Genomic DNA, 72,089 nt, shown 5'->3' with positions numbered 1-72,089 from the left:
ATGGAGGCTAGTGCCATTATTGATGGGTCATTTAAGCAGACAGGGGCACAGTCTTCGGGTTCCAAAACCCCAGGCAGAGGAAAGCTAGATCCCTCTTCTGTGAGTGCAGCAGCTTCAGGCAGCAAAAAGTGGGACAGAGGCTCTAAGAAGCCAAAGAAGAACAAGTTCTGAAACCGGTTGAAGTTCGGTCTGGGTCTAGGTGGTGGCTTGAGCTCAGGTGCAGATAGTACAGAGTGCATGAGGTGTGGGAAGCCGCACAAGGGAGTTTGTTGGTTTGGGACATCAGCATGCTACAAATGTGGTCAGGAGGGACACATAGCACGGGAGTGTCCTAGAGCAGCCGTTATGGTGCAGTCCCAGCAGACAGCTTCTGGCAGTGTGGCTCAGCCAGTAGCTCCAGCCATGACTCAGGGCAGTGGCAGAGGGAGAGAGGCAGAGGGAGAGGGCAGCCTCTTCTTCAGCAGATTCCCGGGGTGAAGGTCCATCAGCTCCAGCTCGGATCTTCACTATGACACAGCAGGAGGCAAACACGTCAAACATCGTGGTGTCAGGTAATCTCATCATTGGTTGTTCAGATGTATATGCATTAATGGACCCTGGTGCATCTCACTCTTTTGTTGCTCCGAGAGCTGTAGAGAGGTTGGGTTTGTTAGTCTCTGGGTTAGAGTGTCCCCTCTGGGTCAGTGGACCCAAGTGTGATCTATCAGTGGCAGAGTCAGTCTGCCGGTATAGTCCTGTGTTTGTTGAGGATAGATGCCTTCTAGCCGACCTTGTGGTTCTAGACTTGACAGATTTTGACGTCATTCTAGGAATGGATTGGCTATCTACCCATGGTGCTACCTTAGACTGCAGAGACAAGGTAGTCAGGTTCAGAGGTCAGGATGGGTCAGAGGTCGTCTTTAGAGGAGACAGGAGGGGTATGCCTAGAGGTCTGATCTCAGCCCTACTGGCTCATAGGTTGCTCAGGAGGGGTTGTCAGGGGTTTCTAGCTCATGTGAGAGAGTTAGATAGTTAGGTCAGGGAGCCCGCCTCAGTGCCCGTGGTTAGAGAGTTTCAGGATGTCTTCCCAGACGAGCTTCTAGGACTACCACCTGCTAGGGAGATAGAGTTTGAAATAGAATTGATGTCTGGAACCAGACCAATCTCTATCCCTCCTTACAGGATGGCACCGGCAGAGTTGAAGGAGCTAAAGGAGCAGTTGCAAGAGTTGGTAGACAAGGGTTTCATCCGACCGAGTACCTCACCCTGGGGTGCTCCAGTGCTGTTTGTAAGAAAGAAGGATGGATCCCTCAGACTTTGTATCGACTATAGGCAGTTGAACAAAGTCACTACCAAGAACAAGTACCCTCTACCTAGGATCGACGATCTATTTGACCAGCTAGCAGGAGCGGGTTGTTTCTCCAAGATAGATCTGAGGTCCGGGTATCATCAGTTAAGAATAAGAGAAGAAGATGTGCCGAAGACGGTGTTCAGGTCCATATATGGGCACTATGAGTTCCTAGTAATGCCGTTCGAGCTAACCAATGCCCCTACAGCATTCATGGACCTCATGAACAGAGTTTTCAGTCAATATCTGGATCACTTTGTTATTGTCTTCATCGATGATATCTTAGTGTATTCCAGAAACGCAGATGAGCATGCCCATCATCTGAGGACAGTTTTGCAGACCTTAAGGGAACATGGCTTGTGTGCCAAGTTCTCCAAATGTAAATTCTGGTTGAGGAGCATTTCATTCTTGGGGCATGTAGTGTCAGAACAGAGGATAGAAGTGGACCCCAAGAAAGTAGAGGCTGTAGCTAACTGGCCTAGACCCACTGACTCGCGGTTGTCGAAGCCGGTAAAAAATAACCTTTCCGGTTATCAATAATTTTACAACTGCAGATAGTGGTAAAGGATCGAATCCACAGAGAATTGAATACTTATCTATTTTTCCCAACAAGATCAAGAGAATCAATTGAAAGCACAACTGAAAGCAAGTAACTGAAAGCAGAATGAAAGTAAAGTGCAATAAAGTAAAAAGGGGGGTTTTGAGATTGCTTTGATTAAACTAATTATGGACAGCAATTAAATCAGCAAGTAATAATAAAATAAAAGAGGAAATCAATATGAGAAAAGTCTAGTTGAAGATATGGATCCACCTTGGTTGCTTGGATTGATCATTGAAACTTATGTTCTCTTGATTGATTCAATAGATTAGTTATGGAGGTGGAAAACGCTTCTCACCACCATGTCTCTCCTTATGATTAAATTAATTAGGGAACGTCCTCTAATCAATTACTAATTAACAAATTGCCAAGGAACGTCCTTGGGCCTTAGGCATCAAAACAATTGTCAATTGCATAAAGAATTAGAGAGATCCAATCCTAGCTACTCCAAACGCATGAAAATGATGCTAGATCATACAATTCCTTAGTTTTTACACCAAGTGTTCTTAGGTCAGAATATTTCTAGAAATTACGGACTAACAAATATCCCAACTAACAATCAATTAACTCTGCAATCAAGAATCAAGTAGCCAATTTGATCAAAACAACAAAGCAATCTTAGATTTAAGCACACAATTGCATGAATATTGAACTAATCAAAGACAAATATTTTATATTCAGATCTGACAATCCATAAAACAATCTTAGTTTCAACCAATCCTCAACTAGAATTAAGGGTTTCAGCCACTCATGGCTGAACCAAAACAGAAAATTAAAGAAAAGAAGGAGGAGGAACCGGCGGTGGAGGAGAAGGAGGAGAAGGGAGGCGCGGCTGCCCTTGCTTGGCCGAACCTTGGTGATGTCCAATCTGCCTCTTCTTGTCTTCATAAGGCCTTTAAATATGTCTTGAGAGGCTGCCTAGGGTTTCTTGGGTGTCCATGCATCTTTTAGAGGCTGCCCAAAGTGCCCTTGGTCCAATATGTGCCTTCTATGTGCATGTGTGAAGGCAAAAACGTGGAGAATGTATCAAATTGCAAGGGATGGGCTCTTTGGTCTTTTAATTGCTGCCCAAGGTCTTCAAGATACTGCCCAAGTGTGTTCAAGTTGCTGCCCAAGTTGCCTCTTCACTTCCCTTTGCCGCCCATTCATAATTAAGGAAGGTGGAGCCTCCTTTTGCAATCTTGAGTTTTGAATGTGCAAGGCATGAAGTGGGAAATATGTGATCTTTGGATTTGACTTCCTTAGTAAGCTGGATCTTGAAATCCAAAATCTGAATATGAATCTTGGAGATTTGAATTTCAAAATACTTTCCTTATTTGGCTCTTCATATAAGGCAGCTTGAGATATGGCTTCTTGAATAAGGAAAGGGCTACTTGGAGATTTGAAATTTGAATTTCAAATTGCCTTGGCTGAATGTTCTTTCCATATTTACCACTTTCCTTATTTAGAACTTTCCTTATTTAGCTTGACTTGATTCCAACTTGGCAGGCTTGCTCTCCTTTGCTCCATTTAAGGCAGTTTTAGGGGGATTTTCTCCAAAGTGTCCTTTTTCACCATTTCCTGCAAAACAATGCCAAGAGCACTAAATTAAGCAGAAATCATGTAAATTATTAATAATATCAAGATAAAATGGACTAAAATATGCTCTATCAAATACCCCTACACTTAGTTTTTTGCTTGTACTCAAGCAAATAAACATAGTCAAATAAGCTTTCTTTGCTCTAGATCCTTATTACCACTTAAACTCTTACTCTAGACACCTATTTTGAACCATTGCAGTGAAGAATATATGCATGAAGATTACTTACCTTCTTTCCTTGTTTCCCTTTGCTTACCATGGCTAGGATTTGTTTTACTCAAGAGAGATCATACATGCACATGTTATTTGTTCAGATGAGACTTTTTCTAGCTTTCAGAGTGACTTGCCCTTACCTTGAAGTACTTTATTCAGCTTTTTGCACTTTTAATTTTGCTTGAACAAGTCACCAACCTTTTGATGTGAAGGTACATATTTGTGATACTCACCCCCAGTTACTCAGTTGGTCACCTGTCCAAGTGGCTACTAGCTCTGTTCATAGTCTTTTGACCATTGGAACAGTTTTCAATTTGTGCTTTTGAAGTCTAAGCCTTTGTGAATTTCTTTCTCTCAATGATTTGGGCAAATCAACACCAATTGCTAAATCAAGTCATGTTAAGTTCATTCACACAACTTTCAATTCATTCTCGCTAATGAGGGTCATCAATATATTTTTCACCATGGCAAACTCAAAGATTCAATTCAAAAGGCAATTCTCAAACATGAATATAACTCACTGCAATTGATTCAACATAAGTTTAAAGAGTTATCACATCAATGGGGTCATGGAAAGAAAAACTCATCTAACATAGTTCATCAGTTTGAGTAGAGCAAATCAAAAAGAAGAAGAAGGTTGTGGTTGTGTGTGTTTTATTGAAAGCAAAAATAACAAAAATGAAAAAAATTTTGCCTAATGCAAGCAAACTAAAGATTAAAGCAAAAATAAACTTAAAAGTAAAAATTCAGAGATATGCACCCCTACACCTAAATCATGCATTGTCCTCAATGTATAAGAAATATAAAAGAACAAAGGAAACTGAGTACTCCCCTGGGTGTGGTGTGCATGGTGCGATCCATTTGATCAAGGCTCAAGTAATTGGGGAAGGGAAAAGAGTCCCAACTGCATTGAGCAAAAAGTGTAGCACTCCTTTTGATTTGGTCATAACCCATCCTATTTTTTCCATGTACTCATGAAGTAACATGATTAGCTTCTCTTCTTTCAGATGAGGTGTGCCTTTAGCCCTTATGTTTGCATTTTTTAGCACTTCCAACTTCGATTGATACTTCTCCATAGGTGGCTGCAATTTGGCATCAAGTTCAGGCAAAATAAATTCTACCTTATCTGGAGGTTTAGGAAGGCATTGGTTCTCATGGTCCTTTGGTTTGGGCTCTTGAACTTCCACTTGTTCCTTATGAGCAAGGGCTATTTGCGTTGGAACTATGGCTGAATTGGTTTCAGATTGCTCCTTTTGCGTAAGATCTGACTGAAAGGGGAGCTGAAGAGGACTGATCTGCGATTGAAGCTGAAAGGACGCATCTGAAAGGCTTTCAGGTACTCCTTCTTGCGCAAGATTGGTCTAAAGAGGTGCGATTGGCTCCCCCTTGTTCTGCGCATAGTTGTAGTCCACCTGTTGGAAGCAACAGTCAATTTCTTTTAGTTCTGGCTCTTTCTAGCTCTCTTCCCTGCAAGGATCATTGTTTAGTATATCATCTTGATTTATATAAAAAACATCTTTGCCCAAATAATCAATGACATCTAAACTATCAACAGGTTCTGTTTGACCAGTTTGTTTGGACAAACAGTTTTCTGGTTGTTTCTCTTCAGCAGCTTATTCTTGTACTTGCCAACCTTCATCATCTGTCTCATCATCTTGAAACTCTTCCTCCCTTCTCAATATGTTTGCATTTTCTGCGGTGGCAATCTGCTGTTCGAGGTTTTGTAAAGCACTTACCATGGACTCCATCATCTTTTCAAGGTGCTGGGTGGAATTTGGAGGTGTTGGTTGGGCTTGATATCCTTGATAGTCCTGGTAGTCGTTAGCCTCTGCATAACTGAAGTCTGGATAGTCTCCCCAATCTGGATTGTATGTGTGATGGTAGAAATCATATTCTGGCTGTTCGTAGTATCCTCCAAATGCATGCACTTATTGGTCATCCTCATAAAGTGTAGGACATTGAGCAGTTGGTTGTCCTACATATGCACAGATCCTACATGGCCGAGATTGCTGAAGTCGTCGAGCCTGTAGAGCTATGACATAGCTTTCCACAATAGACGTTAGGTCAGGAATTTGAGGGAGATTATATGTACTTACCTCATCCATGATTTAGATCTAGTGTTGGTGACTGTGCCATTTGGTGAGGTGTTCGGCTACTGGAGAAGGGAAGGTTCGGCAGCCGAAGGTTGATGGGGTTCGGCGGTCGAAGGTATGGCAGAATGCTCGGCAGCTTGCTTTCTTAATCTTCTAAGGGTGCGTTCAATTTATGGATCAAAGGGCAGATTGTCCCTGTGTTCAGATCTGGTCATGAAAGAAAAATAAACAAGTAAAATCAATTCCCCGGCAACGGCGCCAATTTTTGGCTCGCGGTTGTCGAAGCCGGTCAAAAATAACCTTTCCGGTTATCAACAATTTTACAACTGCAGATAGTGGTAAAGGATCGAATCCACAGAGAATTGAATACTTATCTATTTTTTCCAACAAGATCAAGAGAATCAACTGAAAGCACAACTGAAAGCAAGTAACTAAAAGCAGAATAAAAGTAAAGTGCAATAAAGTAAAAAGGGGGGTTTTGAGATTGCTTTGATTAAACTAATTATGGACAACAATTAAATCAGCAAGTAATAATAAAATAAAAGAGGAAATCAATATGAGAAAAGTCTAATTGAAGATATGGATCCACCTTGGTTGCTTGGATTGATCATTGAAACTTATGTTCTCTTGATTGATTCAATAGATTAGTTATGGAGGTGGAAAACGCTTCTCACCACCATGTCTCTCCTTATGATTAAATTAATTAGGGAATGTCCTCTAATCAATTACTAATTAACAAATTGCCAAGGAACGTCCTTGGGCCTTAGGCATCAAAACAATTGTCAATTGCATAAAGAATTAGAGAGATCCAATCCTAGCTACTCCAAACGCATGAAAATGATGCTAGATCATACAATTCCTTAGTTTTTACACCAAGTGTTCTTAGGTCAGAATATTTCCAGAAATTACGGACTAACAAATATCCAAACTAACAATCAGTTAACTTTGCAATCAAGAATCAAGTGGCCAATTTGATCAAAATAACAAAGCAATCTTATATTTAAGCACACAATTGCATGAATATTGAACTAATCAAAGACAAATATTTTATGTTCAGATCTGACAATCCATAAAACAACCTTAGTTTCAACCAATCCTCAACTAGAATTAAGGGTTTCAGCCACTCATGGCTGAACCAAAATAGAAAATTAAAGAAAAGAAGGAGGAGGAACCGGCGGTTTGAGAAGGAGGAGAAGGGAGGCGCGGCTGCCGTTGCTTGGCCGAACCTTGGTGATGTCCAATCTGCCTCTTTTTGTCTTCATAAGGCCTTTAAATATGTCTTGAGAGGCTGCCTAGGGTTTCTTTGGTGTCCATGCATCTTTTAGAGGCTGCCCAAAGTGCCCTTGGTCCAATATGTGCCTTCTATGTGCATGTGTGAAGGCAAAAACGTGGAGAATGTATCAAATTGCAAGGGATGGACTCTTTGGTCTTTTAATTGCTGCCCAAGGTTTTCAAGATATTGCCCAAGTGTGTTCAAGTTGCTGCCCAAGTTGCCTCTTCACTTCCCTTTGCCGCTCATTCATAATTAAGGAAGGTGGAGCCTCCTTTTGCAATCTTGAGTTTTGAATGTGCAAGGCATGAAGTGGGAAACATGTGATCTTTGGATTTGACTTCCTTTGTAAGCTGGATCTTGAAATCCAAAATCTGAATATGAATCTTGGAGATTTGAATTTCAAAATACTTTCCTTATTTGGCTCTTCATATAAGGCAGCTTGAGATATGGCTTCTTGAATAAGAAAAGGGCTACTTGGAGATTTGAAATTTGAATTTCAAATTGCCTTGGCTGAATGTTCTTTCCATATTTACCACTTTCTTTATTTAGAACTTTCCTTATTTAGCTTGACTTGATTCCAACTTGGCAGGCTTGCTCTCCTTTGCTCCATTTAAGGCAGTTTTAGGGGGATTTTCTCCAAAGTGTCCTTTTTCACCATTTCCTGCAAAACAATGCCAAGAGCACTAAATTAAGCAGAAATCATGTAAATAATCATCAATATTATCAAGATAATATGGACTAAAATATGCTCTATCACCCACCACAGTGACAGAGATTAAAAGCTTCTTGGGTTTGGCGGGTTACTACAGGAGGTTCGTTCAAGACTTCTAAAAAATCGCTGCTCCTATGACCAGATTAACTAAGAAGAATCAGAGGTTTGTGTGGTCTGATCAATGTGAAGAAAGTTTTGAAGAGCTAAAGAAAAGGTTGACGTCAACACCGGTGTTAGCTCTGCCTACCAGTAATGAAGACTTCACAGTGTTCTGTGATGCGTCCCGTGTGGGACTGGGTTGTGTGTTAATGCAAAATGAGGGGGTGATTGCTTATGCTTCTAGACAGCTGAAGAAGCATGAGTTGAATTATCCTACACATGACCTAGAAATGGTAGCGGTGATCTTTGCACTCAAGATGTGGAGGCATTACCTCTATGGGGTAAAATGTGAGATCTTTACTGATCATAAAAGTTTGCAGTACATCTTGAGTCAGAGAGAGTTGAACCTGAGGCAGAGAAGATGGGTAGAACTGCTTAGTGACTATGATTGTAAGATCCAGTACCATCCGGGTAAGGCAAATATTGTGGCAAATCCCTTAGCCAGAAATCACTTGGCAGTCTATCCCATATTACAGCAGAGAGAAGAACGGTGGTGAGAGAGTTTTATAAGCTCATCAATGAAGGGTTGCAGTTAGAGTTGTCTAGTACAGGATCTTTGATAGCTCAGATGAGAGTGACACCCGTGTTTCTGGACCAGGTGGCTTAGAAACAGCATGAGGACCCCGAGTTAGTAAAGATAGCTAGAGCAGTTCAAGCAAACAAGAATGAAGAGTTCAGATTCGACGACAAAGGGATCCTCCGTTATGGGAACAGGTTATGTGTACCAGATGACGTGAGTCTGAAGGGAGACATTATGAGGGAAGCTCATAATGCTAGATATAGCATTCACCCTAGAGCCACCAAAATGTACCAGGATCTGAAAAGAGTCTATTGGTGGCCAGCTATGAAAAGAGAGGTAGCACAGTTCGTGTCCGCCTGTGAAGTATGTCAGAGGGTGAAGCTGGAACATCAGAAGCCGGCTAGAATGCTTAACCCATTGCCTATTCCAGAGTGGAAATGGGAGAATATGGCTATGGATTTCGTGGTGGGGTTACCGGCAATGTCCAACAGACTAGACTCCATATGGGTGGTTATGGACAGACTGACCAAATCTGCTCACTTCATCCCTGTCAGGAGCAACTATTCTGTGGACAAATTGGCACAAGTATATGTGGAAGAGGTAGTAAGGTTGCATGGGGCTCCAGTATGAATAGTGTCAGATAGGGGACCCCAGTTCACCTCCAGGTTTTGGCAGAGTCTGCAGAATGCTATGGGTACCAGGCTAGACTTCAGCACTGCTTTCCATCCTCAGACGGACGGACAATCAGAGAGGACCATCCAGACAGTAGAGGATATGCTCAGAATGTGTGTGCTAGATTTTGGCGGTTCTTGGAGGCAGCATCTACCTTTGGTGGAGTTTGCCTACAATAACAGCTATCATGCTAGCATTGGAATGGCCCCATATGAAGCTTTATATGGAAGCAAGTGCAGGTCACCTGTTTGCTGGGAAGAAGTGGGAGAGCGGGCTTTAGCAGGCCCAGAGTTAGTTGAGATCACTAGCAGGGTGGTACCCATTATCAGAGAAAGAATCAGAATTGCTGTTAGTCGACAGAAGAGCTATGCAGATGTCCGCAGAAGAAAGGTAAAGTTTCAGGAGGGAGATATGTTGTTGCTCAAGGTGTCTCCTATGAAAGGGGTTGTTTGTTTTGGGAAAAAAGGTAAGCTAGCTCCACGGTACATCGGACCCTTTGAGATCTTGCAAAAGATCGGGAATGTATCACACAAGTTGGACTTAGCTACTTCCATGGAGAGAATCCATCCGGTTTTCCATGTTTCCATGTTACGGAAGTTCGTGTCAGATCCGAGTAAGGTTCTTAGTGAACCAGATGTAGAGATCCTAGGAGATCTCACCTATGTTGAACAGCCAGTGCGAATCCTAGACACGCAGATTAGAAGGTTGAGGAACATGGAAATCCCGATGGTGAAAGTCCTTTGGAATCACCATAACATAGAAGAGTGTACCTGGGAGACACGGGAGTCTATGCTCAAGCAATACCCCTATCTCTTTTAAGGTATGTGTTTTAGGTTTATGTGCTTCTTGACGCTATGTGTTATGTACATGCTTGTTTGTTGAACATTCGGGGATGAATGTTCTTAAGGGGGGAAGAATGTAATACCCGGCTAGACTCCGGCATCGGAATTCCTACCGTCCGGCGGAATCTCAGATGTCGGAACTCTCTAGAAGGGTAAGAATATGTTTTTCTAAAATGCTTTTACATGTTTTCAAGGTTTTAAGTATGAAAGAAATTGAGTTTTGAAATAAAAACACCATGGAGGAAAATCCAAGTTCGGCCGCCGAACTTGGTGGAATTTTGGAGTCACTTTGGCTTCCGAAAGTGGTCTGGCCAGCCACCTATAAAAGGCCCCATGTCTGAAAATGGGCGAGTTCTCTCCTCCATTTTTTGGCAAAGGTGAGTTCATGCCCTTCCATGGTTGGTTTTGAGGTTTTCCTTCAATCCTTTTAAGTTTTTAACAAGTTTTATCTTGGTTTTAAAGCTTTTAAGTTCAAAATCGAAGTTGAAAAGCTTGGAGACCCCAGAGCTCAAATCCTCTCAATCTCCAAGTTTGGGTCACGCGTTCTCTCGATCTTCAAGAGGTAAGCGTCGATCCTCATCATCTTTGATGTTTTAAACAAGTTTTATGAAGGTTTATGGGGTAGAAATGCATGTTTAAGCTAGTTGTAAAAAATGTTAGGGTTTATGTAGATTTGAGGATAAATGTATGTAATGTGATGTTATGTTGTTGTTTGTTGGGGTTTAGGCTAGTTTTATCCCCCTATATGCTTGAGAATGAGTTTATGCATGTTGTAGAATAGCTAAATGTATGTTTGGAAGGTTTAGGGAGGCATATGTGCATGTGAGGGCTGAGTTCTGCCATTTCTGGAAGAACTCAGGTTCGGCAGCCGAACCTGCCTGTGGTGGCATGTTTGGCCGCCTAAGCTTGCCCCCGAAAGTTTGGACTTTCGGCTCTGGAGGGCAGTTTCGGCCGCCGAAGGTGCATGGCTTTCGGCTCTTGAGGGACTTTCGGCCGCCGAACCTGCCGCCGAAAGTGCCCTGTTCAGCCTTCCTTTGCATGTCTTCTATGAATGTTTTGTGATATTTTAGGGGGTTTTGGGGGAGATGTTTAGAGTTATGTTAGTGTATGTTTGGTCCCTCATTTGAGTCCACCTGTGTAGGTTCGGACCTGAGGAATCGAGGACCCCAGCAGTGAGATAGCTGCATTTCAGTCAGTTTAGAGTCAGCCAGAGGTGAGTAGAACTAACTAATCTCTTATTTTAAGAAATTAAATGTTTTAAGCATGATTCATGCATCATGATGTATAATAGGTTGATTGCATTAGAACTCACGAATATGCCGCATTGCATTATTCATTGTGGGTGTGGATGGACAACAGAACGACTCACTAGCCCTCTAGATTTTTATTGTATGTAACAGAAGTCCTGAGGAGCCCCACCGAGGGCCGGGCACAGAGCTTATTGTATGTAACAGAAGTCCTGAGGAGCTCCTTCAAGAGCCGGGCACAGAGTGGAGGGAATTTTGGGTCAGTCCATCCGTGATGTGAATTAATCGTGATGTGAATTAATTGTGTTGTGACGCATTTCATGAAGCATGTTTTATATAATGTTTTATTGTTCTGCTCACTGGGCTTTTTAGCTCACCCCCTCCCTTAACCCCTAGGCTTGCAGGTCAGAGTTAGATCAGGAAGAGAGCAAGGGTAAAGAGGTAGTTAATGTAATAGTTTAGTGTGGACATGATTTGTAAATGTTATAAAGTGTAATGTAATGTAAAGATATGAGTATAGTATTGTGCTTGGCCCTATGGTCTATTGTAATCCCTTTTTATACATGACCTGTTTTTATTAAGGTTTTAATGATATTGATGTTGAACCAAGCTCGTCTTAAGAGATGTTGACACAACTAGAGCATTTGATGAGGGCTCTAGTATGGGGTTTATTTATAGCAGGTATTATGTATGCGAGACAGGCTTGGTATATGGAAAAGTTTAAATTTTTTATGTAAATGTTTGATCATGTATGGGATTTTATCAGGTATACAGGTTGCATGTTAGGCTTGCTATGGGTCCCGGCGACCTTAAGTCGATCTGGACCCTAGCGCCGGTAGCGGTCCGGTTTTTGGGTCGTTACACATCAGTTAAGAATCAGAGAAGAAGATGTGCCAAAGACAGTATTCAGGACCAGATATGGGTATTATGAGTTCCTAGTGATGCCGTTCGGGCTAACTAATGCCCCCGCAGCATTCATGGACCTCATGAATAGAGTTTTTAGTCAGTTTCTGGACCACTTTGTTATTGTCTTCATTGATGATATCTTAGTGTATTCCAGAAATGCAGAGGAGCATGCCCATCATCTGAGGATGGTTTTGCAGACCCTGAGAGAACACGGCTTGTATGCCCAGTTCTCCAAATGTGAGTTCCGGTTAAGGAGCATATCTTTCTTGGGTCATGATATGTCAGAAAAGGGAATTGAAGTGGACCCCAAGAAAGTAGAAGCTGTAGCTAACTGGCCCAGACCTACTACAGTGACAGAGATTAAAATTTTTTGGGTTTGGCAGATTACTACAAGAGGTTCATCCAAAACTTCTCCAGAGTTGCTGCTCCTATGACCGGATTGATAAAAAAGAATCAGAAGTTGGTTTGGTCAGAATAGTGTGAAGAAAGCTGTGAAAAAACCAAAGAGAAGGTTGACGTCAGCACCGATTTTAGCTTTGCCCACCAGTAATGAAGACTTCACAGTGTTCTGTGATGCGTCCCGAGTGGGACTAGATTGTGTGTTGATGCAAAATGAGAGGGTAATTGCTTATACTTCTAGGCAGCTAAAGAAGCATGAGTTGAATTACCCTACACATGATCTAGAAATGGCAGCTGTGATCCTTACACTCAAGATGTAGAGGCATTACCTGTATGGGGTAAAATGTGAGATCTTTACAGATTATAAAAGCTTGCAGTGCATCTTGAGTCAAAGAGAGTTGGACCTGAGGCAGAGAAAATGGGTAGAACTGCTTAGTGACTATGATTGCAAGATTCAATATTATCCGGGTGAGAAAAATGTTATGACAGATGCCCTCAGCCCAAAATCACTTGGCAGTTTATCCCATATTACAGCAGAGAGAAGGCCGGTGGTTAGAGAAAGAATCAGAACTGTTGTGAGCCAGTAGGAGTGTTAAGCAGATGTTCGTAGAAAGCTTGTAGTTTTCCGGAAGGGAGATATGGTGTTGCTCAAGGTGTCTCTTATGAAAGGGGTGATTCGTTTTGGGAAGAAAGGTAAGCTAGCTCCACGGTACATCGAACCCTTAGAAACCTTGCAGAAGATTAGGAATGTAATACCCGGCTAGACCCCGACATCGAAATTCCTACCTTCCGGCGGAATCTCCGTTGGAATCCGGAATTTCTCGGACGTTGGAGCCTTCTAGAAGGGTAAAATAAAGATTTTCTAAAATGTTTTTACATGTTTTTATGGTTTTAATGAAGAAAGAAATTGAGTTTTGAAAGAAAATGCCTTCGAGGAGAAACCCAGGTTTCAGCCGAACCTCATGTTCGACCGCCGAACATGGTGGAGTTATGGAGGCACTTTTGGCCCCCGAAGGTGGTCTGGCCAGCCACCTATAAAAGGCCCTGTCCAAAAATGGACGAGTTTTCTCTCTCCATTTCTGGGCAAGGTGAGTCTCCGCCACCCTCTTGATGATCTTGTGTTTTTTCCTCAAATCCTTCAAGTTTTTTATAAGTTTTTACCTTGTTTTGAAGATTTTTAAGCTAAGACCAAAGTTTTGAAGCTTGAAGACCTCCGGAGCTCGTTTCCTCCTCATCTCCAAGTTGGATCACGCCTACCTTCGATTTTCAAGAGGTAAGTGTAGATACATACCTTTTTACATGTTTTAAGTAAGTTTTAAAATTGAGTTAAGGGTATATGATGCATGTTTTATAGTAGATCTAAATGTTAGGCTTTATGTTAGTTTAATGATAAATGTATGTTAAATGTGATGTTTGTTGGGGTATAGGCTAGTTTTATGCCCCTATATGCTTGAAAATGTGTTTATGCATGTTTTAGAATAGGTGGATGTGTGTTGGGAAGTTTGGATGGCTGGATGTGGGATAGTAGAATCGGGTTCTGCCACCCAGGAGGATCCAGGTTCGGCCGCCGAAGCAAGGTTAGGCCACCGAACCTGCTAGAGGAGACAGTTTTGGCCGCCTAAACTCGCCCCCGAAAGTTGGACTTTTAGCTCTGGAGGGGAGTTTCGGCTGCCGAACCTGCCCCCGAAGGTTAGTGACTTTCAAATTTGAGAAGGCTTTCGGCCGCCGAACCCTGCCCCTGAAAGTGCCTGACTTTCAGATCTGTAAGGACCTTCGGCCGTCGAACCTGCCGCCAAAAGTCCCCTGACCAGCCTTCCTTTGCCTGTTTTCAATGCATGTTTTATGATGTTTTAGGGAGTTTTTGGGGAGATGTTTAGAGTCATGATTAGAGTATGTTTAGTCCCTCATTTGAGTCCACCTATGTAGGATCGGACCCGAGAGACCAAGGAGGCCAACAGTGAGTTAGTTGCTACAGAGTCAGTAAAGCATCAGCCAGAGGTGAGTAGAACACAACTCTATTTTATTTCAAAGTAAATAATTTTTTTTAAGCATGTTCATGCATCACGATTTTCATGTTTATAGGTTGTTGCATTAGAATTCACGAATATGACGCATTGCATTATTTATTGTTGATGTGGATGGATATTGGATAATCCATTAGCCCTCGATATGATATGATATGATATGAGATGGAAAGACCAGGTGTGGCCTGAACTACGCCCCTGGTAATATGTAAGAGAAGACCAGGTGGCCTGCACTACGCCCTTGGCACAGTTGGACATGTTATGATATGTTATATGTAAGAGAAGACCAGGTGGCCTGCACTATGCCCCTGGCACAGTTGGACATGTTATGATATGTTAAGCAAAAGTCCTGAGGAGCCCCGTTGTGGGCCGGACATTGGATATGTAGAGGGTTACTGGTGACAAGTCCATCCGTGATGTGAATTATTTGTGATGTGATGCATGTCATGGAAGCATATGTTTATTAACTGTTTTTACTGTTCTGGTCACTGGGCTTTAGTGGCTCACCCTTTTCCCCTAACCCCCAGGTTTGCAGGGTTAGAAATAGCAGGAAGTCAGCAAGGGTAATGGCTATGTCATGTAATAGAGCTTTAGTGGACATGTAATGTAAAGAAATGTATTGAGGATTAGTATTGTGCTTGGCCCTAATATTTATTGTAAATCCCTGTTGTACATGATCTTTATGTAAATATTTTTAATGATAAGATATGTTGAACCAGGCTTGACATATGAGATGTTGACCCTACTAGAGCATTTGATGAGGGCTCTAGTAAGGGGTTTTTATGTTTACAGTTAAGATATATTGTAATACCCGGCTAGACTCCGGCATCGGAATTCCTACCGTCCGGTGGAATCTCGGATGTCGGAAACTTCTAGAAGGGTAAAATCATGTTTTTATAAAATGTTTTAATGTATTTCATGGGTTTAAATAATAAAGAAAATAAGTTTTAAATGAAAATAGTCTTGAGAGGAAGACTCAGGTTCGGCCGCCGAACCTCAAGTTCCGCCGCCGAACATGCATGCACTTCGGGAGTGCTTTAGGCCCCCGAAGGCATAAGTGAGGGAAGTCCAGGTTCGGCCGCCGAACCTTATGTTTGGCCGTTGAACATGGCATGCATGCGGAGGCACGTTAGGCCCCCGAAAGTGGCCTGGCCAGCCACCTATAAAAGGGCCCCCTTGTTCAAATGGGCGAGCTTTTCTCCCCATTTTCGGCCAAGGTGAGTTCTCCGCCGACCCTCGCCGATTTTGAGTCCTTTTCTTCAAATCTTTCATGATTTTCATGAGTTTTTACTTTGTTTTGAAGATTTTTGAGCAAAGAGTAAGTTTTGAGGCTTGGAAGACTCAGGAGCTCTTTTCCTTGGTTCTCCAAGTTTAGGTCGTCTCTCTCTCGACCTTCAAGAGGTAAGAGCTGATCTTGAACTCATTTTATATTTTAAGTAAGTTTTAAGTTGATTCATGGGGTAGAAATGCATGTTAGGATAGTTGAGCTTGGTTAGGTTTTATGTGAACTTGTGGACAATGTATGATATTTGTGTATGTTTGATGTGTTGTAGTTGGGGTTTAGGATAGTTTGAGACCCCTAGGTGCTGATGTATGTGTGTATGCATGCTTTGAGAGAGTTGGAAGCTTGATTGGAAGGTTTGGGAGGAAAGTGTGCTTTGAAGAGCTGAGTTTCTGCCCTTTGGGAGAAACCAGGTTCGGCAGCCGAAAGGATTTTCGGCCACCGAACCTGTCTGTGAGGCAAGCCTTTTGGCTGCCGAAGCCTGCCCTCGAAAATGGACTTTCATCTCTGGAGGGCACTTTCGGCCGCCGAAGGTGCCGCCGAACCTGCATGACTTTCGACTCTGGAGGGACTTTCGGCCGCCGAACCTGCCGCCGAAAGTGCCCTGTTCAGCCCTCCTTTGCATGAATTCTTTGATTGTTTTGAGGTGTTTTAGGGGGTTTTTTGGGGGATATTTTTAGAGTCATGTTCTAGTATGTTTGGTCCCTTATTTGTGTCCACCTGTGTAGGTTCGGACCCAAGGAACCGAGGACCCCAGCAGTGAGTCAGCTGCTTCAGTTCATTGTCAGAGTTAGCCTGAAGTGAGTAGAATAAACCTTATGTTTTGAATTAATGCAAGTTTTAGCATGAATCATGCATCACGAATGCCATGTGATATAATAGGTTGTTGCATTAGAATCCACGAATATGTTGCACTGCATTCTTTGTTGTGGATGTGGGTGAATGCTGTATGATCCAATTAGTCCCTGAGGAAAGACCAGGACCCCATTCTACGGCCTGGCACGGTATGAAAGACCAGGACCCCATTCTACGGCCTGGCACGGTATGGAACGCGAAGACCAGGTGCCCAGATGAGGCCCTGGGATAATGGTAAGTAATGTTATGATATGACAGGAAGACCAGGACCCCATTCTACGGCCTGGCACAGATATGATGCTGGGACTATTTGGTGACAGATTTACCCTTGATGTGATTTGTCTGTGATATGATGCATTACATGATGGCATATATTTTAAATGTTTTAGTATTCTACTCACTGGGCTCTAGTAGCTCACCCCTTTCCCTGTATCCCCCAGGTTTGCAGGTACGGGTTAGGTCAGGGCATTCAGAAGAGTAAAGTCATGTGTTTTGGAATAGCTAGATATGGGCATGAATGTGATGTAATGTAGAGGTATAATATAGAAATGTAATGTAATGATGTCTATTGAGGTTTATAGTTGTGCTTGACCCTAGTGTGTTGTTAATCCCTTGAGTACATGATTTTATTGATGCTTATGTAACCAAACTCAATACATGTTATGTCACCCCATCGGGGCATTGATGAGACTCCAAAGAGGGGTTAATGTTTATGATTATGATTATGATTATGTATAGTGCATGCACAGGTTGAGTTTGGTAAATGAATGTGAGAAAAGTTTAAAATTTTTATGTATGTTGTTGATCATGTATGGGATTAAACAGGTTCACAAGATGAATGTTTGGCTTGAAACGGGTCCCGGCGGCCTTAAGCCGATCTGGATCCTAGCACCGGTAGCGGTCCGATTTTTGGGTCGTTACAGATTGGTATCAGAGTCCTAGGTTCATATGGTCGGACCTAGAGTGTCGGGCTCATAGAGGTTCTAGAAGGTCAAGCACAATAGGAAAATCATGTCCACTAGGATAGGATGAAGAGTCCTGTCTTGAATGATGATGTGAAATGCCATGATTTTATGCATGTGCATTAATGTTATGCTTTGATATGTGATGTATGTGATGCGGGTTCATGTGTTTGCACATGAACCATTTGATGCTAATGTTCTATGTGATGTATGTTGTTTTTCAGAAAATAGGATGAGAGGAACTCGTCGATCTGCACGATTGACTGGAGTACCACCCCAGGACCAGGGCACTGATGCCCGTCCTCCTGTATTGCCTAGGGCAATGTCAAGTAGGTCCAGCAGAGAAAGAGCAGTAAGAGACCCTAGAAGGTCTTTGGATCTGGGTAGAAGCAGATCAGTGAGGGGAACAGTGCAAGGAGATATGTCAAAGGATGTGGGGGATCAGATGGATGTGGATCAGAGGAGGGATGGCAGTGTCGGAGTAAGTATGTCGGAAGAGGGAATGGAAGAGTCCCAAGGAGGCACTCAGGCCTCGGGATTTGTTCAGCCACCTTACTACCCACCCTTTTCACATAATCCCGGGTATTCGATGGGAGGTACATCGGATTACCCCAGTTTTAACCCTTATCACTCTCAGATGTCATACCCACCGTACCCACAGTACCCTATGTACCCACCCCCACCCTACCATCCAAGCACTGCAAACCCTACCCCAGGAGATGCTGCACCTCCTCCACCACCAGCAGCACCTACTGTCCCAGAAACTCAAATGCCTAAACCTAGCTCATCTGGGGGGAGCAAGGTCAAGATGACCGATTATATGAAGCTGGGTGCTCCCCAGTTCGAAACCGGTGATGACCCGTTTGTGTACCTCGAGAGGGTCAAGACAATTACAGATGAGATAGGAGCTGATGACAGTAGAGCCATTCAGATGGCTGGGTTCACACTAAAATGCAAGAAGGCCCGAGAGTGGTTTAAGAACTATGTGAACCCAAGGTTGGACAGCCTATCATGGGAGGAGTTTGCAAATGAGTTTGTAGGATGGGCTTTCCCCGACAGTTCAAGAGAATTGAAGATGATTGAGTTCGAGCAGCTGAGGCAAACGGATGAGATGAGTGTGGATGAGTATACAGACAGATTCTTGGAGCTGTTGCCGTTTACTGGGTAGAATCTGGATTCAGATCAGAAAAAGTCAAGGAGGTATATCATGAAGCTCCATTCCAGGTATTCCTCCTTGATTCAGTCAGCAGAGAGGGAGAGTTTCCATGCCATAGTGGATATGGCTCGGAGTATGTATAGTAGGCTTGTTACGGGTCCTGCCGACCTTAAGTCGATCTGGATCCTAGCGCCAGTAGCGGTCCGGTTTCCGGGTCATTACACTCAAAGCAAAAATCATCAAGAGGCCTTAGGCTCACCTATTCCCGAACGAAGAGAGAAAAGATCTTCTCAAAATCGGGTTGGAGGCTTTTTATAGCTGGTTATATCAGCTTGTTTTCGGCCGGCCGAACCTGAGAGATTCGGTGGGCGACCCTTGATGATTTAAAAATCATTCATCATTCAATTTTTTAAATACATTTTAAAATACTTCAAATTTATTTTATAAAAATCTATTTTACCCTTCTAAAGTTTTCAGTTTCGAGATTTCGGATTTCAATCAAAATTCCGTCAAAAAATTAGAGTTCCGACATCGGAGTTTAGCTGGGTATCACATTCTTCCCCCTTTTCCCAACTCTTTTTACTTTATATAGATTTTAGAAGAAATCTCAATTTTCCCTTTGAGAATTATAGAGACAGATTCAATTTTCTTCAAAATTAAGAATTAGACTTCTTTTAATTAAACATTTGTAATTTAGTTCATAAATACTTACTTTTTAACATAATAATCTCGCGTGATATAAACGTTATGAGGAAAGAGTATTAATTTTAATTAAAAATAATAAAAAAATAAAAATGTGAGAAAAAACTTTGTTATCTCTATTCTTCTTTCTCGATTGTAGAACCCCACTATTTTTCTTTCTCATTTTTTATATTATCTATAGTCTTTCGATCTTTTCTTAACTTTTTTCATTATTAAAGTCATAATCAATCATATAATTATTTATTTTTTATACTTGTACACTCAAATTCCTAATAGTTTGAATAAAATTTTTAAGCTCTACTTCACACTCAAAATACAAAGAGACCACATTACAAGAAAATATCTTCACCAACGCAATCCATCTTTAGTTTGCATTACCCATATAAATTTATTTAGAATCTTAATATATGTAAATTCAAGATACAAATCGATCTAAGTTTTTGGAGATTTAAGAGATTTGAGATTATATTTATATAAAAAAGATGAATATGAAGAAGAATAAGAAAAAAGAGGTAGTGATTTGAGTTTTGTAATTTTGTTGGGTAAGCAGAAGAAAAAGGAGGTAGCGTTAGTAATTTGGATTCTATATTTTTATTGGATATAAAAGAACGAGAAGGAGGAGAAAGAAGAGGATTGATGATTTTTTTTTTTTTCAGCGCATTTCTCACTTGCTTATCCTATCAGAGGAAGGATACAAATGAGCTAAATTGCAAATATTTGATTAAAATGAGGTTGATTTTTTATTTTAGGTAAAATTAAGCTCGCTCCCATAGTTCAATGGCAAATGTGAAATTTCTTCTTATAGTTTTTTTTTTTAATATTTCTTAATGTTGTTTTGTTTAGTCTCCTTTAAGAAGTTGTAAGTATTCCTTTGCTAATGGATTTAATTTTAGATCTTATTTGATTTAAATTGATTATTTTTTAAAAATGCACCTCCCAAGAAATTAACTTGGTTAGGGAAAACAACTTTCTTTGCATAAAGAGAAGTATTTTTTTTTTTGTCAAAGGTAATAATTCATTAGGAAAAGTAGCAATATAAAAGCCCATATGCATTACAAGAGGCCCAAGAGGCCAAATCATAAAACTACTTTTAAGGTTCAATACAAAAAGAAATACCACAAAACCCATACAAAAAAAAAACCTTATCCAAATAACCCATAACACCATATCTAGCCCGCAAAGGCTATCTGGATATCTTTTCCTTAGAGCGTCGATCATCTTTCCTCTAGTCATCGTCTTCTTTCTTTTTCTGCATATGCAGACCTCTTACTTTTTCATCAAGAAATACAACCAAGGCATAACAAGGATATAGGCGTTGCACAATAATGATCAAAGAAAATCAAAGACAGAGATGTAAAAAGATGTGGGATCTATGAGGAGACAACCATAAGAACAACCTTTAAGAAAAGCTAAAACTACTTGATGGGAGAGAGCGATAGAGCTCCTCGCCTTCTCAATCTCATGTAGGCATAAGGATTAGGAGTCCAAGATCAACAATGTCTTGAATGTCCTCGGAGGTATCAGCACCAAACTAAGACCCTGCAAGCACTATAGTGTATAGAAAATATAATAAAGTCACAAACGCTCCTTCAATAAACGAAAAACTTAACTGGCAAAGATTTCTCCTCCTTTGAAGCTCAAAATCGACGAGACAACACCAAGACAAAAGCAAAAAAATATCTACAAGCCAACTCGGTGATGGGGAAGAGAAACCCACAGTCAGGTAAGGGGAAAAGGAGGCCTTCCTGCCCGATGGAGCAAAAGAGGCTGATTGAGAGGCAAAATAAGGGTCTGAAACCCTAGACTCAAAGAACCAGAAGAACAGAATAACTTACTTCTCCTACATCCAAGAAAGAAATAACGTTAACTTTTCAATAAGTCAAGAAAAGTACCAACCAAACAAACAAAATTTTAGTACTTCCTGAGAACTTGAAGTTCCTTAGTTGAGTTTCCTATCCAAACAAGGCCTTAGTCTTTCTTGAGGAGTTGTGAGTATGTTCTCCTTTGTTGATGGGGTTTGGTTTTACTGCTTCTGTAACGACCCGAAAATCGACTGCTACTAACGCTAAGGCTCAGACCGACTTAAGATCGCCGGAGCCGGTAGCAAGTCTACTATACATCATGTTACATTTGATATAATCTCAAACATGCACCACAAGAATTCATTAAATCACTAACGGAGTTCACTAACGGATTGAAGTCCGTTAGTGATAATAATGGATGTTATTAACGGATTCTGGAAAATATGTTATCCACTAACGGAGGCATATAACTGTTATTATTTCCGTTAGTGACCATTATGCTTGTTAACATCCGTCACAAATCCGTTAGTGATATACTAACAGATATATGGTCCGTTAAAAAATCTGTTGGTGAATTGGTTATATTTACATTTGGTGTTATTTTCACTGACGGACCCAATACTCCGTTAGTAAATTATAAACCCAATTAAACAATATCCCATCTGAAATCCCTAATCCGTGTTCTTACACATTTGGGGATTTCTCAATCTGGCTAAAAACCAATTTTGCGTCGAATGACTGTAGCTTTCACCATCCACCATCCACCGCCATCACCGTCAACAGGTGCGCCATTCCTGCTATCACTATCGATAGGTGTGCCATTCTCGACAGTCCCGCTATTTCCGCTATTCTCTCCATCACTGCATCTTGAGTTTCTCTTCCATCACTATCCATAGGTACGCCATGCTTGTGTTGCCTGATTCCTGTGATTGATTTTTGTGGAATAATAACAGTAACTTCTTCATATTTTTTCTTTTTTCTCCTTGAAATTCTCTGTGATTGATTTTTGTGGAATTTTGATTTCTGCCTGATTACTATTTGGACTGCTGCTTATAGTGTTGTTGATAATTGTAATTTCATTGTCTTCCTTTATATTGAGGGATTCAAATGATGTATGATGAAAATTGGAAAGCTTAGGCACTTTAGACCAACTGAAGAATTAGACAGCAATACTGCCAACTGCCATGATCAAAGGTCATCAAATTTTTTGTACCTTTCCCACATACTTTAAAAAAAAATAGAAATAAATAATCAGAGGAAATACCTTCTCCTCAATCATAGTTTCATAGTTTTTAGGCTTAGTGTTCTGTTCTGCTTTTCTAGTTTATTTTCATAGTTTAATAGACTCAAAACTTGATATTTGACTAGGAAGAGAACCGTCCCACTACAATTACACGACCTACGGTATCATATTCACAGTCTGTTAGGAAATCTAGAGATTACTGCAACCCAAACACGCAGCGAAAAAAATTTAAAAAAAAATCTGATTTTCTTTCTGGGATCCGTGTGCTTCGTTTAATTCGAAAGGAAGGATAAGCTACTAACCTGTTAGACTGGACGAGAAGATACAATCGCGGACTCAAGGTGCTGCTTTTTCAACGAACACCCGCTATGGTATCCACACAAACGTCTCTTATCCTACTGGTGTAACGACCCGAAAATCGGACCACTACCGGCGCTAGGATCCAGATCGGCTTAAGGCCGCCGGGACCCGTAGCAAGCCAACATTCAACCTATGAACCTGTTTAATCCCATACATGATCAACAACATACATAAAAATTTTGAACTTTTCCTTACATTCAGTCATTCTTTCATTCATTCACCAAACTCAACCTGTGCATGCACTATACATAAACATAGTCATAAACATTAACTCCTCTTTGGAGTCTCATCATTGCCCCACTGGGGTGACATAACATGTATTGAGTTTGGTTCATATAAGCATCATTAAACATTAAGATCATGTATTAGAAAGGGATTAACATAATACTATGGTCAAGCACAACTCTAACATCCATAAACATCGTTACATAACATTTCTATACTATACTTTTACATTACATCATATTCATGTCCACAACTATCTATTACATGCATCATGACTCTACTCTTGCTGACCTCCTGGTCTACCCTGTACCTGCAAACCTGGGGGTTAAGGGAGAGGGGTGAGCTACTAGAGCCTAGTGAGCAGAATAATAAAAACATATATTAACATTCATGCTTTCATGAAATGCGTCACATCACAGAAAATTCACATCAAGGGTGAACCTGTCATCAAATAGTCCCAGCATCATATTTGTGCTAGGCCGTAGAATGGGGTCCTGGTCTTCCTGTCATATCATAACATTACTTACCATTGCCCCAGGGCCTCATCTGGCACCTGGTCTTTGCGTTCCATACTGTGCCAGGCCGTAGAATGGGGTCCTGGTCTTTCATACCGTGCCAGGCCGTAGAATGGGGTCCTGGTCTTTCCTCAGGGACTAATTGGATCATACAGCATTCACCCACATCTACAACCAAGAATGCAGTGCAACATATTCGTGAATTCTAATGCAACAACCTATTATATCTCATGGCATTCGTGATGCATGAATCATGCTGAAACATTTATTATTTACTTTAAAACATAAAGAGTTATTCCACTCACCTCTGGTTAGCTCAGACCAGACACTGGAGCAGCTGACTCACTGCTGGGGTACTTGGTTCCTTGGGTCCGAACCTACACAGGTGGACTCAAATGAGGGACCAAACATCTATGAACATGACTCTAAAAATACTCCCCAAAAACCCCCTAAAACACCTTAAAACATCCATAGAAAACATGCAAAGGAGGGCTGAACAGGGCACTTTCGGCAGCAGGTTCGGCGGCCGAAAGGCCCTCCAGAGCCGAAAGTCATGCACCTTCGGCGGCACTTTCGGCGGCCGAAGGTTCCCTCCAGAGACGAAACTCATGCATGTTCGGCGGCACCTTCGGCGGCCGAAAGTCCCTTCCAGAGCCGAAAGTCATCTTTCGGGGGCAGGGTTCGGCAGCCGATTCATGCTACCACAGGCAGGTTCGGCGGTCGAAAGAACCTTCGGCTGCCGAACCTGGTTTCTCCCAAAAGGGCAGAAACTCAGCTCAACATGCATAAACGTCTCCCAACACATTCAATCATGCATTTTCCTATTCTACAACATGCATACTCAAGCATACAAGCTCCTAGGGGCTTCAAACTATCCTAAACCCCATCTACAACACATCAAACATGTATATCCAACATACATTGCTCATAAACCCGCATTTAACCAAAAACTCAACTTAAACCTACACATGCATTTCTACCCCAAGAAACTTCATAAAACTTACTTAAAACATGAAAGGAACTATGGATCTACTCTTACCTCTAGAAGAACGAGAGGAGAGACGATCCTACTCGGAGATGGGAGAGATCCGCTCTTTGGTCTCCAAGTTTCCAAAACTTGCTCTTTTTGCTCAAATCTCTTCAAATCAACATAAAGCTTGTTAAAACATGAAAGATCGGAGGGAAAATATCAAAAACGAACCAAAGGAGAGCATGAACTCACCGTGGCCGAAAATGGGGAGAAAACTCGCCCGTTTCGGCCATGGAGCTCTTATATAGGGCTGGCAGACCACCTTTCGGCAGCCGAACGTGCCCCCACATCTCATGCAAGTTCGGCGGCCGAACATGAGGTTCGACGGTCGAACCTTTGAGACTTGCGGAAGCCTAACTTGCCCCCCTAAACCATCCAATGTTCGGCGGCCGAACTTGAGGTTCGGCGGCCGAACCTGGAAATGCCTCCTTGGTCCTTTTCATTTAAAACTCAATTTTCTTTTTGCTTAAAACCATCAAATACATTAAAACATTTTATAAAAATATGATTTTACCCTTCTAGAGGTTTTCGACATCCGAGATTCCACCGGACGGTAGGAATTTCGATACCGGAGTCTAGCTGGGTATTACATCTAGAGTGCTAGCTCACTCTGATGGATAAGCTATGTGCTTTTTCCAATCTGCAGCTCAAAACGAATTCTCTAAAAATGTCTCTTCCACTTCGCAGAAGTGGTTTTTTATTCGTTTTAGTCTTTTGTTTTTTTCACAATTCTTTTCGTGAAAGAGTTGTGTTCATAACCAACTATCACAATCTCGCAGATACTCAAATATCTTATGTGATAGAGTCCTTTATCTGTAACAGTTACAGATAGACTGCAAATCCTTTTAAATATTATTATCTCATAATAATAATTAATATTAATAATAATATTTTTATTATTATTAATTATACTAATGGGCTTTTAACCCATTAATATAACACATCAACAACGTTCTTTTGTGTGTGACCCAATAGACTCATATTAATTGGCAATAGGCCCAGTCTCACAAGGCCCATAAATCATAAGCGGCCTCTAGCAAGACATTATGACTATCCAATTAATATGAGGATCGATAGTCTGATAAAGTCTAATAAATAGAACATGTATTAATCCCTTTATCACACGATATCTAGTTTGAACATAAGTCATGGTCAATGTCAAACTTATAATGTTCAAACTTATGATTTTTCATCTCTAACTAGACTGATAAATTCAAATGATATTGATCACACTATCAATTCATTTGAGCACGGCCATGCATTTCTCAGTCTCACTTATCGAGGGGCCCAGAAGATATCTCTCTTAAAGAGAGGGACAAATTCTATCTTAATTGTTCAATATCCTCTACATAATTTCTATTATGCTCAATCATAACCTTTATGATTGTCCGATTAAAGACAATGTTTGGTTATGTCAAAACATAACAGTCCTTATGTTGGAAACTATGACAATCTAAAGTCAAAGGATTAAAACATAACTACTTTGAAATTCACTTATGACAATAACCCATGTAGTGATCTCAGTGCGGGTCCATCCAATACTTTATTCTCTAACAAGTATATATTATTATTGAATTATATCAATATATACATAATCATCTCATGATTATCAATCAATAACTATACTAGTTATATTTTATTATTATCAACATAATAATAAGTAACCAGGGATGTTAATCATTACTATGTAACATGCAAATAAGTAATAATGATAATAAAAACCTCTTTTATTAATAACCAAAACGACATACAAAAAGGTCCAAGAAAATGGCCTAGGGCAAACACACTAACACAGTCATCTTATCCTGCATTCTTTTCTGCTACTGCATCAGCTAGTGCAGTAAGATCTGCATCTGCTCCAACATCTGCGGGTTTGACCACTGTTGTAGGCGGTACACATTCATTTCAACAGACCATTTCACTAATTAATAATAAGTAATAATGAATTATTTTTTAACTACTATTAGTTTCATTGTTTCCTCATACTCACTAACTGTTGTTCATGTAGTTTACATCCGTCGGAGTTGTGCAGTTGCAGAATCACTCCTATAATAAAAGAAAGATTGGTCGTGGAAGGGCATTGTTGGAAGCAGTACCAAATGACACGAAGGAGTTTTATTGGTAAGAATTCAAAGTGAACAATAAAATTTAAAGTATATTGAACTATAATATGAAATGTAAAATTACTAACTACTCGTATATTTTAATCTTTATGCAGAAATACTTCCTATGGGACCAAGCAATTGACAGCTTGGTTAAAATTGCATGGCAGAAAAAGGCTGTTGAGAGATACAGGGGTCTTATGTGTGAAATCAGAAAAGGAAAGACAAAGAATCTAGCTACACTAGATTCTGTTTTGAGGAAGTGGCAGGAAACTTGGAACACTTCTGAATATAAAAAGAAGTGTGATAAAGTTTTCTATCAATAGGCGCAGTGAGGCTGGTGGGGCAGGATATAGCATTTCTAGGCATGCTTGTGGATCAGTTTCACAATATACCCACCAACAGAGGATAGTATTAATAATCACTTTAATATTTATTTTGTTATATATATTTTATTGCGATGTTAATAATTATCCTTCTTATACTTAGTAACAAAGAGAAAGACTAGGAAAAGAATCACATCCTCATGAGCTTTTCGAGAGAACCACATCTTCATGAGCTTTTCGAGAGAACCACATCTTTATGAGCTTTTTGAGGCCACACATAAGAGAAAGAGGACGGAGGAGTTTGTTGATGCTAGTTTAAAAGCTATTCATGTAAGTTGATAATAAATGTAGTTATAAATAATTTTGATATACTTAAATTATATTAGTAATAAGTTATTAAAATTTTATAATGTAGGATAAATACATACAACTAAAGGAGGCAGCAACATAGCAACATGAGGGAAGCAGTGAGCCGACACCCATAAATGAGGCCCAGCTTTACTACGAGGCAGTTGGCCGGCAGAAAAAGAGTCAAGTTCATGGATTAGGGTTCTAGGCTTCTGCATATGTTCATGAATCATCGCATTGTTCTGCTTCATACTCGTTTGCACCCGGAGTGGATCCTCCTACCATTGAAGCAATGAACAGGATACAGAATAAATTTGATCGGCTAGAGACAGAGAATGGTCGACTTAACTCAGTGGTGGAGGAGTTGCAGCCGTTTATGCATAGGATGATGGCTTAACAGGGTGTTGGGACATCCACTTAGAAATCAGCTCCTCTGGCACCTCCAGCTCTATCTCCACAGCAGCATCATGATGATGCCCCTATCATTAGTGATCATCATACAAACAACAATTATAAATTAAAATAAAATTACCAACTGGTCCAAACAAAATATACATACTAAACTAAATTAATAAGCTCATCATTTGTATCATCATACAAAACTTTTACCATCGTGATTTCCTTATTTCTCAGCTTTTTGATTTGCGTGTCTATGATCCGTACTGGTTGCTCAACATAGATGAGATCTCTTAGGATCTCTATATCAGGTTCACTAAGAACCTTGCCTAGATTGGACACGCAATTTCATAATATAAAAACATAAAAAATCGGATGGATTCTCTCCATAGAAGTAATTAATTCTAACTTGTAAGATACATTTCCAATTTTTTACAAGATTTCAAAGGATTCGATGTACCTTCGTGCTAGTTTACCTTTCTTTCTAAAATGAAATCACCCTTTTCATAGTAGACACTTTAAGCAATATCATATCTCTCTCCTGAAAGATAATTTTCTTTCTACAGATGTCTACATAGCTCTTCTACCTACTCACAGCTTTTTTGATTCTTTTCTGATGATGGGAACTATTCTGTTGGTGATCTTTACTAATTTTGCCTCTGCTAAGGCCCTTTTCTCCACTTCTTCCCAACAACAGGTGACCTGAACTTCCTCCCATATAAAGCTTCATAGGGAACCATCCCAATGCTAGCATAGTAACTATTATTCTAGGCAAACTCCACCTATAGTAGATGTTGCCTCCAAGAACTACCAAAGTCTAGCACACACATCCTTAACATGTCCTCTATGGTTTGGATGGTTCTTTCCGACTATCCATCAGTTTGTGGGTGGAAAGTAATGCTAAAATCTAATCTTGTACCCACAACATTCTGCAGACTCCACCAAAACTGGAGGTAAACTAGGGTCCCCTATTTGACAATATAGAAACTGGAGCTCCACAGAACCTGATGATTTTCTCTATGTAGATCTATGCCAATTTATCCATAGAGTAACTAGTTCAGATAGTGTCTATTGGATGAAACTGTTAACCCATTACAAAATACATTGCTACTTTTTTCCATTTCCATTATACAATCAGTAGTAGATTGAGCATTCCAGTTGGCTTCTGATGTTTCAACTTCACCCTTTGACACACCTCACAAGCAGACACAAACTGAGCTACTTCTATCTTCATAGAAGGCCACCAAGACACTTTCTTCAGATCTTGATACATCTTGGTGGCTCCAGAGTGGACATTGTACCTGCATTTTGAGCCTCTCTCATAATATCTCCTTTCAAGTTTATGTCATCTGGTACACGTAATCTATTTCCATAACAGAGAATCCCTCTATTGTCAAACATGAAATCATCATTCTTACCTTGCTGAACTGCTTCTACTATTTTCACCAACTCTGGGTCCTTGTGTTATTCCTGTGTCACTTGTTCTAGAAATACAGGTGTCACTTTTATCTGTGCCACTAAAGCACCTGTACCAGAAAACTTTAGCTGTAAGCCTTCATTAACAAGCCCGTAAAAGTCTTTCACCATTAGTCTTCTTTCCTCTAAGATATAAGATAAACTACCAAGTGAATTTCAATTAAAAACATCTGCCACTATATTTGTTTTACCTGAATGATACTGGATTTTGTAATCGCAATCACCAAGCAGTTCTACCCATCTTCTCTGCCTCAAGTTCAACTCTCTCTGACTCAAGGTTTGTTGTAAACTTTTATGATCTATAAAGATCTCACATTTCATCTCATATAGGTAGTGCCTCCACGTCTTAAGTGCAAAGATCATAGCTGCCATCTCTAGATCGTATGTAGGGTAATTTAACTCGTGTTTCATCAACTTTCTAGAAGCATAAGCTATTACCATATCATTTTGCATCAACAAACAACCTACTCCCACTCAGGATGCATCATAGAACACTATGAAATCCTTCTTACTTATAGGCAGAGCTAACACTGGTGCTGACGTTAGCCTTCTCTTTAACACTTGGGAACTCTCTTAATGTTGATCTGACCAGAAAAACTTCTGATTCTTCTGGGTCAACCTAGTCATAGGAGTAGCTATTTTGGAGAAATCCTGAACGAATCTTCTATAGTAACCTACGAAACCCAAAAAGCTTTTAATCTCTGTTTTTGTAGTGGGTCTGGACCAGTTAGCTATTGCTTCTATTTTCTTAGGGTCTACCTCGATTCCATTTTCTGATACTACATGCCTTAAGAAAGTGATACTCCTTAACCATAACTCACATTTAGAGAATTTGGCATACAATCCATGTTCTCTTAAGGTCTACAATACTCTCCTCAGATGATGAGCATGCTCCTCTACATTCTTGGAATATACCAAGATAACATCAATAAAGACAATAATAAAGTGATCCAAAAACTGTCTGAAAACTCTATTCATGAGATTCATGAATAGTGTAGGGGTATTAGTCAACCCAAACAACATTACTAGGAACTCATAATGCTTATATATGGTCCTGAAAGCTATGTTAGGCACGTCTTCTTCTCTTATTCACAGCTGATGATACTCGGATCTCAAATCTATCTTGGAGAAATAATTGGCTCCTGCTAGTATATCAAATCGATCATCGTTCCTAGGTGAAGGACACTTATTCTTGGTAGTGACTTTGTTCAACTGTTTGTAGTCAATATAAAATCTTAGGAATCCATCCTTCTTTTTTACAAACAATACTGGAGGATCCCAAGGTGAGGTACTAGGTCAGATGAAACCCTTATCTACCAACTATTACAACTGTTCATTTTGCTTTTTAACTCAGCAGGTGCCATCCTATAGGGAGGAGTAGAGATGGATATGGTTCTTAGTAACACTTCAATTTCAAACTCTATTTCCCTATCAGGTGGTAAACTTGGCAGATCGTCAGAAAAAATATCAAGAAACTACCTAACCATGGGCACTGAAGTTAGTTCCCTAACCTGACAGTCAAACTCTCAGACATGTGCAAGAAACTCTTAAAAATCCCTCTTAAACAACCTATGAGCCTATAAGACAGATAACAAACTTCTAGGCATACCTGACTTGTCCCCTAGAAAGACAGCATTTAACCCATCTTATTCTCTGAACCTAACTACCTTGTGTCTACAGTCCAAGGTAGCACCATGAGTAGAGAGCCAATCCATCCCTAGAATGACGTCAAAATCGGTCAAATCTAGAACCACAAGGTCAGTTGGAAGGCACCTGTCCTCAACTATAACTGGACTAAAATGATAGACTGATTCTATCATAGACGGATCACACTTGGGCCCACTGACCTAAAGAGGATACTCTAACCTAGAAGTTATCAAACCCAAACCCCCTATGGCCCTCAGAGAAACAAAAGAGTGAGAGGCACCAGGGTCCATAAGAGCATACACATCAAAATACCCAATAGTGAGTTTACCTGACACTACTGTGTTTAATGTGTTGGCCTCCTACTGTGTTATAGTGAAGACCCATGCTAGTGCTAAAGGACCTTCTCCTTGGGAACCTGCTGAAGAAGAGGCCATCCCTATTCCTCTACCTCGCCCTCTGTCCTGAGATGTGGCTAAAGCTGCTGGCTGAGCCACACTGCCAGAAGCCGTCTGCTGGGACTATGCCATCCTGGCTGCATTGGGACACTCACGAGACACGTGTCTCACTTATCCATATCTATAAAAAGCTGTAGTCTCAAACCGAAAAAGCCCTTTGTATGGCTTTTCACATTTTACACATCCAAAGCTATCTGAACCAGAACTTGAACTATTACCCATTCCTAGACCAGACTTCAACCTGCTTTAGTACTTGTTCTTCTTAATCTTCCTAGTAAACTTATTTCATTTTCTGCTTCCTGAGACGACTGAACTTAGAGAAGAGAGATCAAACTTTTTAGTATTTGAGGCCTTGGAACCCTATGATTGTGCCACTTGTTGCCTCATTGTTCCTTGAATGATGGCATTAGCCTCCATCTTTTTAGCCAAATCCACTATAGTATGAAAAATCTTTCTCTCTAATGCTAAGATCATGGAGAAATACCTAGAATGGAGTCTCATGGTATATCTCCTAGCCTTCTTCTGGTCAGTTTCATAAGCCTGACCCACATATTAGAGCAACTCTAGAAACTTATATATGTATTCATCTACACTCATTTCCTCAGTCTGTCTTAACTGCTCAAACTCTATCACTTTCAACTCCATTGAACTATCTGGAAAAGCCTATTCTACAAACTCATTTGCAAACTGTTCCCAAAATAAGCTATCCAGCTTCGGTTTCATATAATTCTTGAACTACTCCTTGGCCTTTTTGCACTTTAGAGTGAACCCTGCTATCTGAATGGCTTTATTATCGTTGGCTCCTAACTCATAAGCTATCATTTTCACTGCTTTAGTGTACTCAAACAGGTCATCACCCTCTTTATACTTAGGAGAATCCAACTTTAGGTAATCCGTCATCTTTACCTTGCTCCCTACTAATGGATTAGGTTTAGGTGGTTGGGTTTCATGAATTACTGGTTCTATTGGAGGAGGAGGTGGTGGTGCAGCACTCGCTGGGTTAGGGTTTGCCAGATTCTGGAAGAAAGGTGGAGGGTAGGGTGGATATGGTGGGTGGTAGAGAGGATAGGGCATGTATGAGGGGTATGGGTGGTAGCTAGAGTAATCCGATGAACCTCTCGTCGAACACCCGGGTTCCTATGGGTAAGGCTGGTACTGATGTGGATAGGCATGTAATACCTGGCTGGAGTCCGGCATCGGAGTTCTACTTTCCGGTGGAGTCCAGGATGTCGGAATTCTCTAGAAGGGTTAGATTTATGTTTTTCTACAAGGTTATGATATATTTTATAGTTTTAAAGCATAAGGAAATGAGTTTTTGAGTGAAATGAACGAAGGCAGAAAAGCCAGGTTCGGCCGCCGAAGCCTTGGTACAGAGAAAAGAGTTTTTATTTTCACAGAAAATGTATGATCATGTATGAGATTTACAGGTACATAGAGAGTATAGCAGGCTTGCTACGGGTTCTGGCGGCCTTAAGCCGACCTGAATCTTAGCGCCGGTGACAGTCCATTTTGGGGTCGTTACACAGATCCTGAGGCTTGAGTGCCTCTTGTTCCTCCTTTAGACTCTCCCACACCTTCTCTTTCAAAGCTCACACCCAAGCTTCAATCTCTCCTATGATCATTGCCCACTGCTTTCCTGACATCTGCAGAAATCCTACCCGGATCTATTCATTTTCTATTTACATTAAAAGACCTTCTAGGGTCCCATGACGCTTCTCTCCTATAAGACCTTCTAGGGTCCCATGACGCTTCTCTCCTATTACTTCAACTTGTCCATGCTCTTAATGGAGCAACAGGGGAAAGGGTATCCATACCCTCATTTTCAGGTGGAACTCCGGTCAATCGTGCAGATTGACGCGACCCATGCATCATGTCTTCCAGAAAATAACATTAAACACATAAACATTAGCATTATATAATTGATATAGATACACATGAACACATAACATGCATATCATACCATTAATGCACATGCATATAGTCATGGCATTACACATCATCATAAATACATCAAGATAGGACTCTACATCCTATCCCTAGTGGACATGACTTTTCCTAATTGTGCTTGCCTTCTATAACATTCATGAGCCCAACACTCTAGGTCTGCTCATATAAACCTAGGGCTCTGATACCACTCTCTAACAATCTGAAAACTAAACACTACCAGCGCTAGTGTTCAGACCGATTTCAGGTTGCTGGAGCCTATAGAAAGCCTACTATACATCTTGTTACATCTGATATAATTCCAAACATGATCTTAAAATATATAAAAATATTTTCATCTCATGAACCAAAACTCAACATGTGCATGCAACATAACTAAAAACATAAAACCCATGCTAGAGTCCTCATCAAATGCTCCAGTATGGTCATTATTACATGCCTCAGTTTGGTCCAAACAAAGCTTAAACTTAAAACTTTTACATAATAAAACCATGAACAAATCGGACAAAGCACAATTCTAATCCACAATATGAATTACATGTCCATAGCTATACTACTATATCATAACTATACCATACAAAACTGCCGATCTCCTGAGCTAACGCTAGTCTTGCAAACCTGGGATTAGACGAAATGGATAAGCTATAAGAGCCTAGTGAGCAGAAACATAAAAAAAAAAAGCAATTTAATAAAACGTGTGATCATATGAATGCATCACAATATAAACAATTCACATCAAGATGGACTTATCATCAGTAACCCTCTATAAATTTAAATAGTGTCTGGCCCATAACGGGTGCTCCTAAGGATTTCCTCTTAAACATAGCATATCATATCTATAGTATCAGAGACGTATAATGGGTCACGACCTGGACTTTCTTTTACATAATCCCAGGATAATAGAATGGGTCTCGACTTGGACTTTCGTATTTGTCACATCATATCATAATATGCTCGAGGGCTACTAGGTAATCCAACATCTATCCACAACAATAATAAGTTATGCAATACATCATATTTGTGAATTCTAATGCAAAACAACCTAATCATATGCACATGACATTCGTGATAAATGAGCATATTTAAAACATCTTGTTTCTTTAAAATAATAGTTTAGTTTAGTTTTACTCACCTCTGGTTGACACATGCCTAGTTCTAAAATAGTTATCTCACTACAAGTCTCTACGGTCTCCTAAGTCGATCCTACATAGATGGACTTAAATGAGGGACCAAACATAACTTTTACAACACTCGACATTACCCCAAGAAACCCCTAAAAATATATAAAAGAACATGTAGAAAATGATCTGAAAATGGCTGGATAGGAGACTTTTAGTGGTAGATTTGGCGGCTTAAAGTCCCTTTATAGAGCCAAAGGTCAAACTTTCGAAGGTAGGTTAGGCGACCAAAAGGCAGCCTTCATAGACAGGTTCGGTGGCTGAATTTGAGTTTTTCTGTAATGCAGAACTTTATTCAACCTAAAGACATAAATCCTTGCATGCATTCTCATTCCAGCAACTCAAACTACACACAATTCACATCTAGCCTAAAATCAACGAGTTTTGAAAAAACCAAACTTACCTCTTGAAGGAAACACCACCACAGCAATAAGGAGAAATTCAGAGGAGAAGAAGTGATGAGCACTGAAGATTCCAAAAGCTAAAACTCAAAAATAAAACTCGATTCTTCAAAACAAATGTAAAATTTATTAACACAAGTGTATTTATCTTTCTTTAAAGCATGGTGTAGAAAATAAAAAATTAAATAATTTAAATCTGAAAAAAAAGAAAAATATTGAAAGGTGTAGTCATTCAATAACAACTTAATCTACTTTGCATCAATATAGCTTATAGTGTTCACTATCTATATTGATCATAAAAAAAATAGGTTGGCAGCCTAATCTAAAATATTCACAACAACAATATTGGGATTGAGATTTTGAAGTGTTTATATACAAAACTAAACCCTAATGAGAAAGCCATCTATGAGTGCAAAAAAATTAAAATAAAAATAAAAATAGAAGGTAAAAATAAAATTTAATTGATTGAGATTAAACAAATAATTTCATATCCTATTTGAGAAGAAGAGAGACCCACTATTAGATTATGGTGTAAAGATTTTGAGGTGAAGAGTTTCGAGTAGGTAGGAAAGGAATTATACATACATGATTCAATAATGATATCGCTAGAAGAAAGAGAAAATAAATAAAATATAAGAAAGTATTTATGAAAGTCAATAGAATGACATGAACTTATTGTATCTAATAATTAATAAAAAATTGAGCACGAAAAAAGTGCAATCAAGAGATGAAATTAGCCGATCGATTCAATATAAATTTAAATTGGCCAGTACAATTTTAAATATTAAATAATTTTAAAAAATGTGATTAGTTAGAATATGAAAATTTATTCTATATATTAAGCGAACAAACACCTATCAATAAAATTTAAATAAATGTAAAACTTAAAATGATTTTAATTTATTTGTGAATTAATTATCGTATATGCAACTAGATGTATATAGGCTTTGGATAATTTTGCCTTTGCATCAACCATTAAAGGTAAATTTTATTTTAAAAATTAATGGAAGTAAATTACAAAAATAAATGGTAAAAATTTAAAGATTAAATATTAAAATTCTAAAACGGGAAAAAAGAAACAGAAAAAGAGACGGGGGGCATAAGAGAGGTGGAATCACGCGCTAAACGAAGAGAGTGAAGGGTTCATAAATACGAGGTACAGCAGCAAAGGAAGGGCATTGGGCGCTTAGAGAACGAAAGAGGCAAATGTGGCCCTCTTCCCGTACTCTTGGATTGGACTTTTCTGGAAACATTTTCCTTTTACTAACATTATTCTCATTTCCTTTTCTGATTGCCAAACCCTCACCTTGCTTTTCTGTAAATTCCCCAAATCACCCCATCCTTTTTCTTATTTCCATTTTACCCTCCCATCCCCCTCATTTTCACTCCCATGTCCATCATATGGTAAAAAACAGAAGAAAATTCAGAGGCTGACTGCTGAGTGGGCTGTGACGTGAGTGTGTGAACAACGATCATTAACACCTAATTAAGGCAATTGAGTAATTATCCAGCTTGCGCTGTATATTTCCATTAGTGGGTAATGTAGAGAGAGAAAGAAAGAATTAGACAGAGAGAGAGAGAAAGAAGATGGATGCTTTTCGATTTGGTTAACGTGGGAAAGTTGAGTAAGAAAGAGACGGTTCTTTTTCTTTCTTTCTTTCTTTATTTTTTGCATTTTGGCAATATCTCTCATGTTTTTGGTTTGAGCCCACTAAGGACCAATCACAAAAAAGAGATAAATTCAACATTATATACCCACAGGATAACAGTAAAGTTTGGATTTTGTATTTTCTTTCTCTGAATTTTCTATTTGCGTTTGATCAGTTTAAAGCCTAAATAGACTGCATATCGACATTTATCATTGACACAAACATTTCTTTAATAAAAAAAAGGTCATCTCTTTAGAAAGAGAGAGAGATATTATGCAACTCCGAATCATGAGCTATTGAAAAGGAAAAAAAAAAAAAGTGAAGCAAGTTGTTAGAGAGAGAAACACAAAGACAAAGGAGAGAGATAGAGAGAGGGTGGCTTCAGCTAAGCTATAAGCTCGAACTGGCCTCGTCTATGCTGTATTGGGCAGTTAAGGGATACAAGATCTTGAAACATCTCCCCTACTCCCTTTTTGCAAACTCTCTCTCTCTCTCTCTCTCTCTTACAGAGTCGTAGGTTTTAGCTCTCCTTTGAATACTCGAAGTCCAAAACCTCTTGTCTGTGTCTCTTTATATGCCCCATCATTATGTATTTTATTCACAAGGGAACTAAAGAAAGCAAGTTTCTTTAGCTGCCATGGCCACCAGCCTTAATTCTAGACTTCTATGTTAAGTGGGTTCTCGAGAATTTTTGCATTAACTCTTATTCAGCTCGTCAAAGTTTTCGTCTTTCATTCTCCATTGAAGATAAAAAATGTGGGACTTGAATGACTCCCCAGATCAGACAAGGGATGATGAATCCGAGGGCTGTTCTTCGCAGAAAACCTCTTTAGACGGTGAAGATGAAAAGGGAAAACGGGTCGGATCTATGTCCAATTCCAGCTCTTCTGCTGTGGTAATCGAGGATGGATCCGACGAAGAAGATGGCAGCGGTGAGAGAGGCAGAATCAAGAAGCGCAGCGGCAAGATATTCGGGTTCTCTGTCACTCGTGATAACTCTTCCATGGAGAGTGATCCACTCGTTACCCGGCAGTTCTTTCCGGTTGAGGATCAAGAAATGGGGGCAACTTCCGGTGGTGGCGGAGGAGTTGGGGCTGGATTTCCTCGGGCTCACTGGGTTGGAGTCAAGTTCTGTCAATCAGAGTCACTTGCTTCTCCGAAATCCGCTGAGGTCTCACAACCTTTAAAGAAGAGCCGGCGAGGACCACGGTCGAGAAGCTCTCAATATCGCGGTGTCACCTATTACCGGAGAACCGGCCGCTGGGAATCTCATATATGGTTAGTGTTGGTTTCGCTGTATACTATCTCACGTTTCTATAAATCCATACTTTTTTCAAAATCTCACCTTCTTCTAGTGATTCTTAGTTTTCTCGAGGCTAGGCCTCTCACTGTTTGTGCTTTGATGCAGGGATTGTGGGAAACAAGTCTATCTAGGTAGGAGTCTATTTTGATCTTCATTACAAGTATATATGTATTATTATTTCTGGAAAAAAGGTTTCTTTGTTATGAATTGTTCAAACACATCTGATATGTGATTGGCTTGGCGTTCTTCTTTTCTTGGATATTCCAATACAGGTGGATTTGACACTGCACATGCAGCTGCTCGGTGAGCTTTTGTTCCCTGAAAGCAAATTAATGAACAAAATTTTTAGTTGCAGAGCCTGAGATTTCAACCCTTTTCCTCTTTTGCAGTGCATATGATAGAGCAGCTATCAAGTTTAGAGGAGTGGAAGCAGATATAAATTTTAGTATTGAAGATTATGAAGATGACTTGAAACAGGTAAAGAAGAAGAAACACTCAGAGAGAGAGAGTATTCTATTTGTTTTTATCTTATCTTCAATAGTGCTACCTTATCTTGTACAGTTGTTTCTTTGATATGCTTTTTCTTCTTTATGATGCTGTTGAATTTTATTTAAAAAAAAAAGAAATAAAAATAAAATAAAGAAGCATGTGATTTACGAAGGGAAGATTCTTGTGTGGGAACAGATGAGCAACCTTACTAAAGAAGAATTTGTTCATGTACTTCGCCGACAAAGCACTGGTTTTCCGAGAGGAAGCTCTAAATATAGAGGCGTAACCTTACACAAGTGTGGAAGATGGGAAGCTCGAATGGGTCAATTTTTAGGCAAAAAGTAATCTTTGTTTCCCTTTCCTTTCATCAATTTGATTCCTTTTAGTTCTTCAGTGCATGAAATTTTGTTTTTTTTTACAGGTATGTGTATTTGGGATTGTTTGATACTGAGATTGAAGCTGCAAGGTGTGTGTGCTTTCTTTTAAACCAATGAGAAATCAATTGGTTTTGGGTTGGTTGGTTTGGATCTTGATTGATTGATTTATTCTGATATTTTGTATGTAGGGCTTATGATAAGGCTGCTATCAAGTGCAATGGCAAGGAAGCTGTGACCAATTTCGATCCGAGCATTTATGAAAATGAGCTCAACTCTTCTGGTAAGCTCTGGAGGATAGTTCTGATTTATCTTGGATTAATCATGCAGGCATTGATTGGTACATTGTGTTGTTCAGAATCTTCAGGTAATGCTGCAGATCACAATCTGGATTTGAGTTTAGGCAATTCGGGTTCGAAGCAAAACAGTGTAGGGTTTAGTAATGATAGGCAAAATGCTGGAATGGATCAGCAATCAGCACCAATGGCATTCGAAGCTGATTGGCGAAATCGAGGAATTAGGCCTAAGGTACATATATATTAGCTTGGAAGTAAATGCAAGTTTTTGTATAGGATCTTGTTTTGCTAATGAATTTCATTGATTTTGTTTTTTTTCCAGCTAAACTTGTCTAGAAGTGATGATAGTGATGACCATAGAAGAGAAGGCTACTGCGAGACTGAAACAATGCAGCTTCTTAGCCAAACTCACATTCAATCTCCTGGAAATGAAGGACAAAGATATGGACAATTCAAGAGACCTGGAGAAAACCAGATGTTTCATGGTTTCTCACCAAATTATCAAGTGGGTATCCATTATATATAAGTAATATTTCTTTGACACTGACAAGAAACTTGAGCAACTATGTTGTGCCTGTTTGTGTCATTGCAGATGCAGTTTCCAAGCAGCAGCAATGGAGGCCGAATTGGCAGTGATCTTTCATTATCACCAAGTGATTACCACCACCACCACCAACAGCGACAATGGCAATCGAGGCCTCCTCCTCCTCATCAGTTGGTTGCAAATGCTGCAGCATCATCAGGATTCCCACAGCAAATTAGGACTCCACAAAACTGGCTGCAGAAGAATGGGTTCCACTCAATCTTAAGACCCTCTTAACCCATATTTACAAAGTAGCCATTGAAATCTTCTTCCGTATGACACTGTTTCTTCACCAATGTTTTGCTTCTAAGCATGTGTAAAGAACAATGAAAGAGAGAGAGAGAGCTTCCAAACTTTCCCAGAGAACCAAGAAAGAGAAACAAAAGAAAAGAAAGGGAGAGAAAAACAAATCTCTCTGGGAAGGGTTGGTCACCAGGCAAAACTAACAAAGAGATGAAATCTTTGAACTTGTCAATAATCATTTTGCGTTTCTGACTAAAACTGCTATGAAATTTTCTCGTGCAAAAAGGCAAAAAAAGAATCTTGAACAATAGATTATGTGCAAATTGCTTTACGGCACTGTGGAATATTTTTATGAGATTAGTTACTTTATCATATTATCAAAGGGCTTGAGTTGGCTAACCTCAGTTTTAGTACAACGTACTAAATTTGCTGTAGGCTGTCTCAAGGATGATATGATATTAGATTCATGAGTTTTGGCTTTTCTTTTTATCTCTTTCACTTCTCTAGGCCATTGAAGTTGCGAACTATCTCTTTGGGAGTGATTCCTTAGTTCCCTAATCGAGTAATGCTATATATGCAAAACAAAGAGTGACACAATATGGAACAAAAACTTTAAAAAGCAAGAAAAGAAAGAGAGAGAAAAGAAAAATAACCCATCAACAGAGTAAAAAAGAAAGAAAATTTCAGGGTTATATAAAATGGGAATTGGGTTTCTTGGAAATATAACCAGATGGTGATGAATGGTCACTATCTTTAGTGTCCTTTGAATCAGTTCTCTTGAGCAAAAAGCAGTCAGACATGGCATTATTACGAGGGGGACCTGTCATATTAACACAAAGCAAGGACAAACACAGTTGCTTGGATTGTAATAATAGGAGAAAGATACATAGACCAAAAGAGTGTTATGGGTAAGGTCTCAACTTGGGGTTTAATTACCTTGTCAGTTTTTACGAGGAAAAAAAAATCACTTTATAAAGGGTAACCCTTGATCTGGCATCTTTAGGGTTTTAACTTTTACCCCTTTGAGAGAAAAACCCATATAATATTTTACGTTCTTTTTTACATTTTCTTTAATAATTTTCTTCCATCTCAATTGGGTATTTGAGTTTTTCTTCTTTCAACCTGCGAGAGAAGTGTACGAGGAAATGGGGTCGAGGCTTTGAATATTACTTAAAACTGTCCTAATAAAGAAATGTCTAGTTTGATTAGTCCAATGATTTAGGACTAATATCCAAGTCATTAGGATAATAATAATAATTATTATTATTATTATAATAAGGTTCATATAATAATAGAGATCAATTTCGTCATCTTGGTCGTCATTACATATTTATTTAATGACAATTAGGACATTCATTAGTATTTAAATATTAATTTAATCTTACAATGTAGGTTCTCATTGTCTTGTATTTTTCTATAAATTGACACGTCTATCATCTTGTTACCACGTGAATTCCATTGATTTTTTTAAAAAAATATTTCCTCGATACGAAGCTTCATGGCCTTAACGAGTCAAAATCAATATCAAAATCCTTCCTTTCTTTTTTATTCGCCTAAATTAGATAATACAAGCTTAGTTTGCATGTTAATTATATATTAAAATATTTTTAATATTTTAAAAAATTTACTGATTAATATTTTTATTTTAAAAATATATTAAAAAATTGTAAAAGGCTATGATGTCGTAGTTGGAATTTTACCGCTTGGACTTTCAAATTTTGCGAGAGAAAAAAAAAAGCGAAATTAATGAAAAAAAAAAAAAGAAAAGAAAGAAAAAGTAGAGAGGTAAAAATGAATCCGGAAGGGGAAAGAGATCCAGAAATGAAGGGAACAGAATAAAAAGAGAGTGTGCAGTTGCAATTTAAAGACTCTCTCCTTAGATCTTTTCTTTTGCATCGGATCTACGAACACACTGCCACACCTTCCTAATCCTACACTCACTCCAATCTCTCTCTTTCTTTTTCTTTTCTTTTTTATTTTTTTATTTATTTCATCAAACATTGAAATTAAATAAAAATAAAAATAAAATATTAATTTAATGAAATTAAATTATAAATATTAAAATAAAAACAAATTATTTTAAAAATAAATTATCAAAAAATTTTCTGCAACTGCCACTTGCATAGGGTGCATATCAACCAATTTTGCTGTGGAGACATTTATATCTGTCTTCTCTGTCTTATCTTACTTTTTGTTTTGTTTTGTAAAAAAATTATATTTGGGCATTTGATTTGACGCTGAAAAAGAAAAAGTGAAAACAAATATGAGCAGAATGGAAAAATATAAAAACAAAAGACAAGCGGTGGGAAAATGCAGAAAAATAGCAATGGAAATATGTAAGAAGAATAATCAATAAGGAGTTGGAAAATTAAAATTATTACATTATTACCAGCTGGATTTAATTTATTAAAAAAATAACTTTCTATTCATTATATGTATTATGTTCAAGTTTTAAAAGAATGAAAATAAAAAGATAAATTCATATGAAAATACTTAATATTTCCGTATATTTACATTTTAATATTATTTTTTTTAATTTAAATATTTAAATTTTAGATAAATTGATCTGATATTTATATTTGAGTATAATTTTAATTAAATTTTAAAATTAAATAATTTAATTATTAAATATATATTTCATATTTTTTATTCATTTGATAAATTTTATTTTATAGTAATAGTCATGAATAACAGTTTAATCCAAAATAATAGTATATATAAAATAATTAAATACTTTTAAAAATATTATTTTGATTAAATTTTTAAAAATAATGGTAAGATTTTACTTTTAAAAAAGTCATTCAAAATGAATTTTCAAAATTATTTGACTAATTTAAAAAATACCAATTTAGCTATTTTTATTTTTTTTGTCTCATCAAACTTGAAAAATCATTTGCTCCATTAGCATTTTCACGACTGAACTAAAAAAAAAATTAACTCACGTTTTCTAAAGCTAATTTTTAAATAATAAACCGTTTAGGAAATTCACTTCCTATTAGTTAATTTTTTTACTTTTTCTTTTTTTCCTGAAAGAGTAGAGTTTCCTAAAATGGAAAAGTTTTTTTTTCTTCTCTCGAAGAAAAGACTAAAAGAAAATGAATCTATTTCTATTTGTGTATATTTATATATAATTTTAAAATTTTGCTATTATTAATATATAAAAATAATTAGAAAGTATATTTCAAAAAAGGTATATAAAAATAAAAATTAAGAAAAAATGGGAAATAAAAAAATATAAAAATGGAGAATTAAAATAAAAGTGTTAGATCGCTTTCATGATTGAGTGAAGCAAAGTAGTTATTGGGGAAGAGAAGGTGTTCGCCCATTTCCAATTTGCTGTTTCTTTCTCACATTAACTCTTTCTGACCGACCACACTCTTGCTTTCTCTCTCTTCACTTTCCTTTTTTGGTAATCTTTTTGGATTTATATATATATATTTTTTTATTAATTTTAACCTGCTTTTGCACGGCTGCAATTAATTGAACCTAAAGGGTTTTATTGCAAAATTGATAACTCAATGCTACACCTGGCTCGCTAACGCTCGGATCAAAATCGATAATTTAAAATAAAAATTTATTGAACTAGGCAGGAATGGTTCCAACCAATTTTAGTACTTAAAGGTTTTTGAATTGATTGAAGAATTTTATTTAGAGAAATTATTACTTAATATATTATTAAAAAATTTATTAATTCACTATCAATTTTAAAAAATATATTAAATTTTAAAATATTTTTAATTTTTTAAATATGATATATTAATTAATAATTTTTTTAAAATTATAAAAATTAAATAATAAAATATCTGACGACTAAAATTAAAAAAATTGATTAATAACATTTTAAATGTTATAAACGATTTAACATATTTTTTAAATTTAATAGATGAATTAATAAATTTTTTATATTATATAAATTAAAAAATAATTTTTATATAATTTGTGAGCATTAAATTAATCAAAATTTTGTAGATAATGCGTGAAATTTAATGTAACGAGTTATTTTTTAAATTATATTTATAGATTTAAGTTGATAATAAATATATCTGAATAAATTTAAAAGATTTTAAATTTTATTTTTTTATTTTTGATTTTTATTTTAAGAAAATAAAATAAAATTTTGAATCAAAACTTTATAAATAAAAAAAAAAACATTTCGCTAAAACAACTCTTGATATTTAAATTCAACAACAACTGGACTTTAATCTGTCCGAATCAATGCAATCCCTAGACGCTAAAAGAGGATCTAGTACAAACAAAGTAAGTATTCAAAACTTTTATAATTCACTTGTCTCAAAACTAACAACTTCAATTGTATTTATTTCTTACATTTACGTACGTAGCATCATGATACGTGTATTCAGTTGATTAAGAAAGACAATAAATTTAAGACTCAACTTTTTTAATTTTTTTTTCTTTTTAAAATTTATCCTTATTTTTTTTAGTTCTGAAAATATTTGCATCGTATAGAATTTTAAATTAAAAAAATATAGTTAAATTTAAAATATTTATAAATTAAATCTGATAGTGGGTGAATTTAAATAAATTTAAAAAATTTTAAATTTTATTCTCTCAATTTTTATTTTTAAAATAAATAAATAAAAATTATCTCTTAATTAATTGAAAAGGCAAAGGAAGGACGAAAATTGCAATTGCAAAGTGAATTCGTGTTTTGGTCACGTGACATTTATTAGTGTACAATCTAAACACCAAATGGGAATATGATCATCTCATTATTATGAGACAATTCAATAACTCAATCTGTCCTATTTTGTAATTTTTCATTTCGGTACAATGAAATCATTTCATTTTCCAAACAGTATTAGAAATCAAATGTTTTTTTTGTTCTTTTCATTTTCCTTAATTTGTTTGGTTCCTTTTCGTTGGGAGACAAAAAATATATGGGCATAGCTATTTCATGCCCAAGCTTGTGAAAGATATTATATATATATCTCAGAAAATAAGTTATTTTCTTAAAAAAAAAAATTTAACAAGCTATTTCTCATGAAATAAATCAAATCACTAATATTTTGGTTTGATTCAAATATGATTCCGGTTCATATAAAGTTTATGAATTTTGAAATCAAATCAAAGGGTGATGAAACAGCGGTGGAGAATAAATGAATGCATGTGAAAAGCAGCATCTAGAAATGGAAGGGTGGGTTTGTGGTCCACTGCAGGCTTAACAATATCTATGGCCACCAAACCACCTAATTCTCTGCCTTTAACAATGGACTTGCATTAATCTACTTAATTTGAATTTATATTCATAAAATTCTTTAAGCGTGGAAAGTATTTTTTTTTAAAATATATTTATAAAATTATATTTTATTTTTATTTTTTACACTTATATAAGTGTATCTAACAAATTTGAAAGGTTTTAAAAATAAAAATTTTATTTTTTTTATTTTTTTATTTACTTAAACATTGAAATCCATCTTCAAACTTTATATGCATATGTTGTATTTTAGGTTTTGAAAAATTCTGTTTTTTTTTATATAATATATAGGAATTCGGTTTGGTTTAAAATCAAATTGAATCGAATAAACTAAAAATTAAAATTTTAGTATTTATAAAAATCAAATCGAACTGATTTTAATCATAAATTGAACCGAACCGATCTGATTCGATTTGATTAATTTTAATTTTTAATTATTTTTTTAATTTTTACGCTTGATTTTTAATATTTTAAAATTTAATTAAAATATTTAAATTTTAATATGATTTCATTTCTCTATATCATTAAAAATAATATATTATTATTACTAATCAATTCAATTTAATTTTTTTAATTTTTTATTAAAATAAAATCTAATTGAATCGAATCGAATTGAATAAAGAACTGAACTAAATTTTTAATTAATTCGATTCTATTAATTTTTTTAATTTAAACCGAATACCATTATCTCTAGTAATATATAATATATATATAATTATTTTTAAATTTTAATTAATAACTCATAAAAATAAAAAAAATATATAAAATATTTATTAAAAAATCATAAAAAATTATTTTTAAATTTTAATTAATAACACAAAAATAAAAATATATATATATAATATTTATAAAAAAATCATAAAAAATTATTTTTAAATTTTAATTAACAACTCATAAAAATAAGTATTTTTATAATAGGAGGAGGAGGCAGAAGATAAATGATTTGAATAATTTAAATAGTGAAGAAAAGAAGACTTTCCAAGTTTGGAAAGAGAGAAAATAAAAGGAAGATTAGGTATCAAAAGTGGGCAAGACAAGCCAATCATCTGCAGCCATTCGTCCCCTTTTAGGTGGCATTCATTATTATTTTGGAAAGTTTTATCTAGTGGATTACATTCATTATCTGTTCATGGCCACTCCTTAAGAAAAATTAAATAAATAAAAAAAAATCTTAAAAAAATACAAAAAAGGTGTTTTATTATTTTCATAACTAAAATGTCAAAATCAAATTTTTAATTTTTTTGAATATACTATAATTAATATATGTGAATTTTAATTTTTTTTTTATCTTTAATATCATGCTATTACGTCTTACAATTTATTTAGTATTTATATTTATTTTATTTGTCTATAAATTTGACATAATAATAGTGAAATACTTTGATATTTCTCCAATAATTTTATTTTTTTAAATAATAAAATTTTATGTTATGAAGTTTTATAAAATTAAAATTTTTATAATATTTATATTTATTGGATAAATTCTGTTACAATTTTTAAATTAATAAAAAATAAATAAATATTTTCTTGCAGAATTTATACTTGTTTTCTTTAGCACATTAGTAATTGGTCCTGATTTGGGCTTAACCTCCCAATTGGGTGTGAGAGGAATATTTATATTAATAAAATATTGTGGATGTCAAGCAATTAATTAGCAATTTTTTTTGGATTTCTCCCTTCATTTGTATTAAATATCTATTTATCTTTTATTCTAAAAAAGGGTTATTTTTATTCTAAACATATTTGCTAATACAACAATTAAATATCTATTTTCTAATTTAGAATATTATTGTATATATATTTTAAAGTTGAAAAATCTTCTATCTATGGGTGACATTTCGTACTCATCAAGCATATAAGCTTTCTATAAATAAATTTTGTGTTACTTTTGAATTTAACATTATATCTATTTTAGTATGAGAGAAATAATTGAAAAAAAAGTTTTTTCTATCTCAAGAAATTAATTAATATTTCTTGGATGCTAGTATTATAGGTTTCACATTGTATTTTATTCTTGTTAATGTTTATTTCGGATAATGAAAGCATACCATATATGAAAAATACGTGTTTAAAATCGGTTTATGTATACTCAACAAATAATACCTACATTTTACATTTTTAATTTATTATTCATTAAGTTAGGTAAAAATTACTCTATTAATTAATTAATTTATATTTTATTAACGAAATAAAGTAATTTTTTAAATTTTAAAAATATTTTATATGAAGAATTCAAACTCGAGATTTCAAATTAATAGAATATTTTTTATTAAAGTAAACTGCTGAAATTTGTTAATATTTAATTTATTTAAAAATAAATTTTTACAAATGAAATGAAAGGGAATGAATTTTTTTTTTCTTTAACTAATGATTTAAAGATATATAATTTTTTTAAAATTTAAGAGATAATGTTAACGTGAATTCAGATTAATTGAATTAATAGAATTTGAATACTTTCTCATTTAAATAATAGTGTCGAGTTTAAATTAAAGATATGTAATATTTTTTTTAAAAATTAAATAAAAGCCCTTTTACATTTTCTCATGGGTTTGATCAGTACATTTAGTGGGTTTAAAATAATAGATAGTGTTAAAAAAGGAGGATAATTACCCACGTTGCCTAGGTGTTTTCTAGAAAACAAGAAGAAGAAAAAAGGAAAATTAAAGGAAAGGGAGGTTATGTCACTCAACAACTAATGACTATTTATCATGGTGGTTGTCAAAATTGCTTAGTCCTATGTGGGAAAAAGAAAACTTCCCTTTGTGACAAGAAGAGAGAGAAGGGGCCTACGTAGTTTCCTCATTTGGGAAGGATGTGTTTACTTTAAATTTTTTCCCATATAATAATACCCAATTGCAAAAAAGAAAAGTTAAAGAGTCTTATCATGCAAAATAATCGTGGCAAGCACCCATCAAGCCCAAAGAAGCCACCACCTACTTTTCTATTTTAAGTAAATGGGTTCAAATCAAACGTATTCAATGGTTTTTACCAATTCAAGTCCTTTAATTGACTTGGGCTTTTTTGTTGCTTGCCATGGACTTTTGGGGTCTACTCTTTTGCCTTATTGGAACAAAAGCTTGGTTCTTGACGCAACCTCACTTTCTAATTTTAGCATATGTTTTAGCTTTGAGGTTAAGCTAAGCAAAAGCAATAGGGTCTTTAACTAGCATTCAATCTTCATGCTCTATTAGTTATGGGGATTTTGATGCTTTCTCTCAAGCTTGTTCCTCTTTTTTTGTAACATTTGCATGACCCATGAAATGGGTTCAGTGGTTAGAAACTGTGTCTGTTTGCTTCAACTATAATAGAGCAAATTTTAACAGTATCACTTGGTTTCCTTTTCTTTTGCATGCCATTATTAGCTTGTGTTCGGCTCTTGTCGGACTTAAGAATGGAGAATGTTAGGGATCCACTGAACCCAAAAGCAAAATGATTTTCCAGCCTAATCTTGAGGCCCCAGGTCATTAGGACCAATTCAAGTAGGCTTTCAACATGTTTAGACATTTTCACTGTATCTACAATTTGAAGAATCAAAGGGTCTATAAATGGGTGGCAAAGCAATTCCAATGTTCAAGCCACATGCTTCAGTTTAATTATAGTTTTAACAGAAGAAATGATAACTAGCAATAATTTCTTTCCAAGAGCCCATTTTCAAAGTTTCAGTTCTCCATGGATTGTCTTATTGGATTTTCCTGAACCTAAAGATCTAAAATCCACATCTCCGTTATCCAACTTGCGCATAAAAGATGGATCCAAACCCAGAGTTTTATCATCTCTCTTGTGCATAAAAAACTGGAACAAATTTCACAGCAAATTTCCCAAAGAAACACCTGGGAAATTTTAATGAACACTAAAAATGCTCTTCTTATATTCACTCATCCTCATTTTGATAAAAGATTTGTCATATAGCTTAGATTAATGTGGATAGCACACTCAAGAAAGCATCCACACTTGGCCTGGAAATTCTCTTTTCCAGTTCGTACCATGAAATTTGATCAATGGCTCCAGAAGTTCAAATGAACAAAATCTGTAATGTACATTTCCTTCCTTTGTTGCCTTTCTTACACCACAGATCAGTTTTGACAAAAACAATGCATCTATATGAAATAAAGCAGCCGTCCTTAAGCACCTTTTCTATGTAAAAGTCTCACGGGGGCAAGCAGCAACCCCCTCCCTTTTTTCCCCTTCCTCATTAGGGATGTTTAGCTTTGGGGATTACAGAGATGGGTAAACCGAACGCAAAGAAGTTGGCATTTACTTCAAGGCTGATAGCAGAAATCCTCCCTGACTTGCTTATTCCAAGAAGTTCTGGGGATCTACCAAATGAAAAAGTAAATTCATAAAAAGTAAGCACAAATAAGAGTTAAATCTTTTAAGACAGATTCAGCTCATTTGCACTTTTATATGAAATAAATAACATAGTAAATTGCAAAAACAGCAACGCTTGGTAAAGTGCAAATATGCCAACATTAGAGAGATCCCTGAACCTGAATGCTTACTTAATGGCGTGTCACAACTCACAAGAGCAAACTTTTTCCCATCAGATTTTAATACATGGTGTATTCAATTCATTTCCTTTTTTTTTTTTTTTTTAAATCTCAAAGTTTCATGTTCAGGAAGAAAAAAATTATGAAACTGCAGAATTTGACACTGCTCAAACTTTGATTCACCAGGAATAGCAACTTCCACCCATTCAAATCCAACGAGTAATGTAAGTAAAAAGATGAAACATTATATATGGTGATATGGATAATAGATAAACTTTCTAATTATTATCAATCTTTATTACTGTTTAGATTAAGATAAACTTTCTAGTTATTATCAATTTTGACTATCATTAAAAGTGCGATAAACTTTCTGATTATTATTAATCATTATTACTATTTAGATTAAGATAAACTTTTTAGTTAAGTACAAAAGCCTCCTCCTACTACAAAATACCCTGAACTATATAAAAAAAATACCACTCCTAAAATCTCCCTCTCAACTTTTCAATCATGTTCCAGAGGAACGAGACAATTCCCCCCCACAATGCTCTCCTCTGCCTTCAACCTTGCAAGCTCAAAATCACCAACCGTTGCATTATATTATTGGGTTTAATATCACCGTAAATCACAAGAGGATTGCAAAAATGATGTAGACATTCAATTCTTTTAGCAACATCAGCAAAACTAAGATTTCAATGCAACCCCCCAAGAATCGCATGTAAGACCATTAAGGTTTCTGTTGTAGAGATTGGAGCCTTGGCACGGTCTCGATAGTCTTTCTCACACCTATCAATATCTCTATTGCTCTTGTGCTTTGGCATAATAACCCCACAATTATAATTATTTTCCTCACATTGCCTCACGTAGCTTCACAGAAATCAATAACCATGTGGTCGGAAAAGTTATCGCAAACATTAAGACACGTTAGCATAGCTTATCCTGAACTGTATCAGAGCTTGCAGCAATAGAAGGAGAAGAAACCCCATTTGTTGACACAATACTAGGAGTAGAATCAGGCTTTGGAACTTTAATGGAATCCATGGTAGCAGTCAAGAAACTTTCCATGGCATGGACACTCATGTCTGAACTAACATGATATTCAACATTACTCTTGTCCAAACTCTCAAACGTTTCAAAATCCACACTGGTACATGAGATCCCAAAATTCGTTGAGATATCATCTGGTTTTCATTCACAATTTTTGGATTGAGGAATTCAATCTTATCAAATTCACAAGGGAGTGATTCTTGTATTTTTACATCCCATGTAGATGTAATAGGCATGGTAGGAATTTCCATAACACCTGGTGAAACTCCATTATAGGATAGAGATAACTGAACAAATCCAGTAGGAGAGTGCAACGAATTAGTGGAACGAGAATGATAAGGGCTGGCAACGAGAATGAGACAGGTGAGGGAGAGGGAAAGAGAGACATTTTAGAGATTGAAGGGTATTGTCACAATTCTCAAGGAGAAACCAGTAGCTATCAAGTAAGAGAAGACAAAGGTGAGAGGAGAAAAGAATGAGAAGTAGAGATGAGAAGAGAAGAGAATAGAGTTAGATGAGAGAGAGGAATAGACTTGCAGAGGGGAGGAGTCTTGTATTTATCATTCATCATAGCTGGTGAGTATGTCCAGTTGGTATTTATACTGAAGTTAGTTATACTGCTAAATAACTCCTCTAACAAACAACACTACCTGTGCCTTCCCTCTAGGACTCAACAACTTTTCCCTCCACTCTGCTCTTCCAAACAATCATTTTCTTATTCTTTCTAGAATACATTACAATACCCCCCACGAGAGTCTTCTTGTATCCTCCATGTAAAGCAACTTTTGTTTAAGAATTGGCTAAGAGAAACCATCTGGAGCAGTGTGCAAACTTCCTGAGGTAGATAAATTAATTTAACTTAATCACATCTAGTCGAGGGTCAAATTAGCAGCTCAATAGCTCATGCAAATGCCTCCAATCCTTTCTCACTGGGCTTACAGCACCCTCTGATGCCCTGATTAAACCCCCACCTAAGTATCCCTGGTGTCGTCAAGATGTCATTGAAGAAATCTGTTACACGTCATCTTAAATTTGTGCAAGCACATGTAAATGACAATAACATCTAAAACATATCACTCATACAGATCATAATTCTCATCCCTCCTAAAATAGCTGTTAAGTACTTGTTTCTCAACTCAGCTGCTTGACCAAATCAGCCTCCTTTAGTGACACAGAATTTCTGCTATCATTCAACCAAGATTTCCTGGCCCATTATCACCAAAAAAATATCACTATAATGTGCACATACAACTATGTTAGCAGCATTATTCTCCTTTCCTCAAGGGTAATGAACAACATGTTAAATGCCAGGTGTCCAACTAACATGCCATCACCATGTTAAGAACAAGCTCTAATAGGTGGAGTATATTTCCAATCAAGTGTCTAATTAGTGGTGCTAATGCATAATGTAGCTGATGTATTCCAACTGTGCATAGTATGTGTATAGTCTGCAGACAGAATGGTAAAGCATTCAGTGCAGACACACACGCTAATTGAGTAGCAAAGATTGTACAATTTACATTGCAAGGAATATAAAGTTTCTGCCTATCAAAACTTATGGTTGCACTTGCACATGTGTGTCATTCACTTAGAAAACCATAAAACTGCTTACAACAACTGAGCAGATTTTCCTTCTTTCTTTTAAAATATCAGAAAACACAAACAAATTTCTAAAATTATTGCTGTAAAAGAGGAGAGCCTTCAGAGAAAAAGAAAACTGAAAGCAAATGTAAGTTATAAACTTAAAATTAAAATTAGAGGACAGGAAGCTAATGAGTGAAACAGTCCATAGTTTAATATTCTAAAGGAGATATAATTTTCCTCTCTATTTCCATGACACTTCAGAATATTTAGTGTACCTAAATACTTTAATTTGAAATAAAATAACTTGTGTGGTTGCATGAGCATTCAAGAGATATCATTCATTATACCAAGTGCATTACAAATAAGCACACAGTTTATCACTTTCATATGGAACCCGGTTTCCACAATTTCAAGTGAACCCCACATGCTCATGTGCATCAAATGCATTCAATAATTTCAAACCGTTCGAACCCCCCTTAAGTCCATCCCTTGTTTTCCACATAATGGACTTTTTATTTACGTTTTTAATGTCATTTTGTTGGTAGCAGGTTCTGCAAATGAGTTTTTTCTTTCCACTTGGGTTGTGCCTTGCAAGACTTCTTGCCCTTGACTGGCATTTTAACTTGTAAAGAATGTGGGCATGTGTGTTTATTTATGCATACGTTTGCTTCAAGACCTCACTATCAAGATAGCCATTCCCATCCCATGAATCCGCTCAAACCTTAGTCCAAGTAGGTAGACAATTATATATGTATCTAGAAACACAAATTAGCTAGCATCTTTAAATATCTCAACTACTGCATTACTTCAGTCCCAAATAAAATTGTTTCTTTCATTGTCTCACCTACTTCATTATCTTCAACCATAGGCAACACAAAATGGTCTCAGCAAAATGACAAATAACACACCAGGCACATTTGGATCATGTCTCGAACCCTAATCCACACTACTAATAAGTGTCTCTATTGGGTACATCATTTTTCATTAACCTCTAATAAGAAACTTGAAAAAAAAATCCACAATAAATTACACAACATAGAGCCTTAAAAGAACATGGAGCGGCTTCACAGAGCTACTTTGATCAACAGGTGCTTGAACTTAAAGTTTGATTTCACGAACAGAAACATAAACAAATAGTTACAATAGAACAACAAAACAAAATGATTTGAGAACAAGAGTAAAGAGAAAAGTAATTTATTAGAGAGACATACTTGGTAGTTCTTCTTGGGTTTCCTTTGGTTCTTTACCATTTTAGAGTTTTTGAATACCTAGTGCAACTGGAGGATTCTGAGGGTTATCTAGCTCGGCCATGAGAGCGAGGGAAGGAAAGAAGATCTCGTAGACGGCGCAGCATTGTGCCTGCCTGACGGTGAATGCTATCCCGAACCCGCATATGGTGAACACGGGCGGCTTCTGCCGTCTTGGACCAGTGGCTTCCTCAGTGAGAGAGCCCATGGATCTTAACTTTCCAATATTTGCTATCACAAAACCCAAAATGCGAGAAGGTGAATTTCAGGCATGGATACTAATTTTAGCATGTTATCTATATTTAGGCGGTGCGCGGTTTTTGAGTCCCAACTCGATCAATATTATAAAAATTAAATTAAATTTATTTAACTTTTAATTTTAATTTTAATTTTTTATTAAAAATCATATCAAAATCATATTAAAAAATTAATTATATATATACGTACATATATTTAATAATTTTAATGATACTTTTTATTATATAATTTAATATAATTTTATAAATTATATTATTAAAATTATATAATTATATTTAAAGAATTCAAATTTTAATTTTGTTAATTATTAAATAATATATATAGTAGAAATTAATAAATAAAGATATTATAAAAAAAATTATTTATGAGCTATTTGAAATTCAACCCAATAAAAATTTAATTTATTTTGTCTATATATATATATTAATTATTTTTATAAATTAAATTATTTATATAATTTATATATAATTTTCTCTTAAATATTAAATAATTATTAATAACATGATAAATAATTAATTAAATTATTTAAATTATATAGTTAAAAGTCTCTGATAATTATATATTCTTAATTATTTAAATTATATTGTTAGAAGTTTCTAATAACTAATTAGAGTATGTAGTTAATTATAATTTATTTTATCCAAATAGATTATATATATATATATATATTTGTTATTTTCAACGTAAATATATTAATTACTTTATAATTTTTAATTAGAGAACATATTAATAATATATATATATATTACACAAACATTTTTTAATTAAAATTATAAAATTAATAACTACATAAAAAATAAATAATTCTTTCAGGTTCATAATTTTTATCTATTTTTTAAATTATTTTAAAATTATTAACCACTTTTCTCCTAATATATTTTCTCTTATTATAATAACATATAAATTAAATATTATAATTATATTTAATTTTATATTATTTTTAAAATAAACTTCATTAATTATTATTTTATTAAATAAATATTTAAAATATTTATTAGTATTTAATAAAATTTAATATATTTAATATATATATATATATATAATTAAAAAGCTAATAAAAAAATTATTATATATGAAACAAGATAAATAAGTTTATAATTAGTGGGCCATCGCCTTTTCCCTTTGTGGTCTTTTGTGACTCCATACTTTCGCCTTTTCTTATTTTTTAAATCTAACTTTTTTTTTTTCCTATGAAAAAACGATCTGCATCAATCGACTATCGATGAAAAATAAGATGTTGTCACTTATGATTTCTGTACGGTGGGAATATTTTTCACATATAATTCAATTAATTTTTAGAATATGTAAATCTTTTTAGCAGATTTATGGCGACAATTCTCGGACAGTTATTGGATTGAAGGATTTAGTTTCTAATTACAAGCTGAACATTTTATTTTTTATGAAAACAAAAACTCTTAGTTCTCGTATATAATTTTTTACATTTTGATAATTGCTTCTCAGTCAATAGACAATGATTGGGAGAAGGCCTTTCGTTAATGTAAAAGAGTCATGGGTCTGTTTCTGTGGTTGGCTTTTTTTCAAATTTTATTGATTCGGTTGTTTCGGAAGGTAACGTTCAATGGAGGTTTACTAGTTATTATGAGTTTCCGAATCGCAACGACGATATCAGTCTTGGAATCTTATTCGAGTTTTATCTCGTAAAAGCTCTCTTTCGTGGATTTATTCGGAAAATTTTAATGGTTTATGCTCGAGAGATGAGAAAGAAGCAAAAGTATCTTTGCTAAATTATCTTATGCAGGAGTTTGATTTTAAATGATTGTAAATTTTTGTTAGACTCTAGAACTGATATTTCTGTTAGATGAGTTCGTCGTAATGCTACTCTACCTGCTTATACTTTGATTGGAGAATCTATTAGGAATAATCGTTTCTCTATTTAGGATGATACTTCTCTTTGTTTAATAGAATTTTATTAATACAATCAGTAGTTTTGCTTAAAAAAAATAAAAAAATTATATATTTAATATATATATATAAAATAAAGTGGATAAAAATTATAAAATAAAATGAGTATAATATTCTTATTAAAAATTGTATATTATTATTTATATTATTATTTTGATGTTAGTTATTTAATATTTTAAAATAAACATAATTTACAAAAATTAAAATTTAAAACTAAAGTTAAAATTAAAAAATAACTAAAATAAAATTCAAAACTGACTGAAACTGTATTAAAATTTTTTAGAATCATACTAATATTATCGATATTTAATTTTAAATATAATTTCTAAAAATTAAAAAATTAAAGATTTAGTTTCCATTCTGATTTTTTATAAAAACTATACAACAGCAAACTGAGTGCTCCTCATATCATTTCATCAATTTTAATTAAATTAATTGAAAAAACCTTTTAAACCATTATTATCTGATTAAAATTTTTTTAATTTATTGTTTTTATTTAAAAATTTAAAAATACTTAAAAATAATTACAATCTTGTGTGAATTTAAAAAAATTACTAATTTATTTTTATTTTAAAACCACTCAATTAAAAATGTTAATTTATTTTATAAAATCAAATTATTTAGTCTTCTTATCAAAATAATTATTAATCAATTTAAAAATAATTATTAATCAATTTATTTTAATTTTACTTAAATGACTAAATAATATAGATATTTAAAATTATAAATCTAAATAATATATATAATTAAAATTACAAAGAATAATCTTATAAATATTAAGATGAATAATAATTTATTTAACAGAGTAATTAAAAAATTATTTTATAAAATATACAAATATTTTAATTAAATAATTTAAAATATAAAAAAATAATAAATTTTCAAAAAATTTAAAGAGCTAATAGTAACACCCTCTCATTTTAAGATATTCAATTACTCATGTAAAGTTATACTTCCTTTTTTTTTTCTCTCCCTCTTATATGTTTTAAGAGAAAAATAAAAAAATAATTAATAGTGTAACAATAAGAGTATTTAGTAAAAGTCTAATAAGAAAATTTAAATAAAATTATATAAATATCTATTATTATATATTTTTTGAAAAAATTAAAAAATTATTATTATTTATAACTAAATTAATTTCAAAAATATATCAACACAAACTTTTATTAATTAAATTGTTGTATATTTATATAGAAATAATTTAAACAATAATATTGATAAAGTGGAAAATATAGTTTAATAGGATATATTATTTAAAATATAAATAAATAACATTAATTAAAAAAATAAAGAAATAATGACCAAACGTATATTCTAAAATATAAAAATTAATCAATACACTCTAAACTAATTATTTAAATTTATTTATATTTTATCATTAAATTTAATATAAATATCACATCATCATTACAATCAACATAAAAATAAAAAATAAATATTTTAATATAACTGGTGATTATTAAAAAAATTTTAAATTTTATAAATATCAACTATTATACCATGATTTTTTTTAATAAATATATCCAAATCAATTTTTCAATTTATTTGATTTTTAATTTTAATTATTTTATTTATAATTTTTGCATATTTTTAAAAATTGATAATTTTTTTTTATATCAATAGGTGCAATTTTTTACATAATTATATATCATAAGTGGTGCGATAATTTTAACTCTAATAAATCAAAAAGCACGATTCTCTCTACTTGAAAATTTTATTATATTTATTATAGGCAAAAGGTCCATTTTCGCCCTTTAACTATAACCTAATAGTCATTTATACCCTTAAAGATTTTTTTGGTCCAATTAAATCCCTCAACTTTTAATTTCAATTTAATAAGTCTAATTTTAACGGTGTTAATTAACGAAGCCAAAATAATTTGTAAAGTAAGTTTTTTGATGTGGTTGAAACGAAATTGTGTCGCAATCGGCCAATCTTCAAGAAAGAGAAAGTGAGATAGTTGGTGTTTACGAGAGTTACTCCAATGCTCAAGTCAATAATTTGAAAAAATAATGAATGTAAAGAATTGCTTAGAACTCAAAAGTAGTTTTGTAAAAATGCGTATCTTGGTCTCTGCGATCATTAACTTTTATACTGTAATAAGATGGAGTTAATTATCGTATTTCTTGATAATTCGGTTGGTACCAGCTAATTGATAAGGGATTCTGTGATTATAGGCGTAATGGAGATCTACTATATTGTTTTCTGCTAACGGTAACTTTATGTGAAGATTCAACCTATTCAGGAGAGGGCAAGTCTTGATGAAGAACCGTACGCTACGGTGTCCAGGTCTTCCTTTCCACGAGTGGGTCCACATATCGGCTTATCAGACCCTTGCCACATGGTCCTATCTTATGGTAACAACTCATGGCTTACTTTGGGCTATTGTTATGTTACATTAGAGACCTCCCGTTGGTCTTCGATTCTTCATATTAGAAGGTGACAGTTGTTCTCACGATTTAGGGCACGTGGCAAGTCTCGATCGTCCTTCCATGATTTTAATAAAAAATATTTTATCTCATATCTTGCCATTATTTTCACTAAGTGTTTACATGCTCTGTATTTGTTTATAACCCTCATCTGATCATCAAGGCCTGAATAATCTCTTGAAAAATTGTTAAGGGGTTAACACCCAACCAAGCACCTGACAACCTCTGCTTTTTGTCATAAAATAATTTTAAACTTTTTAATGGGACTTGCCCTAGCCTTGTACTTGCTAGGTGAATACTTGCCTCATGGCTATGGAATAAATAACTTGAAATAATAAACCGAATTGAATATCTAATCATGACAGCGACTTAAAGGATTTTATTAATCGAAACTTGACACCTAGGCGTTAGTCCATGGTCCTATCTTATGGTGATAACTCATGGCTTACTTTGGGCTATTATTGTGTTACATTAGAGACCTCCCGTTGGTCTTCGATTCTTCATATTAGAAGGTAACAGTTGTTCTCACAATTTAGGGCACGTGGCAAGTCTCGATCGTCCTTCTGTGATTTTAATAAAAAATATTTTATCTCATATCTTGTCATTATTTTCACTAAGTGTTTACATGCTCTGTATTTGTTTATAACCCTCATCCGATCATCAAGGCCTAAATAATCTCTTGAAAAATTGTTAAGGGGTTAACACCCAACCAAGCACCCGAAAACCTCTGCTTTTTGTCATAAAATAATTTTAAACTTTTTAATAGGACTTACCCTAGCCTTGTACTTGCTCAACGAATACTTGCCTCATGGCTATGGAATAAATAACTTGAAATAATAAACCAAATTGAACATCTGATCATGACAGCGACTTAAAGGATTTTATTAATTGAAACTTGACATCTAGGCATTAGCCTAGTGGATACCAGTTTTGTGGTGCTTTTTGGCAGAAACTTGACTTTATCTTTTGGGACTAACACCCGAATTATGGCTTGGCCAAGACCTGCTTTGTGGCCTTCTTTGGCAAAAACTTACCTCTGTCTTTTGAGATTGATATTCGAAAGACTCGCCTGACGGTTATTCACCTTGTGGCGTTCTTTGGTCAAAAACATGCTTTTGTCTTTTGGGACTTAACACCCGAAAGACTCCCTGGTGGTTACTCGCCCTTATGGTGTTCTTTGGTAGAAACTTGCCTCTGTCTTTTGGAACTAACGTCTAAAGACTCGTCTGGCAGTTACTCATCTTGTAGCGCTTTTTGGCAGAAACTTGCCTTTGTTTTTTGGGACTAGCACCCGAAGAATCATTTTGTAACGACCCGAAAATCGGACCGCTACCGGCGCTAGGATCCGGGTCGACTTAAGGCCGCCGGGACCCGTAGCAAGCCTGACATAAAACCTGTAAACCTGTATAATCCCATACATGATCAACAACATGCATAAAAATTAAAACTTTTCTTTCCATGAACATCAACCAGACTCAACCTGTGCATAAACACTAACATAACATTGATCCCTCTATGGGATCTCATCTGTGCCCTCAAAGGAGTAACATAATCTGTGTTGAGCTGGTTTACATAAACATCATCAAAATCTCTAAGATCATGTATAAAAAGGGATACACATGGGATTATCAACATACTATGGTCAAGCACAACTCTATCCTCAATAACATTAATACATAAAAAGACTGATCAATTATACATCATTTTTCAAATTTGTCATGTCCACAATCTATCTATTACAAACATGTGACTTTTCTCTTCATAGCCTTCTCTATCTATCCCGTACCTGCAAATCTGGGGGTTAGGGGAGAGGGGTGAGCTAAAAAGCCCAGTGAGCGGAAACCATAAAGAAAACAGTTCATTATATCATATGCTTTCATGGAATGCATCACAACACAAACATATCACATCAAGGATGAATTTGTCACCTATAGCCCTCTACGTACTGTAGTACGTCCAACTATACCAGGGGCGATGAGGCCACACCTAGTATTCGCTTACATAACTCATATCATAACAAGTCCTACTACACCAGGGGCGATTAGGCCTCACCTAGTGTTCGCTTACATAGCATAGTACCAAGGGCGACCTGGTCTTTCTGTCTCATATCATACCATGGCATATCATATCATATTATCTCATCTCATACTGAGGGCTAAGGATCATCCAACATCCATCCACATCAACAACATATTATGCAATGCATCATATTCGTGAGTTCTAATGCAAAACAACCTAATACATATATCATGACATTTATGATGCATGGATCATGCTCTAAAAACATTTAATTTCTTAGTTTAAAACATTAGGTTTAGTTCCACTCACCTCTAGACTAGCTCTGGACTATCTCTGAAGCAGTTGACACTGCTAAGTACCTCGGTTCCTCGGGTCCGTTCCTACACAGGTGGACTCCAATAAGGGACCAAACATACATAAACATGACTCTAATATATCCCCCAAAAACCCCCTAAAACATCATGAAAACATCACATGAAAATATGCATGAAATGGCTGAACAGGGCACTTTCGGCGGCACCTTCGGCGGCCGAAAGTCCTGGACAGAGACGAAACTCAGCTAGGTTCGGCGGCACCTTCGGCGGCCGAAAGTGCCAGACAGAGACGAAAGTCTCTTTTCGGGGGCAACTTCGGCAGCCGAAAGGCCTGCCTCCCCAGCCATGTTCGGCGGCCGAAAGTACCTTCGGCTGCCGAACCTGGTTTCTGCTGAAGGGCAGAAACTTGGCTCCCTTTTGCACATTTCGCCTCCAAACCTTCCAAACATGCATATTTTTCAACCAAAGCATGCATACAAGTTCCTAGGGGCCTCAAACATACATATACCCCAACTACAACACTTCAAGCATACTCAAACAAGCTACATTGTTCAAAAAGTCATCAAAACCCATAGGTTCAACATATCCCCTAACATGCATTTCTACCCATAGATCTTGCAATAAACTTACTTAAAACACATAAGGAGCTTAAGATCGGCTCTTACCTCTTGAAGATCGAGAGGAAGACGACCTAAACTTGGAGATCCACGGAAATGAGCTCCTGAGTTCCCAAAGCTCCAAAACTTGTTTCAAAAGCTTAGATCTTCAAAACCAAGTGAAAACAAGTGAAAATCTCGAAAGATTTAGAGGAAGAACATCAAAAATGGGTGAGAGACGGCGGAAAGCTCACCTTGGCCGAAAGTGGAAAAAAGCTCGCCCGTTTTCGGCTAAGGGACCCTTTTATAGTGGCTGGCCAGACCACGTTCGGGGGCCGAATGTGCCTCCGCATGCATGCCATGTTCGGCAGCCGAACATGAGGTTCGGCGGCCGAACCTGGACTTCCCTCACTCATGCTTTCGGGGGCCTAACGTGCCTCCAAAACGCATGCATGTTCGGCGGCCGAACTTGACTTTCGGCGGCCGAACCTGGGTTTTCCTCCAAGGACTTTTCATGTAAAAAATCATTTAATTTCATACTCAAAATCATAAAACACCTTAAAACATTTTTATAAAACATGATTCTACCCTTCTAGAGGTCTCCGACATCCGAGATTCCACCGGACGGTAGAAATTCCGATACCGGAGTCTAGCCGGGTATTACACATTTGGCGGTTACCCGCCTTGTGGTGCTTTTTGGCAGAAACTTGCTCTTATTTTTTGGGATTAGCATATAAAGAATCGCGTGGCAGTCACATACCTTGTAGCGCTTTTTGACATAAACTTGCCCTTTTCTTTTGGGACTAGCACCTGAAGACTCACCTGGCGGTTATCTGCCTTGTGGCCTGGGCATAAAATGTCTTAGAAACTTTTTGTAAAATGGAACTAATATCCGGATTATGGCCTTGGAATAAAATGCCTTAGAAAATTTTTGCGAAGCGGGACTAATACTCGGATTATGGCCTGGTGGAGACCCACTGTAACGACCCGGAAACCGATACCCCTCTGTAACGGCCCGAACCGCCACCGGCGCTAGGATCCAGATCAGCTTAAGGCCGCCGGGACCCGTAGCAAGCCAAACATACCTCCTATCACCTGGTCAAATCCCATACATGATCGAAACTTTAACATAAAAACTCAAACATCTGATGTACAAACCGAGCCTGACCTATATGCGACATAACTGAAAACATCAAGAACCCCCTACTAGAGCCCTCATCAAAACTCTAGCTGGGTCAACACAACATACATCAAGCCGGAGTCACATCCAAGGAACTAGAACCTAACCTGTGCATGCAACAAAACCACAAAACATAAGACCTCTACAAGGGGTCCTCATCAAACACTAGCGTGGTAAACAACACATGCCACAAGATTAGTTCAAACATAACTCAACATCTAAAACATTACATACATCATGTATTAAATAGGGACTAACCAAGTCTTAGGGCCAAACACAGTTCTAATCCATAAACATAACTCCACTTAACTTTACATTACATTCTCTTACAATATATTATAACAATTTATAATACATGTCCACACTAAAAGTACTAATCTATTACTATTACAAGACCTTTGCCCTTGACGTCTTCCTGATCTACCTCTGACCTGCAAAACTGGGGTTAGGGGAGAGGGGTGAGCTAAAAAGCCCAGTGAGTAGAAACAAAGAAAACAGTTCATTAATTACATGCTTTCATGAAATGCGTCACAGCACAAACAAGTCATATCACGGATTGGACCCAACCCCAAAACATCCCTTCCAGTCTCAGTATGCCCGGCCCAGCCGGGTCTCACAACCTTCGTATGCCTGGCCCGGCCAGGTCTTACAACAACTGTATATGTATGCCTGGCCCGGCCAGGTCTCACAACATCTCTAGGGCTAGTGGGGTCGTCCTTGGTCCAATCTCCATCAACAGTAAATAATGCAATGCTTCATATTCGTGTAACTAGTGCAATCAACCTATTACATATAAACATGATGCATGAGCATGCTTTAGGCATTTGATTTCATAAAATAAAGATTAAGTTTAGTTCTACTCACCTCTGGCAGACGCTGAACTGACTCTGCAACAGCTAACACTGATGGCCTCCTCGATCCTTCGGGTCCGATCCTACACAGGTGGACTCGAATGAGGTGCTAACACACTCTAAACAACTCATAAACAACTACCCAAAAACCCCTTAAAACATCACTTAAACATGCATAGAAAACAACCACGAAAAGGCTGGACAGGGCACTTTCGGCGGCACCTTCGGCGGCCGAACCCTCCCTCCAGAGACGAAATTCGGGCACTTTCGGCGGCACCTTCGGCGACCGAAAGTCCCACTCCAGAGACGAAAGTCAGGCACTTTCGGCGGCCGAACCTTCCTTCGGCGGCCGAAAGTCTGCTTTCAAGCCAAAACTCAACTTTCGGGGGCAAGGTTAGGCGGCCAAACCATGCATCCACAGACAGGTTAGGGCGCCGAAGCCACTTTCGGCGGCCGAACCTGAGTTCTTCCCAGAAGGGCAGAACTCAGCTTCTCATGCATTCAAGGCTCCCAAACCTTCCAAACACCCCAAAACAAGCACCCAACTTTACCAAAACATGCATAAACCTTAAACCATGCATAAAGGAGCTTAACAACTAGATTAAACTCCAAAAACAACATCAAAACATACCTAGATAGTTTATGACCCACATAGGCCAAAACCATCAAAACAACCCAAATCCTCACATACTCTCTCCCCATCATGCATATTCACTCCCACATGCATAAAGGAGCATAAACTAACAACATATCATCACATAAACACATATAATCATACATTGGGCATCAAACCCACATAAACCTAAACATGCATATCTACCCATTAAAACTCCATTAAAACACAAGGAAAGCAAGGATCTACACTTACCTCTTGAAGATCGAGGGTTGGTGCGACCCAAAGCTTGAGGTGTGGAGAACCCAAACTCTTAAAGTCTTCAAGCTCTCCAAACCTTGATCCAAGCTTGAAAACTCTTCAAAACCGCCATAGAACTCATGAAAACATGAAGGAGATGAAGAAAAACATGAAAACGGCCAAGGGAGGACAAAAACTCACCTGAGCTCGAGAATGGGGAGAAAACTCGCCCATTTTCGATCTGAGGGCCCTTTATAGGTGGCCTGGTCAGAGACCTTCGGCAGCCTAACGTGCCCCCTAAACTCATGCATGTTCGGCGGCCGAACTTGAGGTTCGGCGGCCGAACCTTGGCTCGTTCAAACAAGACTTTCGGAGGCCAAAAGCGTTCCCGAAGCCTTTCCATGTTTGGCGGCCGAACTTCACTTTCGGCGGCCGAACCTGGCAAACGCCTCCTTAGTCTTTTCTTTTCAAACTCAATTCTTTTTCATTTAAAACCATGAAATCATGTGAAAACATTTTAGAAAACACATTTTACCCCTCTAGAAGCCTTTGGCATTCTTCAGAATTTCAGATTCCAACGGAGATTCCGCCGGAAGGTAGGGATTGGCATAAAATGCCTTGTGGCATTGGCATAAAATGCCTCCTTGTGGCATTGGCATAAAATGCCTTAGAAACTTTCTGTGAAGCAGGGTTAACACCCGAATTATGGCCTAGCAGAGACACGCCTTGTGGCCTTGGCACAAAATGCCTTAGAAACTTTTTGCAAACCGGGACTAACACCTGGATTATAGCCTAGCGGAGACCTGCCTTGTAGTTTTGGCATAAAAATGCCATAGAAACATTTTGCAAAGCGGGACTAATACCCGAATTATGACTTGATGGAGACCCGCCTTTGTGGCCTTGACATAAAATATCTTAGAAACTTTTTGCGAAGTCGGATTAACACCCAGATTATGGCCAAGAGGAGACCCACCTTATGTCTTTGGCATAAAATACCTAAGAAACTTTTCACGGAATGGGACTAACACCAGGATTATGGCCTAGTAGAGATCTACCTTGTGGCCTTGGCATAGTGGCTTAAAAACTTTTCGTGAAGCGGGACTAACACCCGAATTATGGCCTAGCGGAGACCCGCTTTGTGGCCTTAACATAAAATGCCTTAGAAAATTTTTTGCGAAGCGGGACTAAGATCCATATTAGGTAGCCTAGCGGAATCTGCCTTGTGGCCTGGCATAAGATGCCATGTTTAGCGGAACTAACACCCGAATTAGGTGGTCTGGCGGAACCCATCTTGTGGCTTGGCATAAGATGCCTTGTTTAGCGGGACTAACACCTGGATTAGGTGGCCTGGCGGGACCCGCCTTATGGCCTGTCATAAGATACCTTATTTAGTGGGACAAACACCTATATTAGGTGGCTTGGCGGTACCTACCTTGTGACCTGGTATAAGATGCCTTGTTTAGCGGGACTAACACCCAAATTAGGTGGCCTTGTGGAACCTGCCTTGTGGCCTGACATAAGATGCCTTGTTTAGTGGGACTAACACCCGAATTAGGTGTCCTGGCGGGACTCGCCTTGTGGCCTGGCATAAGATGCCTTGTTTAGCGTGACTAACACCTAGATTAGGTGGCTTGGCAAAACCCGCCTTGTGGCCTGGTATAAGATGCCTTGTTTAGCGAAACTAACACTAGGATTAGGTAGCCTAATGGAATCCACCTTGTGGCTTAGCAGAACCCGTCTTATGGCCTGACATAAGTTGCCTTATTTAGCGGGACTAACACCCGAATTAGGTGGCCTAACAGAATCCGTCTTGTGGCCTGGCATAAGATGCCTTATTTAGCAGGACTAACACTCGGATTAGGTGGCTTGATGGAACCCACCTTGTGGCTTAATGGAACCCACCTTGTGGCTTAGCATAAGATGTCTTGTTTAACAGGACTAACACCCGAATTATGGAGCCTGGCGGATACTCGCCTTGTGACTTTTGATGAATGCTCTTTAATCTTTTCGAAGAAGGCAACCCTATCGATCCTTATCACTAAATAACATTGTTAAATGTTATTGATAAAATTTTCTTAGATTACAAATATTCCAGGAGTGGGAAAAACTCGTCCATCTAACTCGGCCAGCTTATAAGACCATGGACGAATAACCTTCGAGATCCTAAATGATCCTTTCCAGTTTTTGTCTAACTTACTAGACCCGCATTACCATCTGTTCTTTCAAGGACTAAGTCCTCACATTAAAAGCACGTGACTTGACTGTACTGTTGAACATTATGGATATTTTATTCCTATAAACAATCATTCTGATTGTAGCCTTTTCTCGTAAAAACTCGGCTTGATCTAGTTTAAAGTGCATTTCTTCAGGGTTTCATAAGATTTCAGGGTGCTGGCTCTAGCTTTATGTGAGAATCAAGTTTCTACAATAAGTCGATGGGAAACGTCGCTTTCCCAAGACTTTTTGTGGAGTGCCTATAGCATTCTTAGGCTGACTTTTAGTTACCTTGAACGACCGCTGATCCTTCTGGAGCTAGTAGCTTAAGCCACATAACACCCATGTTAATAACTATACCATGGCAGTTTAGGATTGGGCGACCTAATATCGCATTGTATGTGAGCATGATATCTACCACTGCGAACTCCACATATAGCTCCCACTTGTGTTTTTCATCCCTTAGCACAACGGGGAGGTTGATGGTACCTAGCATTGCCACGAATTTATCTCCTAATCCCGCTAGTGGATAGAATACCTTGACAAGATCATTTTTATCTACGTATAGCTTATTAAAAATATATAAAGTGAGGAGATTAACAGAGCTACTTGTATCCACTAAGACTCACCTCACCTCATACATGTTCAAACGGATGCTGATAACTATCGGGTCATTTTGAAAGAAGCCTATTGCTTCGTCCGTAGGTTCGAATTTTACTTCTTGCTTTGCCCATGGTTCCTGCTCCACAATACGACGTCTTCTACAGCGCGCTTAATTTTTCCCTTGCCATCACTGGTTTCTCCTATAATTACATAAATAACCCCTACAAGTTTATTGTCAGGGGTGGTTTCAGGAGTTATTACCTCGCATTTGGGCCTCCTCTCTTTTCTACCCTTTCTGGCGAACTTTCGAAGTATTTCTTCCCTTATTAACCTCTCGATCTAGTCTTTTAGCTTTCGACACTCCTCTGTTGTATGTCTGTGGTCTTCGTGAAAGCGGTAGTACTTGGTTCTATCTCGCCCTTTGACTCTCTTAGAGTTGAGCTTGGGAGGCCACCTGACCTCCATGCTATTTTTCCTGATCCACATTAGAATACGTGTTTGTGAGTCATTCAATAGAGTATAATTCTTATGCTTACTTTGGTCATCCCTTCTTTGGGAGATTGGGTAACTTCTGTGGTCATCTTCATATCCTCACCTCTTTGGCTTTTGGTTTTGCTTTTGACTCATCCTTTTATCCTCTCTCAATGCTTGGACTTCGTCATCCAACTTGATGTACTTCTAGGCTTTGTCCATTAGATGTTGGTACGTAGCGACTGGGTTCTTGATTAGGGAATTCATGAACTTGATGTTGTGTGTTCCTTTCTTCATTGCTTCGTATGCTATCTCATGATTTAATTTCTCCACCTGTATTACTTATGTATTAAAACTCCTTAAAGACTCGCCTTCTCCTTGGCGGATCTTCTGCAAGTCAAAAGAGAGCTTTTTAGGAGGTATACAAGTAATAAATATGGATTTAAACAATATGGCAAATTGTATAAAGTTCTGAATCAAATCTGGGCTCAGATGTTGGTATTATTTTTGAGCCAAACCTGTGAGTGTTGACGGAAACACTCGACACAACATGAAGCTGCATGGCCGTCTCAAAGATCGTTAGGTGACTTCTAGGATCTGATGTTCTATCATATTTGTCTAAGTTTGGTAGCTTGAACTTGGTTGTAAAAGTTTCTGTTAAGATTTCTTCTGACAGGGGCAAGGCATCATCCAAGCCATAGTCCTCTTCCTGCTCCTTCTAGTACATTTGCAAGGCCTAAACCAATTTCAAGTCAACGTCCTCTGGAGCCTCGTCTGATGACTCCCCATTCTCTAGTTTAGCCTTCTTTTTAGACTGTACTTGGATCGCTTCTGTTTGAGTCCTTAGGCTATCAATGGGGGCATCCTCCCTTACTATGGGAGCCATAAATGAGGCCTCCTTTTGATCCTCATACTGCTCATGAGTGGCCTACAGCCTTTTAATGTATTGGAGTATTTGCTCGCCATTCAGATTATTGAGATTTTCCTCGTTGACCATAGAGGGTGTATTTTGTCCACTGCTAGGCATGGAAGAAATGATAGCGCCTTTATTGGCAGCAGCCTTAGTAGCATCTCGTGAATTGTCAGCCATTTCGAAAAAAGAAGAAAAGGAAGTTTTTTTTAAGAGAAAGAGAATAAGAGACCGATTTTAATCTAAATAAACAGAGAGAATTCAATGAATTTCCCGACAATAAAACCAAATAATGTAGCTGAAACGAAGTTGTGCCGCAATTGGCCAATTTGCAAGAAAGAGAAAGTGACCACTTTGATATTCAAGTCAGTAATCCGAAGAAAATGGCGAATGTAAGGAATTGCTTAGAACTCAGGAGTAGTTCTGTAAAAATGCATACCTTTGCCTCTGCGATCATTAGTTTTTATACTATAAGAAGATTGAGTTAATTATCATATTTCCTAATAATACGATTGGTACCAGCTAATTGATAAGAAATCCCGTGATCATAGGTGTAATGGGGATCTACTGGAGTTTTCTGCTAACGGTAACTTTATGTGAAGATTCAACCTATTCTTTCTTGATGAATAATCGGGCGCTACGGTGTCCGGGTCTTCCTTTCCACGGGTGGGCCTGCATATCGGTTTATCATATTCTTGCCACGTGACCTTATCTTATAATGACAACTCATAACTTATTTTAGACGGTTGTTGTGTTACATCACTTTTAATGACAAAAATATTAATTTTATATTTTAAATAATTAAAATAAAAATCAAATAAATCATTTATAAAAAAACCCTTGAATGCACAAAACCTATCTTTTTCAAACCCAATCTCAAAACATATAATCTTCTCGAGAGTTACAGAAGCAAAATTATGGAAGCTGTAAAAATGAATCTCAAGGAGATAAAAATGTGTAAAGTCGATTTAGGCCATTAAAATATTCAAATTTCAATCTCTGAGATGTGGCAATGGGAAATAGCAAGAAGTTTGACCCTTTTAGCTTGTAAAAATAAGATGCCCTTTTCTACTCTTCTGCTTGGATTCCCGTCAAGGAAGTCAGATCCACGATGTCGAATGTGGAATGGTTTCTTTGATAGGAGGGTGCTTTTGTGTTTATTATCTCTGCTTGCTTTGTTTTTTATTTTTATCATTCTCATCTTTTTTTTTTTTTTTTCCAAATTCTTTTGATTAAAAAAATTTGCTGACAATACTCGGCAACTTGGAAGCACACTTTTTGAAGAAACCTCTGTTGACTTTGGTGCAAGATTACCATAAGGAGATTGTTCTTCAATTTTGCATAATAGAATTCTTTAGAACAACATGGATGTAATCTTGATTGTTTTAATTTTAAATATTTAAAAAATATTTTAAAGGTTAAATATTTAACAGAGTTATCATTTACAATTCTGATTTAGGCTTAATTAATTTAAAATTATAATGTGTAGGATTAATTAGACCGGAATTGAAAGTTGAGGGGCTTGATTGGACCAAAAAAAATCTTTAAGGGTATAATTAACTATTGGGTAATAGTTAAAAGGCTAAAATGGACTTTTTACCTTTATTATATTCACTCTAACTCGTTAAAAGTCAATAATCAGTTTAATAAATTTAAAATGGCTAAATTAATTAAACAAAATATAAATTATAGTTATAAATTAGATTAAACTTAGCTATTTTTGATTAATTAGACTTATTATTGACTTTCACCTTTGTTATAGTGGATACGGTAAGTATAAGTAATTTTTCAAGTAGTGAAAATCATGATTTTTAATTTATTAGTAGTATTATTATTATAACATTTATAATCGATAACTACGTAAAAAAATATACTTGTCAAATACAAAAAAAGATAAAAATATGAGTTATCAGCTCTTAGAAACGTATCAGCTAAAATTATAAGTAAATCAAATCAAAATTAAAAACCAAACAAATTAAAAAATTAATTTGGATATATTTGTTCAAAATAAATTGAGGGTATAATTATTAAAATTAATAAAATTTGGCATTTTCTTTAATAATTATCTATTTGAATTATATTAAAATAGTTCTTTTTAATATTAATTAAAATGATGACGTGGTATTCTCTGAAATTTAATGCGTAAATTTAATGATAGACTATAAATAAATCTAACCGGTTAGTTTAAGATATAAAAGTTAATTTTTATAGTTTGGATATATTTGTTAAAACACAAATAATTCTTTTTGGCTATTATATCAAAAATAAAACATATTATATTAAAATTTGTTCGGCTTTATTAACCTAATTTATTAAGAGATTAATGTTAAGTTAAAAATGAATGTATTCTAATATTAACATTCAAATAGCAAGAGTTAAAATTGTATGGAAAACAATTACATTGACTAATTTATATGTATTTGCGATAAATATATATTATCATTAATTTATTGTCAAATTTTATTATTAGTGAGGTACTTCAAATTTTATCGCTAAAATATTTTTTTTTTAAATATTTTTTTAAAAAATATTAATTTTTTATTTTCTTGTTATTTCATATTATAATAGATAAAGAATTCTTTAACAAATTAAATTTAAATAATAATATATTTAACAAATTAAATTAAAGAATTTTAAATAAAATAATGATGTTGCAAGAGATTAAATTGATGATGTGGTCGAAACGAAATTGTATCGTAATTGGCTAAACCTGCAAGAAAGAAAATGTGAGGTGGTAGGTGTCCACGTTAGCAATTCCGATATTCAAGTCAGTCTCCTAAAAAATAGAGAGAATGTAATGAATTGTTTAGAACTTGAGTAGTATTCAAGAATAGTGTACATTTACCTCTTTGATCGTCTTCCTTTTATACTGTAAAAAGGTCGGTATAAATATAGTATTTTTTTATGATCCGGCGATGATGTGGAGCTTATTGGTAAAGGATTTTCACCGGCTAATTGGTCGAAAATCCTGTGATCAAAAGTGTGAAGGGGATCTAATAGATTGTAGCTATTAACGATAACTTCCTTATGGAGCCTCACTCAGAACTTATGAGGGCAAGTCTTGTCCGACCTGAGGCCGACCTGTCCTGAAGTGTCCAGGTCTCCTTTTCTCTTTAAATCCGAGTACCATGATCGTTCGAGTCTTTCTTTCTACGGATGGGACCGCGTATTAATTTATCAGATCATTGCCACGTGGTCCAGTCTTATGGTGACAACTCATTGCTTACTTTGGTCGAGTCTCATGTAGCATCAGAGGTCCCCTAATGGGTCTTCAATTCTTTAGATTCTAAGGTGATAATTGTCTTCATAATCTAGGTCATGTGGCTTATTTGTCCAGGTTGAGTGCATGATATCCTTGCTTTCTTTTTACTTGCCTTGCCAACCAATCAGGTTTAAGATCTTGTCTTGGCAAAAATTGATCCGAGTGATATAATAATGGCTTGAAAAGTTTTCGGGCATTTTTCTAGCCCTTGCAAGCTTCCATATCTTTTGCAGCCTTGTCGTGCTCCCGGGCATTTTTCAACTCTGGCGTGTTTCGGGGCTTTCTCTAGCCTTGACGAGTTTTCTAGCATCAAATACCTTTGTGAGCTTCTAGGCATTTTTTTAGCTCTTACTAGCTTCTTGGCATTTTCTAGCCTTTACGGGCTTTCCGACATCTTCTAGCCCCAGCGTGCTTCTGAGCTTTCGGGGATCAAATGCCTTTGCGAGCTTCCGAGTATTTTTCAGTCCTAGCATACTTTCGGACTTTCTCTAGCTCTGACAAGCTTTCTGGCATCAAATGCCTTTGTGAGTTTCCAGACATTTTTCTAGCCCTTACGAGCTTCTTGGCCTTTTCTAACCTTTATGGACATTTTTCTAGCTCTGATCCTAGCCTTGATGTGCCTCCAAACTTTTTGGTATCAAATGCCTTGACGAGCTTTCGGGTATTTTTCTAGCCCTTGCGAGCATCCATGCTTTCTCTAGCCTTAACAAGCTTTTTGGC

At 36.6% G+C, this 72,089-nt stretch overlaps 1 protein-coding gene and 1 long non-coding RNA gene across 3 annotated transcripts; one reads left to right on the top strand and one right to left on the bottom strand.

Annotated features, from left to right (window-relative positions):
* Positions 1-36,842: 36,842 nt before the first annotated feature.
* LOC110628919 (floral homeotic protein APETALA 2) lies at positions 36,843-40,242 on the top strand. 2 transcript variants are annotated; one of them, XM_021775753.2, is made up of 10 exons: positions 36,843-37,896; positions 38,027-38,052; positions 38,194-38,224; positions 38,311-38,398; positions 38,606-38,751; positions 38,832-38,876; positions 38,976-39,067; positions 39,152-39,312; positions 39,403-39,585; positions 39,673-40,242. In XM_021775753.2, exons 1-10 carry the CDS (start codon positions 37,373-37,375, stop codon positions 39,898-39,900), a joined length of 1,524 nt encoding a protein of 507 aa, XP_021631445.1. In that variant the 5' UTR covers positions 36,843-37,372; the 3' UTR covers positions 39,901-40,242. The 2 variants fall into 2 exon arrangements, with proteins under 2 accessions (XP_021631445.1, XP_021631444.1); XM_021775752.2 differs by having other exon boundaries at positions 36,848-37,896; positions 39,143-39,312.
* An 8,769-nt stretch (positions 40,243-49,011) lies between these two features.
* Positions 49,012-53,792, bottom strand: LOC110627313. The gene is made up of 2 exons (XR_002489870.2): positions 53,451-53,792; positions 49,012-49,437 (listed from the first exon to the last, which is right to left on the bottom strand). It is a non-coding gene; the product is annotated as an uncharacterized LOC110627313 (long non-coding RNA).
* Between the last annotated feature and the right edge of the window lie 18,297 nt (positions 53,793-72,089).

The sequence above is a fragment of the Manihot esculenta genome, chromosome 12 (assembly GCF_001659605.2).
Source record: "Manihot esculenta cultivar AM560-2 chromosome 12, M.esculenta_v8, whole genome shotgun sequence".
Taxonomy (NCBI): domain Eukaryota; kingdom Viridiplantae; phylum Streptophyta; class Magnoliopsida; order Malpighiales; family Euphorbiaceae; genus Manihot; species Manihot esculenta.
This window is presented reverse-complemented; position numbering and strand designations above follow the sequence as displayed.

Coding starts and splice junctions, on each gene's coding strand:
- LOC110628919 (XM_021775752.2), top strand. CDS start 37,373: ATGTGGGACTTGAATGACTCCCCAGATCAGACAAGGGATGATGAATCC. Junction 38,752..38,831: donor GGTCAATTTTTAGGCAAAAA/GTAATCTTTGTT, acceptor TTTTTTTTACAG/GTATGTGTATTTGGGATTGT. Junction 39,586..39,672: donor GTTTCTCACCAAATTATCAA/GTGGGTATCCAT, acceptor GTGTCATTGCAG/ATGCAGTTTCCAAGCAGCAG.